This window comes from Amblyomma americanum, chromosome 3 (genome assembly GCF_052857255.1).
Source record: "Amblyomma americanum isolate KBUSLIRL-KWMA chromosome 3, ASM5285725v1, whole genome shotgun sequence".
NCBI lineage: Eukaryota > Metazoa > Arthropoda > Arachnida > Ixodida > Ixodidae > Amblyomma > Amblyomma americanum.
Genome location: NC_135499.1, coordinates 160,617,154 through 160,689,242, shown reverse-complemented (window position 1 = coordinate 160,689,242; position 72,089 = coordinate 160,617,154). Strand labels below are relative to the sequence as shown.

At 46.0% G+C, this 72,089-nt stretch overlaps 2 protein-coding genes across 2 annotated transcripts in view; both read right to left on the bottom strand.

Moving 5' to 3' along the window:
* Nucleotides 1–23,096: 23,096 nt before the first annotated feature.
* LOC144124204 (uncharacterized) lies at nt 23,097–38,540 on the bottom strand. Its single transcript, XM_077656853.1, has 6 exons — nt 38,317–38,540; nt 27,229–27,360; nt 26,720–26,775; nt 25,972–26,243; nt 24,768–24,963; nt 23,097–23,146 (listed from the first exon to the last, which is right to left on the bottom strand). The coding sequence occupies exons 1-6, from the start codon at nt 38,538–38,540 to the stop codon at nt 23,097–23,099; spliced, it is 930 nt and encodes a 309-aa protein (XP_077512979.1).
* A 30,776-nt stretch (nt 38,541–69,316) lies between these two features.
* The window catches only part of LOC144124203 (uncharacterized), a 3,527-nt gene continuing 754 nt past the window's right edge, over nt 69,317–72,089 (bottom strand). Inside the window, exons 2-3 of the mRNA XM_077656852.1 lie at nt 70,804–70,994; nt 69,317–69,512 (exon numbers count right to left, since the gene is read on the bottom strand). Of these exons, the coding sequence (XP_077512978.1) occupies nt 69,317–69,512; nt 70,804–70,994 (387 nt within the window). The remainder of the gene's footprint in view (nt 69,513–70,803; nt 70,995–72,089) is intronic.

Genomic DNA, 72,089 nt, shown 5'->3' with positions numbered 1-72,089 from the left:
CCGGGACAAGTTGTTGAAGAAAGGGGCAATCGGCTGAAAGTTTCAAACACAAAAGACAAATCGTGCATATTCGGTTACACTGTAAAGCAGGATGCATACATACTCGAGACCGTAAAAACCACAAAATCTGGAGAAAGGTTTGATGCTACTGCAGTTAAGTGTTAACGAAACCCTCCTGTTAACTCTCCTCCAGCAGCTAATACTTTTGTTCATTTCTATTTCGTTTCACATATTCATTTCAATATCATGTCATCCTGATGATACATGCAGCCATTAATTATGCACCGTTGAAAAGTATGTGCGCATGTACAGAATCGTATCTGGGACCGTTGCGGCTCGCAAGGTATTTCTCGCGCGCTTCGTAATGAAAAGAGGTCACCTACTTTGTTTGAAGCAGTTTTTCAGAATTATGTGCAGGCTGCTCACTCACCGGCTATACCGACCAGCCCGGCGCTCCTCTCCAGCTTCCTCCCCGCGAAACTCGGTGCACTCGTAAATGAACCGCAGTTTGTCGCTGACGGCGAACAGCTGGGCGGCGGCGTGCAGCCAGGCATTGTCTTCATCCTCGTGGATGGGAGACTTCAGAGGCTGCTGGAAAGCCGCGCCTGTTATCCAAGCAGCTTGCGCCTGCGTTTACGACACCATCGATCCCACGATGTAACAAAAACAAACAACCAGGGCTCCTGTGAGTTCCACGACTCACCGAGGTTCTCTGAATAGGATAGTGGGTGGTTTAGTTTCAAACGGTACCGTCACCGTGTCTCAATTAGTAAAAACAAAGCAGATGAGAAGCTGGTCACTGATCGTCGAATTCTGAAGTAGAGAGTTCACTCCGACCACTCGAAAACCAGGCTGGTAACGTCATCAAATCTAGTAATTTATGGTCAACACTATTGTCCTGTCAAACTCTATCGTAGAATTGCGGGAAAGTCGGTGACCCCTTAAACTGTCGTTCGACCAAAGGACAAGGACAGAAAAGTGGGCAAAGGGAAGAATAAGATATGGACACTAATTTAAAGTCACCGTTTAATCAGTTAATTCTTCCGTAGTCACGGGTTCATGGTTGTCAGTGTTTTTCATTTTGGGCAAAATTTTTCTTGTCCAACAACAGTTTACAACAGTGCATCGAATTCAGGTCGACTTTACAGCACGAACCCCAAACTTGCTTCACCGTCTGCTTCATTTAAACGATTTATTTCATTTATTTATCAAACTGTCTCCTAACTCTATATTTAAGGGTGGCTTATCGTAATTAGAATAGGAAACAAGCAGCAATAAAGAAATGAGCGGGAAGTACTGAAGAGTTTATCGCAGCGTCATTCGACAACCTGCTCCAAGAAAATTTGTAATTATATGGCACCAAAATGTTTTAAGTTTGACATAAGTTTACATTCTGTTTTTGTATGCAGTGGCGCAGTTGTGCGCAGCTGGCCAATAAGGACATAATCTGAAATTCCTGCTAAGGAGTTAAAGTCAAATTAGAATAGCTGTTGGGTGTCGCTACGTGGGCTTTTGATGACGGCCTTTGTGCAGTTCTGGGCAGCCGCTTTCCCTAATATTGTTGAAAACATTCGAGGTAGCTGTGTGCAACACATGGAAGGCATTATAGATGCGCATCGCATATTGCGTTCCATTTCCAATCCTACGGTTTGAGTTTTTTCTTAAAGGAAATACTATTAGCCTGTAACATCATTTCCGAAGCGTCAACGTTGCAGGCGTGCTTTAACTTAAGTAAAGCAAACGTCTGGACGACGGCTCACATTTTGTTTACATTTATGGTAGTTTCGCCCTTCTACTAATGTATTAAATTTCGAACTATTTGCGCCATCAGTATGCTTGTGTAGTTTCCTGCACAGCGTCCGTTGACAGCCGATATTGAGGGTGCAGTGGTTCCGTACCGGAAGCTGCGAGGACATCGAGCGGACCACGGGTGGCGCCGAACGCTGCACGCTGAGGAATGCACCGGCCGATGTGGTGGCTGGCCGAGCACGTGTTGTGCCGTGCAGAGTTTCGGCCGGTGCGAGCAGCACGTGAGCGATCGCCCGGTGGACACGGCGCGTGCGGTCACCGAGTGAGGACCGCGGCTGGTCTTCTCCGGTGTCCAGACGGTAAAGGTGGTGGCGCCAGCCCCTGCGGCTGATACCGAATATCGAAGAATATGCATATAGTGCGAGTTACACTGAGACAGCCAACGCTCGAATGTCGGCCCGCTGGCCACAAGCGCGGTATCACTTATATTTTGCTAAAGGGCTGGTCTGTAAGTCGTGAACTTTAAAGCAGGGCAAAAATAATGACGCCGAGGAGCAAATAGAATAGAAATGGAAATACTAGCGCTGAGCTAACGACTATTTTATTAGGTCAGGTAAGCCACACATTTATCGTGCGTGTAAATATGTGGGTTGCTAAGTGTAAAAAAAAAAATAGAAGAGCAGTTGGTAGTTCAACGCCTAGACTTGTCGTTTGTATTTACTGCTGGTCCACGTATTTCTAGCGCTACTTGAAACTTCTCGTGACGACTCGTATCTGGCCAAGACAAAGACCATATACTGGCTCCGTGACAAAAACGATTTCCACTCCGACAATCAAGCTGGCTGAGAAAAAGCGTTTTTCTCACTTTTGCAGAGCTTAGAAACCGGGCCTTAGATATTGATAGTGTGTGCCGTTGCAAGATGTTCTCCCCGGATCGGTTCAAATGCTAGCCACCCTTAAATAAAGTAGTGGTACCGCTAGTTCAACAACCGTATTTACTAGCACATTGAACGCACTTTTCCCACAAAAATGTGTCAATATTTAGAGAGTGCTTTCATTACAGGGTGAATATATTTATAAAAACATGATGCGGTAACAACAAGAAACGAAGTCGGCTATTGAAAATTATTCGTTACACGGAAGGACTCACCTTCTAAATAAAACGAAACGCGCTCTTCTCTACGATTTTCATTCCTCGAGAGTACAAAGAATACCTTTCATTTCAAACCTACACGTATCATTCGCGCAGCTGCCCATGAAGCTGTACAATGAGAGCACAACTAGATTTATCTCTAGCACACCTTGGAACACTAAGCTCGAAGCCCAACAGCAACACGTTGCTGTGATGCTTAATATGGCTGATCAAACAAAGAATCCCTTCGCGACGAGTGGTCGTTTCGATTGGCTCTCAGGTTCCTCCTCGGATTATTTTTATTGGCCGTTCGCCCTGTAGACTGAGATATAGTACCATTGACTTTCGAAAAAAGGCACCCAAAGTGTTCCGTCGTATGGCGTAGTTGTTTCGGTGTTCAAAATAGTAAACCTGTTACCATTCGCTATCGTTACCAATCGGCTGCGCAGCAAAATATTGAGCGTGCTGTATTACGCGAGTAAAATAAATTGCGCTCTTTGTACACCCAAAGAAGGGGGCGCGTTCATTACAAGAGTACTTACACCATAACGCAGTAATGCTATCCAAGTACGTGACCTCTGACAAAGCAGATTTTAAATGGTCTAAAAACCTTGTAAAAGGGCAGCGTAATTCGCTGAACTGCCTTTAATTGCGAATCCTTCGAAAGAAATGTTCAGCACGGGTCGTTGTCTACACGCTGGTCATCTATCATTATTGTCGGCTTGAATATATCCACTGCAGGACAAAGACCTTTCCCAAATTTTTACATTTTGTTCCAATACTGTGCCAGCCACGTTTGCCTTATTTCCGCATACGTTCTATTACTATCCACCCACTTGCCTTTCTAGCGCCCTCTGCTACGTTGTCCTTCTCTATGAACCTAGTCGCTACTCTTTATTGCCATGGGTTATGTTGATTTCGCATAGCACGCTCTTCCCTGGCGCATTTCTTCTTGATTTCGAGTAGGAAGTCATTAGTTCATGTTCTTTCCTTGACCCACCAGTCTCGTTTCCTATTCTTTGACGTTGCACATATTTTCCTTTCCATATCACGCTGCGTTGTCCTTAATTTCAGTTCAACATTCTTCGTTAACCTTCAGCTTTGATCCCATAAGGGAGTGGCGATTACATGCAGTTGTTATATATTTTTATTCATCAGGGTTACTGGTAAATTGCCATTCGTGGTCTGAGAGTACCTGTAAAGTGCACTGTACCCCATTCATATTATCTTAGTTGTTTCATTCTTGTGGTTCAGATATATGGTCACTATCTGTCCTAAGTATATGTCCTTACCACTTCGAACGCCTCGCTACCTGTCGCGAACTGCTCCTCTTTTTCTAGGCTGTTGAACATTTTCTTAGTTCCATGCATAATTTTTGGATACACCGCACTGCTTTGCGTGTCCAGGACATGCTTTGCAATAGTCCCATGAGTTGCTTAGCAAGGCAATTATATCAACGAATCGAGGATTAATTACTAAGGCATCATCCTTCGCGCCGTAAATTTTTTCGACTTTGCCTCTTTCATAGAATGTATCAACATTGTTACAATAGTTCTTACCGGAGGTCCCGTCCACAGTTTTTGACTTTGGGGCCTCCTTCTGTATTCCAATGTTTTTCTCTAACCTTGTACCATAAACATGTAATAAACGAACCTTGAACCTTGAACAACCCTGTATTAAAGGACCATCTTTTTGCTCGCCCATCATACATATCCTCCCGTTCTGACCACATGTTTAAAGTTCCTGTTCAATTTTTCACAACAAAAGTGTGTCTTAATTCATTTATTCCCAAAACTAGCGCAGACTAGAACGGCCTTCCTCCCTTCATCGCTGCCATTTCCGGCATTAACAATTTCAAGATCACTGTATTTTCTGCCGCTTTGTAAAATAATGTTGTATAATATGCACTGTTTATGTTATGTACCAATACCACTCCTTTCTGTAGTGCCTTCGGGCCTGGAAAGTATTTGAAATAAATCAATAAATAAACCCTCTTATCCCGAGTTGCTGCCAATCATTTTACTGACGACTTCCTGTAAACACGCGGTGAATAGTACTGCTTGAGACATCGTGTCTCTCAGCCTTATTGCAATTTTATTATTTTCTGAGTGGAGGAATATGGTGTGCGTTCAGAAATAATAGATATCTTTCAGTGCACTCTGGTTCGGTGATGCATGCATTACTGCGGTCGTTTCGGGTAAGTCAAATGCTTTCTCATTATCTACTTTTAGGGTCTATTAAAACGACGCAGCCTTGTGGGCGTGGTTTTTCAAGAAGCTTCTGAAGATCATGAAACGATTATGTTAAGTGATACTACTATGCGCGGCGGTGTTCGTCCTGCCTTCATTTATGTTTTCTCATGAAATGCCTTCCTTACAAGTTTTCTTTTTATTCCGGCTAGTGTTTCTGTGGACAAATGTACTAATTGCACCGACTGCAGCTTGTTTTATTTGAACACTTTGAAGAAACCTAGGTTTGAAATATTTTTGCAAAAGAGCAACGAGCGGTATGATATTCAAGGCTATAATTTGTGGAATTCAAGGTGAGAATGTTTAGAATAAAACCATCAAAAAGCGGCGACGCCACTCACCAGTTTTCATTCCTCATGATGATCTCGGCAACTTTCATGGCATTATCTGCAGCAGAAACAAACAAATGCTCATTCAGCCAGCGGAGAAGTGAACAGGATAAGGTCGAAGGAAGTTAGCACGCTGTGCACAGGACACATGACAACATTTTTGTGGTCGGATCTCAGTTAAGAGTAAATAACCGGGCGCAGAAACTTGACATGCTCGACAGTAATCATTTACTGCTCGGCTCGCAATTGGAAACATGTCGCCGCATAAGAAAAAAAAAAACAGCACCACAGAGGGCTTCCTCGGCACTCAGTAGAACTTGCGACATCCATCTCCATTGCTTGTTTTCAAAAAGCGATACTTCTTTACAGACAAGAAGTAGGCCTACAGTTCTATCCAGCAGTGATTTCAAATGTAGCTGCTTAGCGTACTCAGTGAAAACAGCTCTAGACACTCCAGAAAAAAGGTAAAGAGTCGCTTGCTCAACCACGGACGCAGTGCTGCAAAAGGTCATGATAGCGGCTGATGAAGTCATAAGTCTGGAGGATACAAACAGCCATGAGGGCAGTGACTAACGGCGGATGGAAATATATCTTATCCATGTGCGGCCGTTTTGTCGTTTTCATAAAGCGCTGACTGGCGGTACATCTCCATCTTGTTCAGTATCATTAATGAAATAGCCAGGTGTATACACGCTGATGTTATCCTTATGTGTTCTCTATTTCTTTTCATGGGAATCCTTCAGAATAACAACAACTATTTGCAGCGGAGAATAACAACGAGGCCCGCAAGGGCTCTAACAGGTGAGATAAACTTTGTTCTTGCAATGTGCCGTTCATGAAAAGGAACATACGCATGTTATGTCATCATCATGCGGATGTTTTTTTTTTCAGCAGTCTGAAGTGCTAGCACTGAAATGCTGAAATTATTTGCTTTCGCGCCATCACTCGTGGTTAATGTTTTAAGCTTTTTCGAGCAAACGCCTTTCAAGGACATGTTACACAGTACATGGCTCTTAAAGCGTTTTTGCGTACGGTAGTAAAATTATTCGTGTTCGTTCTAAATACGCATCGTGTTCTACATGCTACGTGCGCTGTTTTACGCGGCGTTACGAGCTGTAGGCATTATTTTCGATCTAAGCTTTTATTGTATCTCATTGCTCCATGGGCTCACCGATATTTGGGCCGCCGCCTAGTTTCATGGCGGCCTGGCAGAGATGGGCCGGTGTCCTGCTTGCTGCGTGTGCTGCAAGCTGCACGGAACGCGTCTCGGGTGGGATACTGTCAGTGTCTCGAACCCTCTGCGGCGATATTCGAACTCTTACGACGCTGTTCTTGAGTTGACTGTCCATGGGTGCTTGCACGGACTGAGAATAAGGGAAGACATGAGAACATAAGCGTATTAAATGCAGTTTAAATAGAAGGAGCATCAAAAGCAGCACTTTCGAATGAGCTCGACTCCCAAATTAGGCAAACACCGCATAGCGAAAGAAATATCGCAGAGCGATGAACATCCGCTACGATTTTTTTCATGAATGCCATTTTCTATCCTTTTTATGAATTAAATCATCTTTTTCCACAGCCTGTTGTAATGCAGAACAAATTTCATGCACGAAGGACCATGCACGAAGTGAGACTGGAGCACGGAATGTGAGCTCGAAAATTCCGAACAGAAAGGCTGGCAGTGAGATGTGAACACATCCACTTCCATAGGCGACGAAAATAGAAGGCGCCCACCAAAAGAAACAATGGGATGACGTTTCGGCTCCCCAACGGGGGCCTTGTTCACAGTGAGGCGTAACGTAGCTGCGTCGTTTATTTGTACACGGCGCATGAGCGAACTCAGACACCTGGCGTTGATGGGGGAAGTTTCCGTCATTCTGATTGAGCGTATGCGCTGTCGCCTTAATAACCACAGACTCCAGATAGAGCCATGATTTCTTGTACATTTCTTTTGCGACCACACGTGCATCTGCCCAGTTTATGTTGTGTGCGGCGGACACAAAGTGCTTGGCAAGGTCATTTTGATCTGCGCGCCGGTTGCTGACGTCACTGTGGTGATCACGTATTCTTCGCTCAAAGTCACCCGACTCGCCGATATACACAGACGGGATTGTGTACTGTCCGGGGTTACGCCCAAATGGTCACCCACAGTTATGTCTTTAGTTTAGCAGGAAACAGAATACGGGTCAGATATTTCTTACTAGAAAAATACGGCGCTAAATCAATATATAATAACTGGAGGGTAAGCGCTTAAATTTACGAGCTTCAAGGTGGCTGCTTCATTGGTTTGGTTTCGTTTGGTTTGGTTAGGTTAGAGACTCTGGCTATGACCGACGCCGTAGTGAAGAGCCCCGGAAATTTCGACCACCTAGGGTTGTTTAACGTGCACTGACATCGCACAGTAGGCACGAGCCTCTGGAATTTTGCCCCCATCGAAATTCGACCGCCACGGCTGCTTGTGGTTGACAAGTTACAGACTAGAGGTAAACAATGTAGGTAGCATTTGCTGCTGGGGCACGAAAAGGAAGGCAATGGCGGGGGTCATTTTGAGACATATCGAAAGAATCCACTTCTTGAATCTACGAGTGTTGTAGGCAGTAGCCTAGCCACTGCATGTGGCTAGGCCGAGAACGCGCCTGGCTGTGCGATCACGTGATGCACGCTGTGCGTGTCGCGCGAGCTCGTTCTGGGCCTGGGCCAGTGTTCGATTGCCCGGGAAATAAACCGGTCGTCGGTCCGGATTTTCTCAACTCAACAACGAGGGCGTCACGGAGATTCGAAGGTGCTTCAGGATTAATACTAAATTTTCAGAAGGACACATTCTAACAAGAGCGATAATGTAAAGAGGTGATAGTAAGATGTGTATGCGCACATGCATGCCACATGGAAGGCGGTTGTGTCTTAGCTAGGAGACCGCCTATTGGAGCGCCAGTCGGCACAAAGTTTCCTGCAGCCTTGTTAATGAACCAGCACGTGCCTGAAATCATGAAAAGCTCGGTTTTACTCTTTAGAATCATGCCATTACAGCTGCTGTTCAGTGAAATTTATCCTGCATCATATGGCATACTAAGTGTTTTCTCGTCGAAGACAAACAGATGCAGCCGCTGAAATGTTCTCACGGTTCGAGGGAAAGTTTACTCTCCAGCAGAGTACAATGTGTCGTGCCTTGAAGGTGATCGCTTAAGGCTGAGCCGAGTTTAAGTGCTCGATCACAGCGTACGCTATCCAAAAAACTGCGAAAAAACTGTGTTGCTCGAAGTATACTCACTCTGTCCTGAACGAAAGCTCCTTCTCCCCGTAGCACTCGCGAAACCTGGCTCCAACGCCTCGCCACAGATCACCCCTGAAAAAAATTCAAACGGCGCGATGACCAATACCTCACACCGAACAGGTCACTGTCCGCATGCACAGGAAGAGCTCGCAGTCCGAGATCGCTGCCAATAGCGTAATAAGAATGGGAATAAAAAGGCCCTCTTACTTGGCGTTGGTCGTTGTGTACGGAAGCGGGAGCTCTAGCAAGACCGGCGGCAGTGCACGAGAGGAACGCGAGAGGAACGTGGTGCCTGGTCGCGAGAAGAACGTGCTGCTCGAGCTGCCGACGGAACAGCTGGCGAAAAGAAAGAACAGCAGCTGAAAAGAAGACTGATTATCGTTTTCCTCTGGAAATAATTTGTGAAGAAATCAAACGAAGTGGTTCTGAGAGTCGTTTTATTTTGTTTTCCTGGGGCGCTTTGGTGACTTTCCGCTGCTGAGCGGAAAGACCTGAAAAAGAAATAACACGCTAATCCAGTGAGGCGCGTAACTTTGCTGCAGGCGAAAATGCAACGTTAGGAAAAATAAAACAAAAAGTAAAGCGTGTAGAAATAAGCGTTCCCTGTTCACACGGCGCTTGACAACAATACGCTCGTGCTGAAGTGGATACTAATCAACTACTAATCAAATCAAAGGCTTATTTGCACTTCATACAAAGAAATGCAGGGCACAGGGACAAAAAAGCTTGTCAGAAGACAGCCTGACAGGGCCCCTGCGCCCTTACAAATTGCTGGCGTACAGTGCAACAAAAAGCATCACTAAGGACTGAAATAACATGACATAATTACCACAATCAAAACGAAATTAGGTACACAAAAGAACTACTACAAAGATTTAGTTGTTTTGACCTTGAGGAGTGATCAGTTGCAGACACATTTATTCAAAATTCAACACATACGTCTTAAGTTCGGCCGGTTTCATGCTGTATACATTTACATTTTTTGAGATTAACTCGTTTAGAAGCCTGCTTATACGATTTTCAATGCTGTTCCACCCCTGACTCGTCCTAGAAAACGGAACCAACCATGATTCCTGGTTCCGAAGAGAATATTGCACGTCAGGAGGCCGTTTCAGATTAAGCAGTGATAGATATGCCTTATTATTGAATTTCAGGCATGTCTTATATCGCGTTATCAGTCGGTAGCTGTACAAGTTAGTGAACGGTAAAACGTTGTACGCTTGAAAAAGAAGCATTGATGGTGCGTCCCAAGAAACTCCCGCAACTTGCCGGAGAGCTTTTTTCTGTAATATGTGGATTCTATTAATATTTACCTTTGATGTTGTACTCCAAACTAAAGAGCAGTAGTCTATTTGGGATGAAAAAAGGCAATTATATACCTGAAGTTTAAGCCTTGCAGGTAAGACATGACGGCAGTTACACAGTACTCCAACTACTTTCGCCAAATTAGCAAGGACATAGTTCACATGCGAGTTCCATACCAAATGTTCATTAAATATGACACCGAGCACCTTAGTCTCTGGTACAAGTGCAATCTTGTCTGACCCAATATAGAGGTCAAATCTGCAACTTATGCGTTTTTGGGCCACAGTAAAAAGGATTGAATTAGTCTTTTTAGTGTTAATATGCAGTGAGTTTGCTTGGCTCCAATGGTGTAACGCCTCAAGGGTGGCATTGGCTGCATCATAAAGATCGTCAAGGTTGTCAGACTTTATAAATACGCTCGTGTCGTCTGCATAGATAATGAAGGAAGCATGGTCTGTGATGTTTACAATATCATTTATATATAAATTGAATAACAAAGGTCCTAAGACACTACCTTGTGGAACACCGGCTTTCAGGAATTTCGGAGTAGAATAGTCCTCATTTATTACGACGGATTGTTGCCTGTTTGTGAGATAAGATTTCAGGAGATTTACTGATACTCCCCGAAAACCATAGTGTTCTAGTTTCGCTAAAAGTGTTTCGTGATTCAAAGAGTCAAAGGCTTTTGAGAAGTGTACAAAAATACCAATAATTAGCTCCTTTGCTTCTAAAGATTTTATTATGATTTCCTTTTGTGTTAATAAAGCAAGTTCGGTCGACATTCCTTTTCGAAAACCAAACTGGCATGGGGATATTAAACTGTGTTTCTCGCAAAAGGAATTCATTCTAGTGCAAATAATTTTTTCTAGTCCTTTGGAAAAGGCAGGGAGGACCGAAATTGGCCTATAATTTGAAAAGTTGTTCTTATCACCTGATTTGTATATCACTACGACCTTTGCACGCTTCATGTCTTCAGGAAATATGCCGGAGCGCAATGTTCTACGCATGCAAAGTTCAAGGTCAAAACCGCTTGTCAATGACCTTTAACCAGGTGGAGGGGCGGAGGTGTTGCTATGACGTTAGATCAAGCGCCTCACCCGAAGCCGCGCTCGCTCCTCCACTAGTGAACTGAGGGGCGGCCTCCCTCGCCTTGAGGAACACCTCTGCCACCGCCCGCCGAATCACGTGCTTAGAGTGTATAGGAGTGGAGTGGCAAAGCATCGCTAGACGACATCATGGGTGAACGGCGTGCCGGAGTCTTGCGGCAAACGATGTGCAATCAAAGGCAGGTAGAGTCGGATCATCCGGCTGATATAGTTCGAAAGACAAGCTGCGACGTTAAAGCGAAAACGTGTGGCGTACTGATACAGAGGCGGATGACGAACGAGAGCTGAGACTTGAGGAAAGTTGTCATAAAGTGCATAGACGTAAGGAGAGAAAGCGTTTAGCTTTGGCCGCTACCTCTGCGAAGCAGAGGAAAAACCGAACCTGAGCCGTTTCTAAACTAGTTTAACCAGGCGTAGCCGAGGTTTTCGCTCGTCTTAATAGGTTGAACCGATTTCAACCACAGTCATTTTTGTTTGTTTTTCACTCACAATTGGCCACGGACAGTATTCCGGGGAGGCTGCGAAAACCGTGGGACTGTGCGAGAGCTGCCATGACATAGCGCAAGTGTGAGGGAATTTCAAGCCTGTGCAGGGGCTTCGCTGCAGTCTACTTCACTCCACCTGCGACTTCCTGATAAAAGTAGACGTTTAAAAAATGGCTGGTGGTTTTGCATTGCTAACCACGAAATATTGTGCGAAAACACCGTCGTTGTCAAAGTCAGCGCCCACTTACCGAATCAACGGCGGCTCCAGACCAGCATGAATTGCGAAGCTTCTGAAAACCCTTATTGCTTTGATTTGTCGCCGTATGGCTCCACTCAGGTGGATGCGGAGTGCCAACTACAATTAAGCGTGTGTGCATAAATGATTTCCTTATTTTATTTCATTATATATTTAATTTGGTATTTCCTTACTGAATGCTTTCCAAATGTATATTTCTTCAATTTGCAAACTTCAACCAATGTTGATTACCATATTGCTGGTGTATGGAGCGAATGTGAGCGCCCTTCACGTTACCATCGCGGTCGGAGCTAGCATTGTAGTAGTAGTAGTAAAAACATTTCGTGAGAGAAGAGTTGGGGCGTAGGGGGTGAAGAATAGATAGAGTTGGAGCTCCAATGGTCGGTCTTCCCTATTTGCATAACACGTCTGCCCCCAGACTTCTAGTGTGCATAACTGCGAAAGACGTGTACTGGTAATTTTTAAATCCCGGAGTAAAACGTACCGCAATGCATGGCATTATCAGGGCAGTGTTAACCGTATTCTGGAATGAGGGGACATTCAGTCATGCGGTTTTGACGCTCCGATGCACGAAGACAGTCTGTGTTCAGATCGACAGCTCGATGCCACTGGTGCGATCTGAGTACGGCGAGTCTTTGAGCTGGCCACGTTTTCGTGTTGATTTGTAAGAGCACCATTGGATTGGATGCTGTTCAGTGGCATTGAAGTCCGGATGATAAGCGTGGTGGTGCCTAAAGAACGTTAATGACGTGAGGTGGATGTACGAGACCATGCATAAGATAAGGAGGTGGTTGGACTGCATGCCCGCTAAGATTGTCGACGAAGTAGCTACAAGCAGCCGATAAGTTTGTTAACGTGTCAGCTACCGTTCACTTATAAACTTCCCCAGAAAAGAGATGAGTGCAGTACTAACCAAATAGCTTGTTGAAGCAATGACTGCATGCTCTAGCGGTAACCAGTTATGACGTGACCAGCAGAGACTGGTACAGATAGTTTATGTGGTAGTTCTTGCGGGTTACACTGCCGCACTAAGCTTCAGCTGAGTGCCGTGACCGCTGATGAGAGCAATGAACGAGGAGTTTGTCATTCAGTCAAAAGGAGCGTTAAAGATACTAGCCAGTAGCTCCGAAAGCGACCAGAGATAGAGCTTTGTGGTACCTTTATGGCATGTGGGGTATAAATCCCGAATTTGCACACGTGCTCTGAAATAATTTAGGACACCTGTGGCTCTGTAACGCGCACCGGTGTCGTGCGCCAAGTTTAATTTATTCTCTGCAGCCACCGCAGCTGGCACTCGATCATGCGTACCAGTGAGCTGCAGCCGAACGCCACAGTCTCTTATGCCACCGCGGCGGGTTCGCACCCATGTGACGTAATTACCGAACTAGTGCATTGCACGGAAGCTTGTATAGCGTTCATTACAAAAGCACAAACGCACTGAAAACCACAGCCTGAAACACTGCATAGCCCTGCGTCACACTGTGAAAGCGATCATATATCATTAGGCCAGGTGACGATGAGACTGAAGGGGGGGAGCACGCAGGGTCGAGCACAAGGCACCGCTCATGAACCGCCCACCGTGACGCTTATTGAAGGTAACCATGATACAGCATCTTGGGGTGAATTTCACGCAGGCTTGAAACACGCCAGACGCAAGACGAAGTCCAGCATGCTGGGGCTTTTCCAGTCGACACGTCGATCCATACGCCGCATCAGGGTTGGTACGCAGGGCCGTTAACCGCAGCTATAGCAAGCGCTCTGGCCGAGAGCATTCAGCTTGATAGGATCATTGGCGGAATGGTGACTCCACGTTTTCGCGTGAGCTTCTGTGCCTAGAGGGGCGCCTTCGACTCCAGGAACAAGTCTCGGCAGAATGGATATCAAAACTGCACACGAGTGAAACGAGTGGGCACAGTGCTCTGTATTCCTTTTATAAAAGCATCCAAGGAGCTTTTAGTATGAGTCATTCTCACTTCGGTTGAAGACAAAGCGATGCTCTTGATTTCCGATGATAGCCTCCCATCCGTCGACACCAGCGGGAGTAGGTGAGCGGATGCGAAGTAGCGCACGGGTGACGCTTGTTTACAGCGGTAAAAAAAAAAAACAGAATTGCTTCGGAATTCATGCTCTTTTTTTTTGTCGACTAGGTAAGCGGTAAATGAAGGCATGGGAGAGTAGCAGAAAACTGCAGAAACTTTAAACGTTGGACGACATCGCGACAGAGCTAGACGATGCAGCCTGCGGAGTTATCAGTCCCATTTGTCGAATTACAAGTCTAGGGGGTGATTTCCATGAAGGGTATGGGCGCCTCCACATATCTTCCTGGGATAATTCGAAATGCTTTCGCGATAATGATTATGGCTGATTTAGGTTTTGCGTATAGCCAGGTTTTCTTCATAAATTCTTTATAAATATTCGTATTGTTAATAACTTTGGATGCTTCGTACTTTGCTGATGATAATAATAACCAATCTCACCGCAGGTCTTTAGACCAGCGGTTCAGAGAGTGCGAATACGGGCCACTTCCGGCAGAGCTGCGGAGTACTCGACGGCATGGAGGTGGACGCGGTTAATGTTCAAGAAGGAAGGTGCTCGTCTTCAGCTGTCGCTGTCCGACGAGTTTCTTCATTGGCTTCACAGCGTGTGGACGAGGCCGCTTCTGGGGGCGGGGCAAGCCGCGCCTGGTCTCGTATCGAAATACAGCGGCGCCCGCACCCCGAAGTGGCCGCCTATTGAAGCCGCGCCACCGAACCCGTCGTGTGCGCAGCGCTGGTCCTGATGCAGCCGTACCTGCGTAGAACGGGCAGAGTGAACGTGCCGCCGTGAGTGCGATTTATAAGAATGCATTCGCAGAAATCAGAACACCTAATTAGGTAGCGCTATGAGAAGCTTTATGAACAGCGTCCGGTTTCCGCAACTTAAGTCTTAGTGCAGTTGTAGCGCTTCATTTATTCTTTAATTTGTCTGAATTAAGCTCATCTTTTAAAGCCTCGTCGCTGAGGTAAGCCACACAAATCTTAATGCAGGGAAGGATCTGCGTTAAATAAAACAGCCACGCAAGATTCACGGCCTTAAGACAAAAGAAAATGACTGTAAAGCTTGCACGGTTTTTACAACGAGAAATGCCGGTGCCGAACACACATTTGACCCAGCATTGCTGATTCACGTTAGCAGCAAGCGAACGCGGTCAGAAGAACTCCCTCTAATGGGACTATTTCAGAGTCGCGGAACTCAAGTGGCACAAAGAAACACAGGCCAGCCATCGTACACTCCATTCTAAAAGAAACACACACCGCACTATTGTAACTGCTACACATTGAAACAAGGCCCCCTCTTGTGCCCAGCATTATATAAAGCAATATCCCCGAAGACGTGAACCTTCAACTTATGACGCTAGACGCAAAGTGCAAGCTGTGTTCCAAAAACCGCACTCAGGCTTAACAAAATATCTACAAACGTTGCATGCTCTAACAGAGAAAGTGACTCCATTGCGATATACAGAAATGGCAACGAGTCCAGAGACATGCACTGCTGGTCCCGACAGCGAACCACCGACTTACACTGAAAAAACAAGTCATCATAGTAAGCCATAAAGAAAACCGCCCTTACGAACCGCACAGCTCTGCTCTTCATTATATTATAGACTCCGATTAAAAGTATGCTATGCAGTTTTCTAAAAACTAGATAGAGTGATACGCGAGATCGACCATTGCACATAGATTGTGCGGCCAGTGATCTCCAAAGTTAGATAATTGCTATCGTCAGGCAAATAATTAACTACACTAAATTAACGAAAGTTTTCGCCATGGCGGCTGGAGTGAATGTTTGTTTTGCTTACAAAGACGCGGTCACATTTCTAGACTTCTCCATTTCGTAAAATCCTTCGAGAGCGCACGTGTTCCGAGATATTAACCCCATATTCTCGTGATTTCGCGTAATTATCCTTGCAAGGCGGTGACAGTCGACGCGAAACCCCTCTCTCCTTGACGAAGCTGTCGAGTTGGGCGTTCCTTCCATTTGGATAGCCGAATGAGAAGAGGAAGCAGGTATCAGTTTCACCGGTTGCTATGTGCCGCTTTCAGATGAAGCGCCGCGTCAGCCGAGAGGACTACCGAGCCTTCGTCACAGACTTGCATGCATGCACGATTACGTGGGTCCAGCTAAAAGTATGGAAGCTTGTATGTCGAAAAACACGCGTGCTAGGAGAATTGTACTAAACGGAATGTTGTAGGGATACGACTACCTATAAAAAATGCTCGCTTATTGCTGTCACTAAAAAGCTGGTTGATTGCTTGATGTTAATTAGGTGCTGACGGCGACAATTATTATCTCACTTCGTGTCCCCCTGGCCGAATTTCCTCTGTGCAAAGGAAAATTTCATGTTCCTCTCAGAACCTCGTTTTAAGTTGTCCGCAAAATTTTCATCACCCTTTATTATGATTCAGCACATGCGCAGTAGGGATAGAGAAAAGATTGAGGTCATCAAGGACGACCTCCTCCGCTTGCAATAAGCACAGCTATAAAAGTCTTGATAGGCCTACTACTGTACGGCACTACGAAGGAATCACAGGAAGTGTATCCCAAGTGATGTCACCAAGCCGGTGCCGGGGAAGACAGTTCTACAAGCAACACGTAAACGAGCGATATGAATACGTCAGAAGGAACGCACCTGACTCCCTCAAACACTTGCACATCCCATCGCGCAAGAATCCCTAATATTTCGTGTAATCCAAACCAACATTCTCCTCACCCCACAAAGGCTTTATGTGGTTACCGCAACGATTGAAACTGACCCGATAGTGATCAAATCGCAGACATTGAGCATTTGCTTTTCACATCAAACACTGGCCAAGTCATGTCCTTCTTTTCCTATCCCGCGGCCACATCCTGGAACGCTTGGGTAAATTCGGTGTAGCTGGGCAAATTGCGGGCTCTAGATCAACAGGTGACCCACCCACCGCCGTGATGGATCACCTGCACCCACCCACCTTTTGCATTGCTAATAATCTGGAAAAGATGAAATGCAAAAGCTGCGGCATGCCATTAAAGGAAGGGGAAATAGTTTCAATTACTTGCGTTGCGGTGCTGTGTGCACTCAAGGCAATGCAAAGAAAAATCCCCTGCATGCCAGGTTGCATGGATGCATACGAACATCAAAACGAGAAACTCTTGAGTTAGACTCAATGAAGGTGTAGTTAATTGTTAACTTTCAAGTTGCGATGGCATGATTAGAAAAGGTAAAGAGAACACCTTGCAGTAGTTTATCAGTTAATATGTTCGCGTTTTTGTATTCACTCCATCTCCACAGCGTAGGCCAGAGCGACTGGGGACTTAAACCGGACACCCCTCCTTTTCCCCAGCAACCTTCTTTTATACATACTTTCAATCTGCCCTCTTATTAAATGTTTATTCCTTCTTTCTTTCCATTCACTTTTTAAGTGTTCAGCTTGAGTTTCATTTGATGTTGATGTTGATTATTTATACATCGAGCAAAGGCACGCATAGAGCCATAGCTTCGCAGCCAGAGCAGTCGCGGCTCGCAAGGCATTTATCGCGCTCTTCATAAAAAGGTAGCTTGTTTTGTCCCAAGTACTCGTATGCGCGAATAACGCACGGGCTGCTAACTTACCGACAGCCCCAGCGGGGATCAGTGCCCTCACAGGTGGAGCGTAGTTCGGGGCTGACGGCGGACAGCTGGGCGTCGGCGTCGGTGCCAGTGCTGTCTCTATCCTCCCCGGCGGGACATTCGGGGGTCTGCTCAACGGCCGCACCTGTGGCCCCAGCTAGCTGTGCCTGCGTTAAACGAAGGCGCTCCCATGTCAGAGTAACAGGACAAGGGCTCTTGAATGTTGCACTAGCACTGAAGTATCTCTGATGATAAAGATATTTTAAGCAGATAGCTAAAAAGGGTAGCTATAATCCTATTTCAGTTGGTAAAATGAATACACATTGCAAGCGGCGGTCATTAATAGTCGAATTCTGAAGTCGAGAGTTTGACCGCATGCATCTAAGCATCCTGATTTCTAAAGTAGGGCGGAATGCAGGGTTTTCTTCTTTTGGCCTTTACACTTTCGACCAGCATTGACTTGTGTGGCCACAACACCACAGCGCACGTGATTTAAACTATTTCTCCTTTCTTGAATGACATTCCTCTGCTTTTGCATTTAGTCTTTTGGGGATAATTTAGGGTCAGCGCTATTTTTTCAGCCCCAGCGTCGTATTCCAGGATAGTAGGTCACTCTTTTACGCTGTATTACGCTAAAAAGGAGACAATGCCACAAAAGTGAGCCAAAGAAAGGAACCAGACATTAGCACTAACGTAAACTGCCGTTTTGTAGCGATAGCTGCATTACGCTAGCATTTCGAGCCTTCAGCGTGGCCACGGGGCGGCGCCGCGGCTGGTCCCGTGGTTGGTCACGTAGTGCAAACAGCTGCCAGCGGCGCGGCGCACCAGCGAAAACGAGTGGGGAAAGGGGGAGAGGGTGGGAGAGAGTGAATCCACGTCTAGGGACGAAGATAAAGAAGGAACGCCCAGCGAAAAGGAGCTGCAAAAAAACAGACTGCAATTCGACTCAGCGAGTTCGACTCGGCCTGCTGTAGCTATCGCGTAACTCCACGTCTAACCAGAGCTAAACCACAGCCATTTTCTCAGTTCACTCTTCCACTTTTGTAGCTTCTTGTTTGTTACTAATGTGCTGGAGGTGTGTTGGCTGTTTGGGCAACTTCTTCTTATCTATTCACAGCTTTATATTGCCAGCCCAATTCGACTGTACAGCACGGACCATATGTCTGCTCCGTGGTCTCCCCGGATTAAAACTTTGCTTTCCTTGTATTAAGGCCCATTTACACTAGCAAGTCGCTGAGGCGGTGCGACCGTTTTGTTCTAAAAGTGACTGTCCCAAATGGTCGCAACGCTCGATAAGCTACAGTCGCAGGCCAGTTGCATGCTGCTCGATTTTTTAGCTTTGAGAGTCGCAAACTGTTAACCAGTCAACATCGCCGCGGAAGTTAACGAAAGCTTTTCAAAATGCGGATTATCGTTGCCGATAACAGTCAAGATCGACAACTCTCGCTCCGAACCATAGCAATTCGGGAAAGCGATTCGCAGGTCACAAACAGAAGACTGAATATCGGTACAGCCGAGTCGCTACCCGGTCGCAGGCTGTAGTCCGGGGCAGGGCTTGCGCCACTCGCAAGAGTGAAAGGGCCCTTTATCAGTCCCTGTCCTACCTCCTTTCAAGGGTGTGTTATCGTCAGAAATTCGAAAAGAGAAAAGCCAGAATAAAGAGGGCAGCGCTAAGTGCTGATGAGTTGATCGCTGTCTCATTTTATAACCTGCTCTACGATAAGTAATTGGATAACACGGAGTTACGTCAAGTATGGGCCTAAGTTGACTTCCTCGTGTCCGAGTGCAGTAGTAGTTGGCAAATGGCCAATAGGGACAGTCCAAAATTGCCGTAGAGAAAAATACAATATCAAGGTTAATGAGCTGCTGGCCATTGCCTCCTGGACTTTCTTATTGAGAGCCTTTGTGCAGCTCTCGTTAGAATGTTGAAAATATTCAAGTTAGCTGTGTGCAACACATGGAGGCGTTCTAGGTGCGCATTCGCACAATGCATTGTCTTTCCAGTTTTGTTAGCAGACGCGGTTGACAGCATGTTGAAAGTGCTTTGACGAGGATTGGAGGCAGTAGGCCGCCTTTCGTAGATGTAGCCCAGGTTGAATGCAGGGCATTGCTAGCCGCAACCCTCTAGCGCGGCATCACCTCAGGGGAATAGGGTTTGTTTTCATGATATGTATGTCGTTGCTCCTGATATATGTATCTTTCCAGTCTTGTTGTTTCCATTGATTTCTGAAGGACAATTAGCATGTACCGCCGTGCTATACAGCTATCCTCTAAGGTATACAGCCAGATCGTGTATATGGGACCAGTGCTTTACAACGTATATTTTAACAGTATCGAAATCAACTACACAGCATCATCGTCGTAGGTCTAATTTTAGCTACGCTAAGCAAACAAAGTGTCTGAATGACGGCGCACGCCGGGCTTATACACCCGGTTGTTTCGCCCTCACTCTTGAAAATATAGAGTTTATAATTACATACGGCGTCACTATGCTTGTGTCGTTACTGGCACTGCGTCCATCTGACATTTCACATAGCATTTTCAGTGGTCCCGTACCTGAATCCGTGAAGGGTTCGAATGGTGAGCGGGGGGAGCCGAACGCTGCTCGCTGAGGAATGCACCGGCCGAGGTGGTGTCTTCCCGAGCACGTGTTGTGCCGTGCAGAGTTTCGGCCGGTGCGAGCAGCACGTGAGCCATCGCCTGGTGGACACTGCGCGTGCGGTGTGCGAGTGAGGACCATGACTGGGCTTCTCGGGTGTCCAGGCGGCAAAAATGGGGGCGCCAGTCCCTGCGGCTGATGCCAAATAAGAGCATATGTATATAGAGTGAGTACCGCTGGGAGCCTGCAAGAGAAATCGCTCGATAGACGGCCAGCTAACCACAAGCATGGAAATATCCTGGTGGGGGCTGGTAAATTTATCGCGAACTCTAAAGCAGGGAGAAAAAATATGAGGTTGAGAAGAACCTAGAAAATAAGTACTAGCGCTGATCTAGCGACTACTTCTTTTGGTCCGCCGAACCATACATTTCTTGTGCGTGTAAACATGTAGGTTCCTTAGTGTAACAAATAACACAGCCGGTACTTAAACCCGTAGAGTGTTTCCTCCTCACCATCATGTTTTTCTCGCTGCTTTAAGTTTATTGTGATGCCGACGTCTCGGAACAAGGGGGAGCACAACCTTGCTCCACGATTAATGGTATTCCTAGTATCAACCACCCGAGAAAAAAAACGTTTTTTTATGCTTTGAACACCTTCGAAACCAAGCCACCAATATTGATTGACTGTGTCGTTGCAAGGTCTACCTTGACCCATTCTAATGCTCAACGCCTTAAAAAAAAAGAGTTATTCCCATCTTAGCTATGTATATGCTCGCATAATGCGCGCATTTTTTTTCCCCAAAAATCTGCCGAAATTTGGGGGGCGTGTTCAATACGCGAAGCAATTTTTCTGTAAAAACTGTGAAGCATTAAGACCGAGAAAAGAAGGAGGCTGGAGGAATGAATTGTTTATACGGCACGAATCATCGTATAAAGAAAAGAAAACACAATATTCGGCACGATTTCTCTGCTAGAGTATAGAAAACACCTTTTGTCTCAATCCCGCACGTATAACTCATACAGCCGAAAATAATGCAGTAGGAAGAGAGATAGTCTAGATTTACATTTCGTTTCCTTTCTTTACTTATGTTACAGGCCGCAACAATCGGTTTGACATAAAGGTTGGCGAGATTTAAAAAAAAAACATTTACATTAAGACGAAAATTCTATAAATTTTCAACGAACTGTGATGACTACGTGATTACAGCCCTGTCTATCACAACTCGCAGCAATCAGACCTAAGTCTAACCGCAGCGAGTTGCTACGATTCTTAACATGGCAGATCAAACATAGAAACCGTTTGTGATGAGCGGTAGAATCCAATGGTATCAGGTGCCTCGCGTGACATGTTTATCGGCTGTTTGCCCAATAAGGGTCAGTTATAGTACTATTCGGCAGACGGCAGTTATAGCATTGCATAGCGTTCGCTGTCATCCTCAGCACAGTGCGTGGTGCCAAACTAGTGGGTTGATCTTATTAAGCGAGGTAAAAGAAATTGGGTTCTATAACAGGTAAAGTGCGGAAAGGGGAGGGTGGGGGGGGGGGGGGGGTGATGCGCTCATTATGCGTGTTCATTCATGCGCTCATTATGCGAATGTATTCATTATAAGAGTAAATACGGTATTACGTAGCAGTTTGCTCCAACATACAATACATGACCCCGGACAAAGCAGCGTGAGAATGGTCTAAAAACCCTCTTCAAGCGTAGCGCAGCTCACGGGCGTGTCTTGAAATGCCAAGCCATTAAAAGGGCTCAGAATGGGTTGTGGTCTACACGCTGGTCCGTATCTCTCGAATGAACTCTGTCTTGTGCCAGCCGTGGTAGCTTTATCCCAGCTAACTTTCTAATCTCATCCGCCCACATGTCCCTCTGCCGCCCTCTGTTACGCTTGCCTTCTCTTATTAATTGTCTTGCCTTCCCATTACATGCCCTGAATAAGCCCATTTATTTTTCCTGGTTTCGAGTTAGACGTCATTAGCAAAAGTGTGTTCCCTGGCAGACTCACAAAAATAATTTTCTTTTAGATCGACTCGTCCTCCTCTATCGAAGTTTAACCCCTTTCGGTAGCCTCCACTTTTCTGTCCATACCTGAGTACCGGCAACATACATCTACTACATACTTTTTTCTTGAAGGATACTGGTAGTCTTCGCAATGCAGCCCACCACTTTTGCTATTCTCACAGTAATTCCACTCTCGCAGTCCCGATCTGCGGTCCTTGCCCGAAGTAGATGTACTCTTTGACCACTTGCAACGAGTCACAGCCGATAGTAAACAGTCGTTGGTATCGTTGGTTGGTGTCGTTGTCTAAGTCATCGTAGATGCTTTGAAATCCGTTTCCAGTTTCTCAACAAGGCAATTTCATCAACGAATTTCTAAGGCATTCTTCATTGACTCATTCCAATTTCCTTCCAATTCATTTCTGTGAATACCTCCGTTAAATACGTGGTGAATAACATTAGAGACATTGTGTATTTCAGCCCGATATACTTCCCTATTGGGATTTTATTATTTTTAACATAGAGGGCTGTGGTGGCTGTGCAGCCAATGTAGATATATTTTTCAGTACATCTACGCATGCCTTTTGTACACCCTGCTACTGCAATGCCTGCCTGAGTCCTGTGGTTCAGGCTAAATCGTATGTTCTCTGGCAATTATAGCATTGCGTAGTATGGCCTTTGAACAGAAAAGGTCACGAATCACGAAAAGCTCGTCAGGTCAGACTACTCGTGCGAAGCTGAGTTTGTTCTGACTTCATTTACGTTTGTTCATGTAACAGCTTTCTTGCTAGTTTGTTTTATTCGCCCAGGTGTTTCTGCGGAGATTGCTAATAATGTCACTCATCCAGTTTCATTTAACTGAAATTTGTGAAACGCACGCCTAAAATATTTTAGCAAAGTCGCCACATGCAGGATGACACTGAAGGCTACAATATGTGGCATTGAAGGGGAGAATATTGTGTATAAAAAAATCCCGAAGCGGCACCGCCACTCACCAGCTCTGTTCCTTCAGGATGACATCTCCAACTTTCGAGGCCTTATCTGCAGGCAGAAACAAAAAAAAAATTGAGTGCATTCCACCAGTGGGAAAGTGTACAGGATAATGTCGAAGGAAATTGGCATACTAAGCAGATGACACACCTGAACTGAATTACGATGGTCTCTCTATTCAGTGTAATTTTTGTAACAATAGCGCTGCAGTTGTAACTAGCATTGCATAGCATATTAAAATAATTTTAATTTTTGAAAATAACAGCACGAAGACTTAATATACTGTGTACCAGGAAACTATAGACCAGTTGCAACCAGCGCTGTTGCAAAAATAAATACTGTTGACCTTAAAGTTCGAGTAAAAGAACAGTGTACAATTGTAAGAAAGCCCAAAATAACATACGGAAGCCCAATTTCTAGGAAACTCTTCATTATTAAATAAAAAAGAAGGCAGCGTAGTTGGTAACATCTTGCACGCTTTTTGAGATAGATTATCTTTCTTTGTGCAGAGATGTGTATGTTACGGTTCTAAAAAATATCGAATATCTTGAAAGTGTTCAAAGATCTTAGCACTTTATGTATTGTAAAGACGCAAATCAAATAAGAAATGTGGAAGGCCACAATCTTTGTTAGCACAGCGCAGCTCACTAGTCAAGCGTTCGTGAGCACCAAACTAAACTTCGTCAGCGTCGTCTCCCGTCTGCTTTTTCTCCTTCGTCGGTACTGGCCGCTGGGGCATCAAACCCCTTTTGTCTGTCTTACAGTATATATAAAAAGGTTCCCGTAACTTCTGGAAAGGGACAGGCACATGCACGACACTCTTGTTAACGCGATAGCGTTAGGATGCACGTTCGGTGCCAACCCGCGGTGTGTATGAAGTAAATTCCTATATGTCAGTGGTGTGACGCCACAACTACATGAGCTAGAGCGGGTAACTCAAACACCCCACAACTATCACAAAGCATAGCAGTGATGACGTCACTACACAAATATTCAGTGGTCTACAGGGTAGCGCCGTCATTTCACCACTATAATGTAGTGCCTCCGAAAAGCAATAACTGCACTGCATAAATGGCTAAGCCGCGACACGCAACCCTTGCCCTTTGGGTTAAGAACCAGGCGCGCTACCTTTCGACCACGGAGAAGTTTTGATTGAGGGCGATAATGGAGGCCTTCTGTGAGCGTCTCGCACCACGGAGTATGCTACAGACCGGCCAACATCAATTATTAAGATGACCAATTAACGTGAGCAGTTATTGTCGCCAATTAACAAAGCCTATGCGTACGAGCAACCGAAATCCTCTTGCTGCATTGTACTGGCCCCCTCATGTGGCGGCCGCTGCAAATACAAGCGCCATTGCAGTACGCCGGAGCGCCAAGAGACGTCACGCGATGTCCCCACGGTCTCAGCACAGTGTGAATGTTTTTTTTATGGCTCCAAACAGCTAGAAATGTTTGCACTGACTGCTATCTGTTCTTTTAAGTGCTTTTCCAACGAAAACTGTTCCATACTACATTGCTTATCGCAGAACTCGTAAGGTGACGACAATTTTTGCTGGTCCTAAATAGGTGCCTTGTTCATCACGTGAGCGGTGCAGTGTCTAGAGGGCATTACGTTTTCTCGGCATTGTTTGCGACCCCAGCTTGTGTTGTTACTAACTCAGTGGCCCACCAATATTTGATGCACTGCTTATATCCATGGTGGCTGGGCACGGATGGGCCGGTGTCCAGCTTGCTGCATTGGTCGCAAGGTGCGCGGACCGCTTCCCGGCAGTGAACCTGTCGTCGTTGGTATCTCGAAGCCTCTGCGGAGATGTTGCACCTCGGCAACTGCGCTTGAACTGCCTGTCCATCGGTGCTTGCTCTAGCTGAGGATTATAAAAGGCATACTCGAATATCGGCATGCACAATGCATTTTAAGTGCGGGCTGCCCTGAAAGCTGTGCTTTCGCACGAGTACCACTCAGAATATAGGCAAATGACACCGAATTCCGTAAGGAATGTCGCCCACCAGTAAAGTCACCCTATTAATTCCATGTTATTTTTTCTGTTGTTTCAATGAACAGAATTTTCTTTTTTTTGCGGAGCCTGTGTAATAAAAAACAAGGCGAAACATGCACCACGTGAACAGCGAAAGTGACGATGAAGCGCGGCATTTGAGCGGGCACTTTACAGGTAGAAAAAAAGCTGGTGATGAGATGTGGACACTTTCACACTCCTTGCTACTTTATTGTGCTGCTGCGGTCGGTGAACTTTATTTCAGCTGAACTGCAATGAGGCAGCATTCATTGTGTGCTTTGAGACACACATTGTCCGCACTAGTAACGTGATTCACTGAGCGTTACGGCGACGCGGCACAGGAAAAATTATACGACGCCTAGACAATGCCCAGCCTGGGTTGTGACAACACAAGGGAGCCCGTCGAGGCATTTGCCGTCACATACGGTTTGGGGACGTCAGTTTCGTTTTCATGATGTTACATGACGTGACATGCTTGTTATGACCAGGCATGATACGTGTTGCTTGGTCGTATACATCGCACACATTGACTATGTCTGATCACGCTACCTGACAATTGACGTCGACCTATGTTTGACATTTGACGCCACCAAATGAGCCGATCAGCTTCTCATGCTGTCGAAGGACACAAGTTATACAAGCCTGCACTGGCATACTCTCCCAATATCCCTACGTTTCCGATAGTCAGAGTGAACTGTATTCCTATGATTTTCCAAGTACTTCATGTCAGCTTTGATACAGTACATCTGAAATACCCTTGGCGAAGAGGAAGCCTTTGAAGAGCTGCACATAAATGCCGCAGAAATTTTTACTCGATTTGCATGCATTAACCGAAATGCGGTGGGTGTTGTCACGTACCTGCACAGTGGCTTTAGCAGTGCTGGACTGTGAGCAGGTATAGAGCAGCGAGGCGTGACGGCAGTTGCGTGGAGCCAGGGTGATGTTTAACGTGGTTAGCGCGTTTTTCAGCACGCTGGTGTCCCCGTAGTTTGGTCGCTGACTATTGTCGCAGTCCTCGTTCGTAGCGACAGACATGATGACGGGGCGTTGCATCAGATCTCGCATGGTTCGCTGTCGTGCTGACTGCGGCGACGTCCAAATGGAGGCGCACGGCTGTGCCTCCAGTTTAGCTGGAATCAGAATAGATGTCATATATTTATTTCCAGAAGAAGCGGGTGCTGAAAAAAATAACTGTAGAGAAAGTTCTTTACTTTCCGACCTCAGGACTGGCTACATGTAGCGGAATCGTTAAAGACTACAGATAAACGATGCAGAAATCATATGCTTGTGTCGAATGGAAAACAAAACGGGGACATTTCGAAAGATTCTGAAAATCCACCTTTAGAATCTGCCAGGGCGACATGGAAGTGCGAACGTACTTCTGGGATTAAATCTAAAGTGAGATAAGTCAGATAAATATCAAAAACTGGGGGAACACAAAGAAGGCGGAAATTATGATCACAGCGAGAACAAGAACGGGCGATGTTAAGGTTCACGCTTACCGCCAAGCCACGTAGGAGGCGTTGGTGACTGCGGTTGAAGACAGCTGATCGTTGCGCCAGTCGCAGCAACGTTTGTGGCAGTCTTTGAATGAACCAGCACTGACCTGGAAGCATCGAAATCACTTGTTTACTGCTGAGCATCGTGCCGTTACTGTTGCGACTGTGTATAAACAAATAACCAGTCGTCATTAAGTACGACAAAAATAATAAGAAGCGTTTTCTCGGAGACCACAAGAATTGCCGCGGCTGAAAGGCTTCCCATATTCGAAACAAGCTTTAAATTCTCACGTAATACACTGTGATGCCTAACTTAGCTGAGCTGAAGTGCTCCAGCCGAGAGTAATTTCGAATTCAACAATGTGTCAGAGCACACCAGTGATGCCCGCGTTCTACTTACCACATCCTGCACCGTGACTACGGCGGGACAATCAAACATCGCAAACAGGAAGTCTGGCACCAACACCTCGAAACAGATAACCCTAGAATGGAATCTAACCGCGCGATGGCTAACGCCTCACTCCGAATAGAATGCTGTCTGGCTTCTCCGAAGGAACTAGCAATTGGCGAACGCTGGGAAGGGGCAATAAGGGTGCGAATAAAAAGGCTTTCTTACCTGGCGTGGATCGCAGTCAGCAGCTGCGGGAGATCAGAACAGACCGGCTGCATGCGCGAGAAGAACTGCGCGAGGAACGTGGTGCCAGCTGGTCTCGAGAAGAACGTGCTGCTCGAGCTGCCGACGGAACAACTTAGGAAAGGAAAGAAGGAACAACGGCTGAAAAGAAGAAAAATAATTGTTTTGGTTGTCCTCTGGAGATAATTTTCATATATATCAAACGTAGTGATTCTGAGAGATGTTTCTTTTTTGTTTTTGTCGGGCGCTTAGGCCACTCTTCATTGTTGCGCGGAGAGATCGGGAAAGGGATCAGATACGTTGCTGCAGCAGAAACTGATACATTATATAAAAAAGAGGAAAAACTATTTATTCACCTTAAATGCACGGGCTCGATCCCGGCCGTGGTGGCCGCGTTTCGATGGAGGCGAACTTCTAGAAGCCCGTGTATTGAGCGATGTCAGTGCACGTCTAAGAACCACAGGTGGTCGAAATTATCCGGAGCCCTCCACTACAGCTTCCCCCATAGCCTGAGTCGCTTTGGAAAGTTAAAATCTATAAAAACCTTACCAAATCGAAACAACTTATTCGAATTCTTTTCAGAAATAGTATTTTTTCTTGTGATTGGTGGCGTCTATCACATGCTGTTTTGAAAGAAAGACCTGCACTCCATTTCTGAGTAGGAATTACACCTACACAAAAAGGGATGAAAAGCATGCGCCTATTTCGCCATGGTTATGAAGATCAATATAATGATCGCCGGCATCCTTGTAGTCCTTCTCAGTGCAATATCAGCACCCTACGCGCAGGTCGAATGGCGCCTGGCTATGATAGGCTCATAGCGAAGTGGATAGAGGTGTGAAAATCAATTGTAGCAGCAGTGAATAACTCGTATTGACTGACCACCCCCCAGTGGCCGCGGAGAACAATCTGAGGAGAACGGGAAAACCGTGGAAATGTGCGGGAGCTAGTCTGACGTCGGAAAAATATGCGAGAATTGCAAGCCTGCCCAGGTTTCTCCGAGTTAATGCTGACTCCACGTGTATCCGTTTTTGTGATAACATAACCGCTTTCAAACTGCCAGTGTTGCGAATGGGAACATAGTAGCCGTTCAGAGGATGTTAATGGAATTTGAGCTCATGGTTGTCTGTTCTGCTCAGATATGCTCCCGCTACAGAAAGCTCACCTGCCGGCTGGCGTGTTTAGCTCTGCATCGCCCAGAGATGTACAGCAAAGTCGCATACCATTCGGATTATTTAGCCACGGTTACCGTTATGTTGTCGCTCTCATGTTGTCATGTTGTTTTCATACATATGCGCCGCCCTGGTGCACAATTATACGGTCTCAATTTTCGAGACAGCCGCAGAAATTCAGTGCTTACAATTGTCGGGATCTCAAGCCGCCCTCGTAAGCTTTGTTCAAGGACTTACACTGACTGTTGCTTTGCAAGACGAAATGTTCTTTTTACAGCGTGAAGATACGTGCCGCTATAAAAGTACTAGCGCAATTTTCACCTAGATTTGCAAATAGATATGTAAAGGAAATGGGCGTATCTAGGGTTGGTGGTCACAACAGGTTACTTCCGACGTAATATTAGTTGTCCGTGCATAAGGCTCGCAGCAGCACAATCTTTCAAAAGCACGTGGTTTCTTCCTTCCCCTCTCTGCCAGCTTGAGGAAAATGTTTGGTTTTGTTTATGGAAGTTTAACGTCCCACAGCGACTCAGGCTATGAGGGAGGGGCTAGTTGTTTATATGACGGCTCAGAGGCGTATATGGCGGCATATGGAGACAAACCGGCCCACAATTCCTGAAACAAAACTTTTGAGCTAGAATATAAGTTGCGAATTTGGGCACTTGATTACTGGTAATCCACCGCCAGTTACAACTGGGTACGTAACAGTCTTTGATGAGGCCAGCACAACAGTGCAAAACTGTAATGAACACGTTGTAAAATGGAGCTTTTTACCTCAATTTGCATACCGATGTGAGTGGAAGAAAGCCAGAAGCGATAATGACATACTTTCGAAAAAAAAAAGAGCATTCCAGGAATGCTTTACGAGATACGGTGTACGAGAAGGAAGCGAACTGGGACTTTATTCGGCTCCTATATCCCACCACTAATCTGAGTTACCAGTCCGTAGAATAGAACGGCTTCAAACGGCTACACACTGCTGCTCATAGCTTTGCTGCTGGACAGAAAGCCCCACTTGGGTGAAAAAATGAAGACAACAAAGCGTAAGGATACGGCTGCCGGTATATTAGCTTGGTAATTGTATTGAAAATTTTAGTATTTATTAACTGCTCCTACATTTTTTAACTCTTTATTCTTTGATTTATTACACTAAGCACATTCATTACCTTGAAACTAGTTCATCCTCTTCTCTTGGCCCTCTTTACTGAACCCTGGCATCCCCCTTAGTGGTACGTGCCATGTCACTTACGAAACAACACCAACCAGTGTTACCTGTACAAACGGCGCCTGACGACGATAGCAGCAGTGAATGTTTTTACTCCTCAAATGGCCTTTGACAATATTGTGGGGAGGCTTCGGAAACCGTGGGATGGTGCGAGAGCGGCCTTGACATAGCAAGAGTGCGTGAGAATTGTAAGCGTCTGCGGGGGGTTCGCTGCGACCTAGTTCACTCCACCTGCAGCGGCTTGCTGACTAAAAAAGACGCTTAAAAAAAGCCAGTCTGGCTAATGGCATTCTGGCAGCCGTTCACAGCATCATTAATAGAAGTACCGCACACGGTTGTTTGTTCGCACAATCGACACTAAGGTAATATGCTCGCGCCGCAAAAAACTTACCTTTTGGGTGTTGTGTTTAGCTATACGCATCGCGCAGTGGTGTCCAAGAAAGACACACGCTGGTGTGATTTCTTGGTCATGACTGCTGTCATGTTATTAGCATATTTTATCTATACTGCTGCGCTCTGTGGCAGAGTTGTAGTGTATCGCTCTTTTCGAGAACTCGAGAGTCAGTAAGCCGTAAATTGTATTCCGTCGTCTAAATGGTGTTCTTACAACCCTGATAGTCTCAAGCCACCTTCACAGCGTTGCTTAAGAACTTACAAACACTGTTGTTTTCTAAAGCGCGTGAAAAGACGTGACAGACCGGAATACACGAGAGGAATTTTAACTTGGCGTTCAACATTGATAACAGGAGAACTTCAGTTGTGCAATAAACGCGCATACTTAGTGACGGTTAGCACAGTTGGTTACCGCTGACATAAGGGAGTACAAATTAGTAAGGCTATCGAGTGAATTGAGAAACAAGGCGTACAAAAGCTGCAGTAGGATCTTCTCTATAGTGTGTAAGTATTGTATGGGTCCCTCACTGAACAGTAGGTATAGAAAAGATGGGAAAACTTCAGAGGTTAGCCGCTCGTTTCATATATGCCTGTGCAACAGCCGCGACTATCCGTCTGCTATACCGCAGGAAGCAAAGGCCGAGTGCTTGAAAGAACGCAGAAAAAATGCTCGAATTAAATTTATCAGCCGCTTATATTTTTTCGGAACAAGGAATAGCTACCCAGAAATGCATAAACACTGATCTAAATAGTTATGCCATAAGCGTAACTCTATACTTAACAAATGTTTACTCGTAGGAATGTCTATAAGAATTCATTTTTTTTTTCTAATACCATCGCAGATTAGAACGTACTACCGCATGACGCCCTTATCCTTGCTCTGATGAGTGATTTGAACCGTCAGTTGATCTCGTCGATGATGTGCTATTTGTTAACGTTGTGCGTTCTTTCTTTTCCTCTGTGACTTTTTTATGCACGACTGCATCTCCTTTGGCTTAGTATAAGTATGCGTTGTCCATTGTATCTGACCATTGAAAAGCCAAGCACAATCACATTTAGAGTTGTAGCTTGCGTCCAAAGGGGGTGCACAGCGCGCAGTACAACTGGCACAACGCGGAAATTTACCAGGAAGTATTGCGTATTGACAACGAGAATGTAAAGTTGATCTTGAGTGTAGCTCTGAGGTCAACTATGGTTTAGCTCGGCATAGTGTCCACAGTATAACGCGAAGCAGACTCGTGCCATCTCTGGATTATCCGCACCTCTGTAGGAAAATTCTCATTGCCTTATATGCCAGGGCAAACAAAAAAATTGCGTAGAATACGAGGTCTTCTATGACTGCTTTTGAAACTCTTCGGCTATATTGTTTTTGATGAATCCTGAATAACTGTTTTCTGCCAAATATTTCTACGTGGATGGAGGGTGAAGAGGGGTTTGGTAATGAGGTGATCTATCCCTGCTAGCTAGCTTTCTCACAAGCTTTTGTTTGCTCGCCTGCTATGGTTTTTTCTTTCCCAGCATTCAGAGCAGCTTGTTTAATTTTCGTTCAAATTTGGTGGTAACAAGTTTTCCTTTCGACTAGTTAACACTCCTCCTCTATAACATACCAGCGGAAAAGATCACACACCAGCTAAAGGGCACGCCCTTTGGCGGTTGCACCAAAGGAGAACAGTACGGGAAGAGCAAACGGAAGCCCTAATCGAGCGAGGATAATTCGCAAATCCTTATTCCTCTGCCGTGCAAACAGCCGGCAGGAGAGGACGAAATGATCTAGGACTCAACGTCTCTGCATGACGCACGTAGATTCGACGGTGTGAACCCAGGATGTCATAAATAGATATTGGGACGAGGAACCTTGCAGCGCAATAGCGTCATGGCTCACATGGCTTGAAGCACATAGAAGGACGTTCCAAGTCCAACAAACCCTCGCACTCCGCATTGCGCATCGTCGTCTTTTATAAATTTAGATATGTGGCGCGAACAGATGAGATTAGCTCAACCTCGATTAGCGCTTAGCTTGAGCCTAATATCGTCGCCAGACGTGCCGAAGACCCAGCAAAGCAAACCCACGATCCAATCAGGCTAAACACACGCTTTTGCACGTCTACGCTGTTTTGCTACGCTAAAACTCTACCACTTTTTTCCAGTTGCAAAGCTTCATAACACTCGTATACCTTTCCTTAGTCGTCGTATTGATGTACTCATGTGCATGCGGACGAGTAATTTCCAACTACAAGCGTATGTGTGAAACCGTGCTTTTCAAATGCATACTTCTTCGATGTGAAAATTGCAACCAGCATTGATTCCAATCTCGCTGGTCTATGGATCTGACATGAGCGCCCCTGACGCTATAATTTTGGTCGGTACTAGGAGAAACCGTTTGCTCCCAGACTTCCAGTGTTCATGACTGTCAAAGTGAGCTTTGCTTTGTAGTGTTTAAATGCCGGAGTAAAATTTGTCAGGATAAAAGGTATGATCAAGGAAGCGTTAATCTTATTCTAGAATGAGGTGTCATTCAGACGCGTTATCACGTTACATGGGCCGGTGACAAAACGCAGGCAGCGCCAAGAAACAACACCAACACCGGAGAAGTGGGAGGCTGCGCTGTCCTGCTCGAAGCCTCAAGGACAGCTCAACCTGATCGACATGACTCGCAAGACTGCAAAGGCCATTGGGGCCCTGGACTGAGGGACCCATCTACGCCGCGAGTATCTTCCTTGACAATAATGTTTTTCATTCGTTCAGACCTGGATTTGGCACTCTGATATGCTCAGATACATGAAACTCCAGTTTGCAGATCACCAGCTGGAGGCCACCGGTGCGATCTGCGTTTGGTCACAGCGCGTTTTGCGGGGCAAGTGTTCGTGTTGGTTTGTGAAAGCTAGATAGGAATGGATACTGTTCAATGGCTTTGAAATGGGGATGATGTGCTCTGCGATGTCTAAACGAGGGACCGTTGGGGAAGTGAGGGGAGTCTGCCAGACAATGAATTCCTAATAAGAGGAAGGCGGTGGCTTTACGGCAAGAACGCTATGACTGTCGGCGAGGCAGCTACAAGAAAAGCCCATAAAGTTTTAGAACTGTACACGACCGTTCACTTGCAAATTTTCCTATGCAGCTAAGATTGCAATTCCCGAAAGCTTGTTCTGCATGCTCTAGAAGTAACTAGATAAGCATACTGTGACCACTAGAGGCTTGTATTGATAGTCCATGTAGCCGTTTTTGCTGGTTATGCTGGCGCAGTCTGCCGCGGCTGAGTGCAGTGGGCGCTGACTAGAGCCCTAAAAGTGCTCCGTAAAGATGCTGTATTTAAAAGTATAGTAGAGGGCTCCCGATTAATTTAGATCAGCAGCGGCTCTTTAACGTGCACCGATAGCGTGCACTAAAATTTTATTTCTCCTCCGCCGAAATGCAGCCGCGTGGCTGGCATTCGATCAGGCATACTAGCGCCCCGAAGCCGAACGCCACAGTGCCAAAGCCACCGCGGCGGGCATTTGATGTAATTACCAAATTGGTGCATTACGTGGAAACTCCTCCAGAGATCTGTACAAAAAGCACACTCGCATGGAAAATCACAGCCAGAAATACTTCACAGCCCAGAGTAGCACTTTGAAAGCGTTCACAAGATTCGGCCAGGTGTCCACGAGACTGAAGGGCATGACCGTGTAGGGTCACGCACAAGCACTGTTCATGAACTTCACACTGATTCTTATCGGAGGCTGCCATGATAACACGATGTTGGGGGGTATTTCACACAAGCTTGCAACATGCCAGCCTCAAGGCAGTCAGCATGCTGTGGCTTGTGCAGGCTGCAGGCAGACCCATACGCCACGACATAGTTGATACGCGGGGCCGATAGCCGTAGCTGTAGCAAGCATTCTGGCCGGGAGCGCTGAACTTGTAAGGAGCATAGGCGGAGTGTTGGCTCACTTCACCTTTCCATGTGAGCTTCTGCACCCAAAGGGGTGTTTTCGACTTGAGTAACAGGAAAGTCTGACCAGAATGAATTGCAAAAGTGCAGACGAGTGAAACTAGTGAGCACAGTGTCCCGGATTCCTTTTCGAATGCACTGAAGGCGCCTTTAGTACGGGTCTTTCTCACTTTGGTTGCAGCCAAATCAATGCTATTGATTTTCAATTATAGCTTCTCGTCCGTAGAGTCCAGCGGGAATAGCAGAAGAAACTAGAAGTTGCGCACGGGTGTCCCTTGTTCGCAGCAGAACGGAAACAGGATTGCTTCGCGATTCATGCTCTGTTTTTCGTGGATTCGTCGGTGGAAAGGGCAGGCATGGAAGAGTGGCTGAAATCTACAGCAACTTCAGACATTCGACGGCATTGTGGCGGAAGCGATGCAGCTGGCGGAGTCATCAGTCTCATTACCAGCAACGTAAGTCAAGGCTCCGCGATTTCTTTCCGGATATGGGCGCCACCATGCAGATCTTGCTGGGACCATTCGCAATTCTTTCGCGATATTGAGTACGCCTGATTCAGCTCTTGAGTATAGCCATGTTTTTGTATGACTTATTATTAAGTATTCATATTGTTATTCACTTTGGATGCTTCGTAGTTTGCTAATTATAATGAGAACCAATGTCAACGCAGGCCTTTCGACCTGCCGTTGAGAGACTGCGAATGCCGTCCACTTCCGTCAGAGCTGCAGAACACTCGTTGGCAAGGGGGTGAACGCAGGAAAAATTCGATGAGGAAGGCGCTCGTCTTGAACTGTCGCTGTCGGACTAGCGCCTTCCATAGCCGGGCAGGAGGTGGGCGAGGCCGCTATTGGGGGTGGGGCAGGCCGTGCGGGGTCTCGTATCGAAACACAGCAGCCCGCACCCCGAAGCGGCCGCTTATTGAAGCTGCGCCACCGAACCCGAGGAATGCGCAGCGCTGGTCCGGATGCAGCCGTACCTGCGTAGTACGGGCAGATTGAGTGTATCGCCAACAGTACGCTTAAGTTTATAGGAATGCACTCCCAAAAAGAATAAAACCTACTTATCTTTCGTTATCAGAAACCCTATGTACAAGGTCTTTGTACCGCCACCTGAAGTTCTAGCGCAGTTTAAGCGCTTTATTTCGTGGTTGGTCTGAAATAAGCTGATATTTTAGAGCGCTGTCGCTGAAGTCAGCCACACAAATCTGAAGGCAGGAAACTATCTACATTAATCTAGCGATCCAAGCAAGATTCATGGCCCCAACACAAAAGGAAAATGACTTCGAAGTTTTCACGCGTTGTAAGACTAGAAATGCCAGTGCCGAACACGCATCTGAGACAGCATTGGTGATTCATGTTAGCAGCAAGCAAAAATTGTCTGGAAAATTCCCTGACACACCCTCATATATTGCTAACAAACTTCCTCTCAGTCTCGAAGCTCATACCGGATAGCTACATTTTAAAACAAAACCCGCATCGCACCAATCGAACTGCTACAGAATGAAACCAGGATCAGAGTTCTGCCCAACATCCCGTAAGCCAACGTTCCCGAGGACGTGAAGCCTCAAATATACAACGGTAGACGCCAAGCGGAAGCCATGCACCACAAACCGCACTCCAGGCTCATCAAAATATACACATACGTTGAACGCTCCAACGGAATGAATGACGCCTTTGCGATATACATTCATGGCACTGACAGTCCCGAGACCTACACTGGCGGCCCTTTTAGGGATCCACCGACTTGCAACACATTGAAAACGCAACCCGTCTTTGCAAGCTATACAGCAAACCACCCTCACAATCGCCACAGGTCTGCTCGGCTCTGCGTTACTATTATAAAGGCCGATCGAAATAAAGATTTACAGGTTTTATTAAAACTAGGCTCTGGGTTATTCACGAAATCCTCCTTTGCGTATAAATTACGCGGACAGGGGGACAGAAAATGACATGATAATTGCCGTCGCCAGGCACTTGACATTAAAAGCTGCGGCTACTATTATAGCTTAAATTGAAAAAAAATACAGTCGCGTTTCTAGGCTTCTTCATTCGGTAAAATCATTTAAGAGCACGCGTGTTTCGAGATATTCGCCTTAAATTTCTAGTGATTTCATGTAATTACCCTGCAATACGATGGAGCCGACGCGATACTCCTCGATAGTGTGACTAAGCTTTTGAGTCGGGCGTTTCTGCAATTTAGATAGGCGAAAGTGAAGGAGACAGCTATCAGCTTCACCAGTATCTCTACGCCACTTGCAGACGAAACGCCGCGTCAGGTAGGAAGGAGTTTCGCGCCCTTCGTCAGCGACTTGCATACATGCGCAAATATGTGGATGGAGCTAGAGTTCTACAAGGAACAGGCAAGCGAACAAGATGAATACATGCGCAGGAACGAATTTTGACCCCTGCACCGCATCCTCCCCTCACCACACAACACTCGTGATATTTCGTACAATCCAAACCTACGTACCTCACCCCGCATAGACTTCATTTATGCGGATACCGCAGCACTAAAACTGACCCGGTTGTCCTCATCAGATCGCAGACATTGAGCGTATGCTTTGCACGTGAAACACTGGCGAAGTCGCACCTTACTTTTTCCTGTCCTCCCAGCCACAACCTGGAACGCTTGGATACATTCGGCGTAGCTAGGTAGATTGCGGGCTCAAGCTTAACACGTGACACACCTCCTCCTGTGGTGGGTCACCAGCACCCACCTACTTTCTGCTTTGCTAATATTCTGGACAAGAAGAATTGCAAAAGCTGCGCCATGTGAATAAATCTACGGGAAATAGTTTCATTCCCCTGCGTTGCGGCGTTGTGCGCTGTCAGGGCAATACAAAGAAGACAAATCCTGCATGTCGGGTTGCGAACATCAAAACGAGAAACATTTGAGTGAGACTCAATGAAGGTGCAGTTAATTGTTCAATTTGAAGTTACGATGGCATAATTGAAAATGCTACAAGAGGTCCCTTTGTAGCTCTTGTCCATTAGCTAATATGATTGTGTTTTTCTATTTCAATCCATTTTCACGGCGCTGGCCAAAGCGACTGCGGTCTTAGATCGAAGACTCCTCCTGCTTTGCTCCAACAGCCTTCTACCCTCTTAATAATGTTTATTCCTGTTTTTTAAAAATTCACTTTTTATGTGCTCAGCTTGAGTTTAAATTGATGCTGATAGTACAGTCGCGAGTAAAAAAGATTAGCACACATGATGGAACACCGGAGCGCCGGAATGACAACGCGTGGCGCTGCGGGTGACGAAAAGGCTGATAACGAGAATGCCGGGCCGTTCATATTCTACAGTTTTGGGGGGTTCAGCGCACTGTCACGGCCCAGCAAAATGTATTTTTCTGTCTCCCCCGCTCTCTTTATTTAAACGCAGCCTTGCTCACGCAGACAACTGGTGAGGAATACGATAGTTATTTTTTTTGCTTGTTTTGCAGTTATTTTTGCAAGTAGCATCAGCCGCGCTGTGCTTGGCACCTGCTTGAACAGCTCTGCATCCAGGAGCTGCCATGGCCTCCCAAGGGAACAGATTTTAATATAATTGAAAATATATGAGGGTTAATGAAAAAGCGACTAGCTAAAAGGCAGCTGCACAAGCCATCGCGAGATATCTTTTCGATGGCGGTTCAAGAGGAATGGAGCAGGCACCAGGCTCTACCTGACCTTGCAAGCAGCCTGTTTGACTTTCCCTGAGCGCCTTCAAAGCATTGCGAGGGTCGATGGGGCCTATGCACGCCATTAGTGCAACATGTTTGCTCTCGCATCACGATAGCGAGCTGGCTATCCTCCTTACTTCTTTTCCTGAAGTGCTCCTGGTAATATTGTTACTACACTTTCCCAACAAATTAACTTGTGGGAATTAGTTGCATGGGGAAAATAAAAATCCTTTTGACAAACCATCACGGACATAAAAAAACAGTAATAAAAAAGAAGCCATCTTTGCTCATGATAACTGAGCCAAAATAAATGCCGCATGCACAGCCACGTAGGGTCCGCACTTCGACGCACGGGCGATGGCACGCTTGATAAAGCTTACTTCCTGCCGTCGCCCCCCTATGCTGCAAATATGGAAACGGTCCGATAGGCAGGTCTGCAAACCGCAGAGCCGCGTGGTGAGATATACAAATTCTGATCGCCAGTGATTTGTGCTAACAGTTTTTACTCGCGACTGTACGTGTTCGCATTAATTATACATCGAGCAAGGACTCGCACACAAAAATAGAATGGCATCCAGAGCAGTCGCGGCTCGCTTGGCATTTCTCGCGCTCGTTATAAAAAGTTAGCCAGGCTGCTTAGTCTGAAGTAATTTTATGCGTGAATTCCGTACGGGCTGCTCACTCACCGGCCGCGCCGATCAGCCCTGCGCTGTTCTCCCACTTCCTCCCAGCGGGGATCGGTGCCCTCACAGGTGGAGCGTAGGTTGGGGCTGACGGCGGACAGCTGGGCGTCGGCGTCGGGGTCGGTGCTGTCTCCATCCTCCTTCCCAACGGGACATTCGGGGGTCTGCTCAACGGCCGCACTTGTGACCCCAGCTAGCTGTGCCTGCGTTAACGAAGGCGCTCCCATGTCAGAGTAACAGGACGAGGGCTCCTGAATATTACACTAGCACTGAAGGCTCTCTGATGATAAAGATATTTTATGCAGATAGCTACAAAAGGTAGCTATAATCGTATTTCAGTTGGTAAAATGAATACACATTGCAAGCTGCGGTCATTAATAGTCGAATTCTGAAGTCGAGAGTTTGACCACATGTATTTAAGCATCCAGATGTAGAGCGACATGATGTGTAGAGCGACATGCAGGATTTTCTTCATTTGGCCTTTACACTTTCAACCGGCATTTGACCTGTGTGGCCACAAGAACACAACGCGCGTGATTTAAACTATTTCTAATTCCTTGAATGACATGCCGCTGCTTCTGCATTCCGTTTTTTGGGGGGGTTATTTAGGGTCATCACTAATATTTTCTTAGCTCCAGCGTATAATTCCATGGTTGTAGGTGACTTGTACGCTGTAAAACGCGAAAAAGGAGGCAACAGCAAAACCTGAGCCAAAAAAAGGCACCAGACATTTGCGCTGACTTAAGATGCCGTTTTTTTTTTTTAAGCGAAAGGCTTCACTACGCTACGTAAAGCAGTCGTCGCGTAGGCCAGAGCCCAACGACGTTAGCTGTGTATGAATATATGTGGTACAGCTATTGTGTCGAACCCTTGACCTCTCACTTTGTTTATGAACTTTAATTGACCTCTGATATTGGGTGACCTTTGGGTTGAACTTTCACTCTAAGAACATCCGATGGGGTGATGTGAAGCTACGTGATGGCATCCGATGGGGGTGTCGTAAGACCATGGGATACCACGCGATAGCCACGTGGTGGTGTGGGTATATATAAAACGGCTGTCGCGAGCGCGTAGCGAAGCTGCCATGGACGAGCCTCAGGCGCTTATCAAGAGTCCTTGCTTTTCGATGAATTTCAGGATTAGCCAAGTTAAGCCACTGCCAATTTTTTGGTTCACTATTTCACTTTGGTGGCTTCTTGATTGTTTGTTACTATTCTGCTGGAGGTGTGTTGGTTTTTTGGGCTCCATTTTATCTATCCACAGCTTAAAACTTGCTATCCCACTTCGACTCTACAGCACGAACCATACACTTTCGAGTTGCACAGGCTGTGCGACCGTTTTGACCTAAAAGTGACTGTCGCAAATGGTAGCAACGCTCGAAAAGCTACAGTCGCCGGCCAGTCGCATGCTCGTTGATTTTTGTAGCTTTGCGACTGCGCTAACTGTTAAATAGTCAGCGGCGCCGCGGATGTTAACGAAAGGTTTTCACATGCGGATTCTCGTTTCGGGTAACAGTCAGGATCGTCAACTCTCGCTCCGAACCTTAGCAGTTTGGGAGAACGATTAGCAGGGCACACGCGTAAATTTGAATACCAGTACAGTCGGGCCGCTGCGTGGTCGCAAGCGACAGTCAGGTGCACGCCCCGTGCTACTGTCCTATCATGCCTTAGTTTTTAGGTGTGTTATCGTTGGAAATTAGAAAAGGGAACAGCCAGCATAAAGAGTTGATCGCTGTCCCCTTTGATATCCTGCTCAATGAAAAGTAATTGCATAACACAGAGTTGCCTCCAGTCTGGGCTAAGTCGACTTCCTAGTGTTGCTACACTGCAGCAGTGGTCAGCAACTGGCCGTTAGGAACCATTCAAAATTGGTGATGAGAAAAATGCAAGATCACGTTAAAAGAGCGGCTGGCCATTGCCCCCTGGACTATTATTCATGGCCTTTGTTCAGCTCTCGGCATTTCGTAAAGAATGTTGAAAATATTCGAGTTAGCTGTGTGGAATATATGGAGGGAGTCCAAGGTGCGCATTCGCACAATCCATTCCTTCCATTCTTATTGTTTCAATTCATTGCTGAAGTGAATACAATTAGCCTGTACGCCGTGCAATAGATCTGTCATCTAAGATATATACAGCCAGGTGATGTATGAACCGTTGCTTTACAACGTATATTTTAACAATATCGAAACCATCTTGGGAATCGTCATCGCTGCAGACGTGCTTATTGTTAAGCTAAGCAAATGAAACGGCTGACCGACGGCGCAAGTCGTATATGCATATACCCGGCTGCATCGCCCTATCCCCCGAGGTATAGGAGATTTTGAATCTGCGCGGCCACTATGCTTATGTCGTTACTGGCACTGCGTCCATCTGGCAACCGACGTTGCGGGCCCAGTGCTCACGTACCTGAAGCTGCGAAGACGTGGAGCGGACCACGGATGGTACCGATCGCTGCACGCACAGCGATGCACCGGCCGATGTGGTCACTGCGCGAGCACGTGTTGTGCCGTGCAGAGTTTCGGCCGGTGCGAGCAGCACGTGAGCGATCGCCTGGTGGACACGGCGCGTGCGCTGTGCGAGCGAGGACCGCGGCTGGTCTTCTCCGGTGTCCAGGCGGCAAAAATGGTGGCACCAGTCCCTGCGGCTGATGCCAAAGATCGAAGAATATGTATATAGAGGAAGTCGCTCTGGGAGACTGGAACAACCAACACTTTTTTTTTTTTTGAAGGGAGGTTTATTGTCCCAGGGCATAAAAACTATGAAGTGAGAGATGAGTAAGATGCTTAAATAAATGAAAGAAGGTGGGCTGATTTGATGAAATCAAGAAGTGAACGATGATATAGACCATGTATGTGTTCAGGCAATATAGCAATTCGGATTGTCCGGTGAGAGTCCCACTGCCGCCAAGTGCCGAAGTCTCGTCGGCTTCAGCGCCAGGCAGTCCCACAACAGGTGGTGGATATCTGCCTCACAGCCAACACTTCATAGACGGGCAGCTAACCACAAGCGTGAGGGCAATATCGTGGTGGGGGCTGCTAAGTTTAACGCTAACTCTAAGGCACGGATAAACATATGAGGTTGAGCAGAACTAAGAAACCAAGTAGAAGCGCTGAACTACCGACTGCGTCTTTAGTTCAACCATAATACGTTTCTCGTGTGTGCAAATATGTAGGTTCCTTAGTGTAAAAAAAGAAAGAAAATAGGCGGTAGTTCAACGCATAAACTTGCCGTTTGTGTTTACTTCTCGTTATCGTGTTTTTCTCACTGCTTTACGCTTATCGTGATGCTGCCATCTCGGACCATGAGAGAGCACCACCTTCCTCCATGACTAATTCGCTTATCTCTCTCAGTATCAATCACTCGAGAAGAAGCATTTTTTACGCTTTGAGCACCTCCGAAACCAAGTTGCAACACGGTCTCACCACCCTTAACATGCTCACCACCCTTAAAAGGAGAAATAGGCTGCGTTTTTATGGAGGCAAAACGCTAAGGCGCCCGTGCGCTGTGCGATGTCAGTGCACGTTAAAGACCCCCAGGTGGTCGAAATTATTCCAGAGCCCTCCACTACGGCACCGCTTTCTTCCTTTCTTGTTCACTCCCTCCTTTATCGTTTCCCTTAAGGCGCGGTTCAGGCGTCCGCCGATATATGAGACAGACACTGCGCCATTTCTTTTCACTAAAACAAATTATTATTATTATTATTATTATTATTATTATTATTATTATTATTATTATTATTATTATTATTATTATTATTATTATTATTACTTTATTCCCATCTTAATTATATTACATAGTAGTGTGCTCCAACATACAATACGTGCCCCGGACAAAGCAGCTTTAAAATGCTCAAAAAACCCTGTTTAAGCCTAGAGTAACACGCTGACGTGTCATAAAATGTTAAGCCATTAAAAGGGCTGAAAATAGTGGTCTACACGCTGGTCTGTTTCTTACCGATGATTCCTGTCCTGTGCCATATGTGGTCGCCTTATCCCCACAAGCATTCTATTCGCATCCATCCACCTGCCTTTCTGCCGCCCTCTGTTACACGTGCCTTCTCTTGGAATCCAGTCCTCTACCCTTTGTAACCGTCGATTGTCTTGCCTTCCTATTACATACCCTGGCTAAGCCCATTTATTCTTCCTGGTTTCGACTAGGATGTCATCAACCAAGGTTTGTTCCCTGACCGACTGTGCTTTCTTCTTTCGTGTTAGCAGTTAATTACACGTATCATATTGCTATAGCTCGACTCGTTGTCCTAAAATTTTTAACCCCTTCCGTTAGCCTCCACATTTCCGCCCATACCTGAGTACAGGTACCATACAGCTACTACGCACTTTTCTCTTGAAGGATACGGAAAGTCATCGTAGATGATCTGAAATTCGTCCCTTGAGATTCTTAGCAAGGCAATTTAATTAAGGAATTTCTAAGGTATCCTTCATTAACTTATTCAGGAGCTCCAATTAAATTCCCTGACCAGGAAGAAGTTATCTTTAACTGCAAAGTTTCTGAGAAAGCTGCATACCTTTTTTTTTGTAGCCGTGTGGCGAGGTATTGGTGGATGCCAATGAGTAATTACTCCTTATTAAAAGTCTACTCCACCTTGGGGATTCCCCTAAACATATGACCAATTCCCTGAATACCTCCGCTAAACACGTGGCGAATAGCATTACAGAGACCGTGTGTTCCTGCCTGATGTCCTTCCCTTTAGGTATTTTATTTCAAAAATGGAAGACTGGGGTGGCTGTGCAGCCACTAGATATTTTCCACTACATCTGCGCATGCCTTTTGTACAACCTGGTACGGCAATGGCTGCCTGACTCCTGTGGTTTCGGCTAAATCAAATGCTCGCTCGTAATTGGTTAAAGATATCTATAGGTGATATTAAAATGACACAGCCTTGGAGGTATGGTTTTTCAACAAGCTTTGAAAGAGTAATGATCCTTAAAGTAATGACGCTTAAAGTAGGTCAGACTACTCGTGCGCAGCTGAGTTTGCCCTTGCTTTATTTTTTTTATGGAATACCTTCCTTCCTAGTTGTTGTTTTTTTTCTGGCAGGCATTTGTGCAGATAAAGCTAATAATAACCGCTTGCGTTTCATTAACTGAAAATTCGCGAAACACCCACCTGAAATATTTTAGCAAAGTTGACACGTGGAGAATGATACTGAAGCTTACAATATGTGTATTTGAAGGGGAGACAATTTAGAATACAAACATCACAAAGCGGAACCGCAACTCACCAGCTGTGATCCTTCAGGCTGACCTCTGAAACCTTCATGGCCTTATCTGTAGGCATAAGCAAACAATTGTTCATTCAGTCAGTGCAAAATTGAGTACGATAATGTCGAAGGAAGTTACCATGCTAAGCAAAGGACACACTAGGAGTAAAATATGATGGTCGCTATGCTTAGTGTGATTTTTGGAGCAATAGCGCTGGTGTTTTACCTAACACACATAGAACATTATAAGTATTATAACTTCCGAAAACCACAAATCAATAACTTTATATGCTCTTAACGAGAAAAATTTAAACCTGTTGCAACCAGGGCAGTCGCAAAATTATTGTTTTTCTCAAAAAGCTCGAATAAGGGAAGAGAAGAATTTCCATTATTAAAAAAGTACGGAATGTGGATTTAGCTTAGATGAGGAGCATTTGTAGAAAACGCTTCATTGTTCTATAAAAAAAAGAAGGGAGTGCATTTGGTTGCATCTTGCACGATTATTGAAGTAGGTCGTCTTTGTTCAGTGATGCGTGTGCAAAGATTATAAAAAATGATTGTCTTGAGGGCTCAGGGAATCAGAAAAGTTTCCATGGCTGTACAATTACGCCGCTAACACACCTAAGCTGACTCCAAGTGTTCAAACACCTATGTGGCACTTTATGTATATCTATAAAGGTTCCATAACATCTGTAATGTGACAGGCGCATGTACGACACTTAATAACGCGATAACGTTAGGACACACGTTAGGCGCCAGCCCCCATGGGGTCAATGGGGTCATTGGTCAATGGTGGAACGCCACAACTATATATGACCTAGAGCGGGTAGTTCAAACACCCTAAAGAGAACAAAAAACATAACAATGACACTATACAACTCCTCGTAGGTCTGCATGATAGTGACGTCATTTCACCGCTATTACATAGTGCCCTCGAAGAAGGAACAACAACTGGGCTGAAAAGAAAAATGGCTAAGCCGGGACTGGAAACCCCTGCCCTGTCGGTTAAAAACCAGGCGCGCTACCCTTCGACCACGAATGAGTTTTGATTGAGGGCGATAATGGAGGCCTTCTGTGAGCGTCTCGCACCGCAGAGTATGCTACAGACCGGGCAACATCATCTAGTTAATTAAGATGACCAATTAAGGTCACCAGTTCTTCTCGACAATTAGTAAAGCCTATGGGTACGAGCAACCGAAATCCTCTTACCTTGTCGTAGTGGCCCCCTGATGTGGCGACCGCCGGAAATACAAGTGCGATGGAGTATGCCGGATTGCCATGAGATAGCACGCGAGGTCCCCGCTATCCAATTTAGTTCCCGCGGGCGTTACCAGTGCGTTATGAAAAATGTTTTCCTTGGCGTCAGTAAATCTTGCTAAAGCCTCCCCACGCACATTTCGACAGGTAGCAGACAGCTAGAGGACAAACAAGTGAGAATAAAAAAAGCGAAGGCTGACGTGCTAGAAAGGCGTTTTATGATGGCTGCTTATGACGTCATACGCCAGCAGTCCGCACATACCCAAAGGATCAACGATTAACGGTTGGCGGGATTCGATGCGCTCGCGCTTCCTAGCGTTCGTTTCTTCATTTCGCTCTATATTAAGACGCTGATGGATGGCACACCACCATCTTGTGCAATATCTGCGATGAAATGACCGAATCTATAGATAAAGAAGACTGTGTTTCTGGAAGCTACAGGTGAGGGATATGCTACGTGTTCTCTATTTTTCCTTTTATGAATTCGCTCGAGATATTGTGAATTATTGGCTACAGTAAATACACACGCGGTGAGTGTGTTCTACGGCAGCACCTGCATAGGGATGGCTCCGAACCGCTAAATACTAGCACTCACTGTTTTGTTGTTTCTTTATTTAATCTTTTCAAGCGAACACTGTTACATAAATACATTGCTTATTACAGGAATCGTAAGGTGAGGGTGATTTCTGCTGGTGCTAAATAGGTGCCCTGTTCATCACGCGAATGGCGCTGTTTCTCGAGGGCATTACGTCTTCTCTGCGTTGTTTGCAGCCTCAGCTTGTGTTGTTGCTCACTCAGTGGCTCACCAATATTTGCAGCACTGCTTAGATCCATGGCGGCTGGGCACGGATTGGCCGGTGTCCAGCTTGCTGCATTGGTCGCAAGGTGCGCGGACCGCATCCCGGGAGCGATACTGTCGTTGGTCTCTCGAAGCCTTTGCGGAGATGTTTCACCTCGGCAAGTGCGCTTGAAGTTCCTCTCCGTTTGTGCTTGCTCGTACTGAGGATTAGAAAAGGCATACATGAACATCGGCTTACTGAATGCATTTTAAATGCAGGGTGCCCTAAAAGCGGCGCTTTCTAATGAGTGCCACTAACAAAGCAGGGAAACCACACCAAATGCCCTCAGGAATGTCACCCGGCAGTAAACGTGTGGTATTAATTTAAAGTTATTTTTTCTATCACTTCCATGAACAGAATGAGTTTTTTTTTTTTTTGCGGAGCCTGTGTACTAAAAAACAGGGTGAAACAAGCACCACGTGAGCAGCACATATGACAACGAAGCTTCACATTTGAGTGGCCACTATACAGACAAAAAAAAAAAAGCCGGTGGTGAGATGTGGACATTTTTGCGCCCTTCATATTTGTTGTGTTGCTGTGGACGGTGAACTACTGAACAGCACTGAGGCAGCATTCATTGTGCGATTTGAGAGACACATTGTATACACAATTAACGTAATTCACAGAACGTAATGGTGACGGGGCACAGCCAAAATTTTACACGTCCAAGGACACCATAAAGGAAAAAAAATAGCCGACTTCTAGACATGAACAGCCTCGATTCTGATAGCACAAGGAGCCCTTCGAGGCGTTTATCGTAACGTATGGTTTCGGGACGTCAGTTTCGTTTTCGTGACGTTTCATGAAATTTCATTCTTGTCATGACCACGCATGATATGTTTTGCTGGGTCATATACATTGTACACATCGATCTTGTGTGATCACATGACCTGACAACTGACGCCGACTTATGTTTCACGCCTGACGCCATCAATTGAGCCGATGATCTCCTGATGCGGTCGAATAACACAAGCTGTACAGACCTGCACTGGACTACTGTCCCAATATACCTACATTTCCTCTCACAACAAAAGTAACCCTGAATCTCTGCTAGCGAGAGTGAATTGCTTTCCTATGGTTATCCAAGGACTTCATGCCAGCTTTCATCCAGTACATATGAAATACCATTGGCGAAGGCGAAGCGTTGGGTTTAATGGCGCATAAGCAAATGAGGCTATCATGCGCCTTGGAAGCCTTGGACGAGCCGCAGAGGAATGGCGGTGTCTGTTGTCGCATACCTGCATTGCAGCTTCAGCAGCGCTGGACTGCGAGCAGGGATAGAGGAGCGAGGCGTGTTGGCAGTTGCGTGCAGCCAGGGTGGTGGTCAACGTGGGCAGTGCGTTTTTCAGCCCGCAGGTGTCCCCGTAGTTCGGTCGCTGACTTTTGTCGCAGTCCTCGTTGGTAGCGTCAGGCATGATGAACGGCCGTAGCATCAGCTCTCGCATGGCTCGCTGTCGTGCAGACAGCGGCGACGCCCGAAAGGATAGCGCACGGCTGTACCTTCAGTTTAGCTGGAAACACAAAACACGACATATTGTAGCGAAAGCTACACTTGCCATGAACTGCGATTTCGCTGTGGCGGCGCTCCGAGGAGGCACAGAGACAGACCTTCAGCCATTGCCTAGCAACCGCCGCAGCTGGGCGGACGCTGCGCGCTCGCCGCGAAGCCGCCCTTACGGGCTTAACCGCTAACCAACGTGTTCGGTGGCGGCATCTATGGGAGCCACTGAAACTTCCGTACACTCAGTGAATAAAAAAATTGTCGAGGTTGGGAATTGAACCAGGGTCGTTGGCTATTGAGCCGGAGACGCTGCCACTCCGCAACGACGGCTCAAGGTCTAATCATGAATAAAGGCACGAATAATCATGAATAAAGTGAATGCACAGGTTTCATATATTAACGCTTCCGATCCAGATGTCGCCGTGCTTCCGCTACGTATATCCTGGCCTAACAGAGCTTGGCCATAAGCAATTTTAGTTCTTTCCAGAAGAACTGGGTGCTGAAAAAATATCTAAAGACTGTACAGAATGTTCTTTATTTTCTGATCTTAGGGCTGGCTACATGTGGCTGAATCGTTACAGACTAAAGGTAAACGATGTAGAAACCATGTGCTTGTGTCGCGTGGAAAACAAGACGGGGATATTTCGAAAGATTGAGAAAATCCAGCTTTAGAATCTGGCAGGGCGTCATGGAAATGCGAACGTGCTTCTGGGCTTCAATCTAAGGCGAAATAAATCAGATAAAGACCAAAGACTGGGGAGCACATAGAGCAGAGAGAATAAAAACGGGCGCTGTTAATATTTACACTTACTGGCAAGCCACGAGGGAGGCGGTGGTGACTATGGTAGATGACAGCTGATCAAAGCTCCAGTCGCTGCAACGTTTCCGACAGCCTTTGAATGAACCAGCACTGACCTGCAAGCATCGAAATCAGTTGTTTACTGCTCAGCATCGTGTCGTTACTGTTGCGACCGAGCGAAAATAATAATCACCTTTCATAAAGTAGAACAAAAATCACCAGAAGCGTTTTCTCGGCAACTAAAGAACATCCGCTGCTGAAAGGCTTTATATGTTCGGTACAAACTTTGCATTCTTACGTAATACGCTGTGATGCAGTTTGAAGGTGATCTTTTAAGTCTTAACTTAGCACAGCTCAAGTGCTCCACCAGAGCGTATTTCGAATCCGACATGGTGTCAAAACACACCAGTGTTACCCGCGTTCTACTTACCAAATCCTGCACCGTGACTACCGCGGGAAAATCAGCCTCCGCAACCAGGAAGCCTAGCTCCAACATTTCGCTACAGACCACCCTCGAATGAATTCGAACCGCGCGATGTCCAACGCCTCACACCGAACAGAAGCTGTCTGGCTGCTCCATAGAAACTTTCAATTAGCGAAAGCCGCGATGGGCGAAATAAGGGTGCAAATAAAAAGGATCTTTTACTTGGCGCAGATCGTCGTGCCCAGCTGCGGGAGCTCAGAACAGACCGGCTGCAGTGCACGAGAAGAGCGTGCGAGGAACGTGGTGTCTGGTCTCGAGAAGAACGTGCTGCTCGTGCTGCCAACAGAACAACTGGCGAAAAGAAAGAAGGCACAGCGGCTGAATAAAAAAAAATAATTTTCTACCTTCTCACGGGGACTTGAGCCTATGCCTAGAGTAGCTCCTCCAATTTTTTTGACTAACTCAGCTTTGTTTCTAGATAAACATTGGCTGATTTACAAACTGCCTCAATTTGTGTTCAGTGAGCACCTTTTGTCTAGAATAGCAGTCTCGCTTAGGTCTCTGCAATGCATCAGCAGTTTGCCGGCGGCACCAGCTGTTTGCTTCGACCATACGCTGCCGCTATATGCAAGGCACTTATCTGCCAATGTGCTAAGCGGTCTCCTGGAGGAATATCTGATTCAGTATTCGAGCCATGCGGCAATTTTCGCAGATGCCTCTTAACAAGGCGAAAAGGCAGCCGTATGTGTTTATTCCCACACACTAGACTGGAGTTATTCTGTTCAGGTCCCTGATTATACACCAATTTTCGCTTCTGAATTTCTTGCTATTAGTAAAAATTTCCAAGCAATATTTCTCAAGCTATCATTCTCTCGGACTGCCTCTCAGTCTTGGCTGCACTAGAAAGTTCGGCAACTAGTCTCTTGTACTGATCCCTAATGTGCTTTGTGCCACGTCATGTCCTCGAGGTGCGCTTTCAGTGGATCCCAGGGCTCTGTGGCATTACTTCAAATTCGATGGCGGATTTCTTAGAGAAATCAGCCATAAATGGCCCTGTTGCCCATGTCGTTCCGAACCTCACCCTTCTGACCACTTCCCGTAATGAATGTTCCCAAATTCACCATTACCTGAGCCATTAAAACTTCCTGTTGGGCGAGTTGGTTGTTCATCTCGCGCAAAAGAACATTTCTATACCTGAGCCATGAGCCCATCTTTGGTACAGCGCATTTCAAACAATTGAAATTCCCATGAAAAATACGTTCCTGCGCATCAAGACAATGTGAGGTTCCCATGACGCTGTTGCGCTGTAGGATTTCTCGCCTTAATCTATATTTATGCCGTTCTGGGTTCACGCCGTCGAATCTAAGTGCGTCATGCGGGGATGTTGAAATGATAGATCATTTCATCCTCTACTGCCGGCGGTTTGCACGGCAGAGAATTCAGTTTTTGGAAAATCCTCTCGCTCAATTAGGGCTGCCGTTTACTCTTCCCGTCCTCCTCTCCTTCGGTGACCGTCAAAGGGCATGCCATTAGGGAGGTGTGTCAGCTTCTTCACAAGTATATCATTGAAACCGGGAGATCTTTGTGTTAATTGCTCGATGCCTTTACTTCCCTCTCAAAATTATTTTCTTTGTGATTAATTCTTAAAATTTAGATATTCGACTCGCACCGCATTGTTTCCTCGATTTTTATTCCGATTCCCTCAAGCTCTTTCAAAATTCGTGATTTTCTTTTTCTCTCAGAGCCCTCTCTATTTGTAAGCCGCTTGAGAGAAACATGGATGAGATTTTTCCTGTTTGGATCTGCATCAAACTCAGGCCAATCCCTCACTGTGGGTATGTGCCATCTTATTTGAGGCAACAACAACAGCAACAAAAATAAATTTCTTTTTTCTATGCAGATAATTTGCACAGAAATCAAACTCAGTGGTTCTGAGAGGTGTTAAGTCTTGGTTTTTGCCGGGCGCTTAGGTCACTCTTCACTGTAGGGTGGAAAGATCTGGAAATCTAGTGCTTTGCTGCAGCAGAATCTGATACATTACATAGGAAACGAAACAAAACAATTTATCCATCCTAAAGACACGAGTTCGATCCCGACCGCGGAGCCCGACCGCGGCGGTCGCGTTTCATTGGAGTCGAAATGCTATAGAGGCCTGCGTACTTTGCGATGGCAATGAACGTTTAGAACCAGAGGTTATCGAAATTATCCGGAGCCCTCTACTACTGCTTCCCCCATAGCCTCAGTCGCTTTGGAACGTTAAACGCTATAAATCCGTACCAAACAAAAACAACTTATTCAAATCCTCTGAGAAATAGTATTTTTTCTTGTTCATGGTGGCGTCTGTCGCATGCTGTGTTGAAATAAAGGTCTGCACCATATTTCTGAATAGGAATTATACCTATATTTCGTTGGAGGCGAAATTCTAGAGTCCCGTGTACTGTGCGATGTCAGTGCGCGTTAAAGAACCCCAGGTGGTCGAAATTTCCGGAGCCCTTCACTACGGCGTCCCTCATAGCCTGAGTCGCTTTGGGACGTTAAACACCTATAAACCATAAACCATAACCTACGCAAATAATCAATAGCATGCGTCTACTTCGCTATGGTCATCGAGATCAACACTGTGGTCGCCTCCATGCTGGTAGTCTTTCTCAGAGCAATTTCAGCACCCTACGCGCACCCTAGGCACACCCTACGCGCACAATGTTTAAAGACTGGACGTCAGTCGGTCGAATGGCGCCTGGCTACGATAGACTCATACCGAAGTGGATAACGGTGTGAATATCTATTTGAGCAGCAATGAACAACGTTTAGTTTGACTAACCACTCCCCGAATGGTCGCGGTCAACAATCTGAGAAAAATGGAAAAACCGCGGGAATGTGCGCGAGCTATTTGAGATCTTAAGAATATGCCAGTATTGCAAGCCTCCCCAGGGGCTTCTCCGAGTTACTGACTCCACGCGTAAGGTTTCGAGCTTAAATAGCCGCTTTTAAAAACGCCAGTGCGACGAATTGGAACATAGTAGCCGTTCACGGCATATTAATGGAAGGTGAGCTCAAGGTTTTGTTCGTGCCGTCGAATCTATACCAACATGCTCCCGCCGCGGAAAGCTTACCTGCTGATGTGTTTAGCTCTGCGTCGCGCAGAGATGGCCAGCAAAGTCGCATACTGTTCGGACTGTTGAGTCACGGTTGATGTCATCTTGTTCGCATACTTTTCATACACATGCGTGCCGTAGTGTGTAATTATATTATACGGTCTCGCTTTTCGAGTACTCGAGTGTCACTAAGCCGTGAATCAAACTCCGTCTCAGAAATTCAGTGCTTACATTAGTCGGGATCTCAAGCCGCCCTCGTAAGTTTTGTTCAAGGACGTACAATGACCGTTGATTTGTAAGGTGAAATGTTCTTTTTACAGCGTGAAGATACGTGCCAGTATAGAATGGACTAGCGTAATTTTCGTATTGTAAATAGACATGTTAAAGATATGGGCGTTTTTAGCGGCGGTGTGCTCAATACGTTACCTCCGACGTAGTATTAGTTGTTCTTCCATATGGTTCGCCGCAGTCGTAGTTGTTAGCCTTTCAAAACATGGCACATACCCACACTAAGAGTTCGGCCAAGAATCGAGGGGCAGAGGTATCACGGTTTAACAGCACGCGGTTTCTTCCTCGCCCGCAGTTCCAGCTTGCGGAAAATGTTTTTGTTTATACGGTGGCTCAGAGAAGTTCACCTTTTGTAACATTTCCTTTCTACCACCTGTCAAACGTTTGAAGCACAGAGAGCACAAAAAAAACGCACGTGAACTGTCATGGGGCTAGCATTTTTTGTAAAATGTTTTCAGAGAGGTAAAGCTAGTCAAAGGCGAGAGGGGATTGTAAGCGTGTTAAATCAGTGCTTCTAGGGGTCGAGAATCCAATGATGAGACGAATACCACGCTGTTCTTTTGACTCGGTGGCAGCGGATTTCATACTGGAAAACACATGCATCAAAGAGAACGGCTTTCAAATGCACACTGCTGTGTGTGTGTGTGTGTGTGTGTGTGTGTGTGTGTGTGTGTGTGTGTGTGTGTGTGTGTGTGTGTGTGTGTGTGTGTGTGTGTGTGTGTGTGTGTGTGTGTGTGTGTGTGTGTGTGTGTGTGTGTGTGTGTGTGTGTGTGTGTGTGTGTGTGTGTGTGTGTGTGTGTGTGTGTGTGTGTGTGTGTGTGTGTGTGTGTGTGTGTGTGTGTGTGTGTGTGTGTGTGTGTGTGTGTGTGTGTGTGTGTGTGTGTGTGTGTGTGTGTGTGTGTGTGTGTGTGTGTGTGTGTGTGTGTGTGTGTGTGTGTGTGTGTGTGTGTGTGTGTGTGTGTGTGTGTGTGTGTGTGTGTGTGTGTGTGTGTGTGTGTGTGTGTGTGTGTGACGCAGCTCCTCAAGACCATTGCAGATCAAATGATTGCAACAAATATTGCTAGTGTTAGCGCTTCCTGTCTCAGGAGGTCACATGACCTGCTCTCATGCCTCCATCTGCGCTCAAAGCTGATCGAAGCTTCGGTGACAAGCCCCCTTTGGAACTACGACTTAGTCACACGACTGCGCCAAGCTAGCTTTTCTACCTAACGAAACATTTCAAACGTTTCATGCCTACATCCATATTATCTGCATGCTTGCGGAGTATCTGCACGAGAGGCAGAAGGTTCTCTTCCTTCAGCAGTGGCAACGTCCGCCCGATATGTAATTAAAGGGCTACAATATCTTAAGCGGCCTGTGCAACTTTGGGAAAAGCATTGCATCGGCAAATTTTTCAATTTACAGAGTATTTGTAGGCCTCGGAAAAATTAGGTGTGCGTCAGCCACAAGCTACGGGTCCGAAAACTGAGCATAACTTAAATTACGGGACTGCTGTTAATGCATTGAACCAATGCATATTAGGAAGTTTTGTTCAAGGAACTCGACACTTTGGCAAAAATTTAGTATTCCCAGAAAAGAAATGTCAGAATTAGCTTTGTTCAACTGGACATGGTGCGAAGTTATGCAGACTCAATATTCTTTCATCTGTTCTGAAGCGATAGAATTAAGGCGCTTGTGGCTGTTCAGTGCCCCCTCTCATTTTAGGAGTAGCTAATCTCTAATCGGTGGCTCATTGATTGCGCCTTTTGAACCAAAAGAATCGATACCAGCGGTCTGTTCCTAATAAATTTCAAAGGGCCTTGTCTTGCAACAAATGGGGCAGACACACGTAAACCATATCCCACTCAGATTGAAACAAAACTTTCAGCTAGACACTAAAAGGTTGATTTTGGGCATGCGATTACTGCTCTAATGTGGTATCGTTTAGTCACGGCTCGATCAAAACTGTGTACAAAGCAGTCTTCGATGAGTCGCAGCAGAAGAGCAAAGCTGTAGTGGACGCATCTGCAAAAGCGGGGCTGCTTATTCCGATTTTGCACAGTGACGTGAAAGGAGGAAAGCCGAAAACGATAATAAAGGCCCTTCAAACAAAACAATGCTGAGAAGAATGCTTTATGGGATGTGGTGCGCAAGCAGGATGCGAACTGGCTGCTCCTACGTTCAACCACGAATCTGAGCTGGCATTCCGAAGCATTTAACGGTCACTGTGGCGAGAGTTTTGCGCTAAGCATAACGTTTATTCTCCTCTAACAAGCACCATAACGGGCTGAGCAGGTTAGCAGGAGAAGAGACCATGAAGGGGAAGTCCTGAAGAATATGCTTTACGTCCCACCACTTTGGTAGAAGTTACGGACAAGCTTTCAGGTCATGCTTCACGCTGCCCGCTACACAGAAAACTAACCCTCGCATGTTCGCCGTCACATCAGCAGGACTATAACCGCTCAGCTGCCACCTTACGATCGTTTGTGCAACTTCCTGACAGTAGCCTCATCGATACACAAGGCTTGGCACTCGTTTCCCAAGCGGTTGTGGATACCTTCCTTCATGCAAACTGGGTGCAACGGCTGGATACCAACACTAAACTGCGTATCACAGCGCGTGTGCTATAGGGTATCTGTCAATCACCCGTCTTAGCATGTATCCCAAGGTGTCAGCACATGAACTTACGTAGGGGGTACTCACAGCGTAAGAAGTCAAAGGAAATAATTAGCACGTAAAAACAAAAGCCTATCATTGCAACACCACGCTCGGTGCATCAATACTTGATGCTTAATTAGAATATCTTTACAAGTGTGCCGCTTCACAGCAATAGTCTACACTTTCACGCACGCAGAGGCACGGAGGGGCACGAAGGGTAGGGTTGAGCATTGCGCGTTGCAGGAGAAATGTCTGGCACGATTTGCAGCATGCGTCCATAGAGGGCGCGCAGCGCGTACCGAGACGACACAACACGAAAGGTCACCGGGAAGCATCGCGTATTGGTAGCCAAAATGTAAAATTATTCTTGCGTGCAGAACATTGTAACTAAGCTTTCACCTCGGCATAGGGCTCACTGCAATGCGCGAAGTGAATGCGTGTCGTCGCTGGATCTTTTGCTCCTCTGTAAGATTTCTCCTTATATTGGGAGACGTAAATCGGGGAGACGTAAATCTCTTTCACAGGATACGAGGTTCTGTGGGCTTAGTGAGGCTGATGATGATGACGATGATGATGATTTTTGCGACTGTTTGCTGCCAATTATTTCACGGTAGGGGGAATTGATAATCAGGTGCTGTAGCATTGCTATCGCACCCTATAGCCGGTCTCAGGTTCGTACATCGGGTTAGGTCTGGTAGGAGTTCGGCGTTAAGGGCATCGGCGCAACAAGTTCACTCAAAGCGGACACGTGGCTGCGAGTGACCGCAACAGCTGCTCTGAGTCGGGCAGGCCGTCCGTGACCTCGTATCGAAACACGGCGGCCCGCACCTCCAAGCCGTCGCCCTAAAGCAGCTTCGCCGAGCCTGAGGAGTCCACTTCCACCTCGAGGTAGGCCATCCGCCACTCGTCCAAACCGATGCAGGTCAGCCATGTCGTGAAATCTGTGCTTGCCCGCCAGAGGCGCTGCCTCCAATTTGGGGTGACAGTCGGCCTGGGCGCCTTCGTGTCTGCGTATGAAGTGAAAAGAGGGAAACTGTTGCCCACTTTTTCTAGCCATCATTAATACCTTCTCTCGAAGCTCGCATCACAGTTAAATTTTGCGGGAATATTTATGCAAGAGGGGAGGCCATGAACGACCATTCATTTCAGCCTTCTAGAACCAATCGTTTGTTGTGCTCCTGCGAGATTGGTTTGAATAGCACGCGGCTTTTGACCACGCGTTCGGCGATTTTAGTCGGGTATACTTTAGCACTTGTGTCTTTCAGTGCTGGTACAGTTCTTTTTTACTGGTCTTCATTTAATCCCCTGTGGTAGTTTCTGCTATGGTCACGCTCCAATAAGTCTGAGAGTCGATATGCAGGGCTTTCGCTGGAAATCAAAGTACGTTTCAATAATGGGTTTTTTGAGATAAAACGATGACCCCTTCGCGATCCTAGCGAAAACAATCGCGGAAAACAGAACTTCTGAGAGAAGCTTCCTACTAGGAGAATGAAGTAAAATCTATTAATTAATCTTACATTTATGCAACTTGGCGCTTTCTTGCCATTAGAAAATTTTAGCTGTTATCACGGTGTCCAGCGTAAATTATTAGGTGCGAAAAAATCGTAATGTGTCCTTGGCTGCGGGGGCTGCATATTAGCGCTCAAGGAGTGACTTAGCTCGTTGTGGACGCCTCACACTCCTTACACACTTTCCCTCTGGCTCGAGCTGTAGCAGGCCATGGGCCGTCCCAGCAGGCGGGAGACGTGGGCGTGTCTGCGATTGCTTTGCGTCAAGCGTGCCCCTTCAATGAGCTTGAAGAGCCGAAATTTCGAGCGTCGTAGCGCCGAGGGCAATTACATTTCAGCGCATCTAACAATTGGTATTAAATGCACGGACGCCCTGGCTGCGCCACCACAGTTTCCCCGCACACATTTTGTTTAAGCCGATGAGATGCTGGAATTGGTACCACATTAAAGGCTTATTCCTCTCTCTACCTGCGTTCTTCATGCCTACTCATCATAAGAGAATCATTTCCACCGAGTCCAGTTAAGAGTCTAATTAAGAAGACCGGGCATTACAATATTCGCTGATAGGTTGTGTCGGCGCTCTGTGAATATCACACACTTACCTGACGTCAAATGAGCGGCGGGTGGTGTTATTCCAGCTATCGTCAATGCGTCTAGCGGAACAAATGTGAATGCTGTCTTAGTGAGCAAGGCGCGAAAACTGCCTTTATATCATTGCGCCTTCACTTTCGTCGTTGGCAGTAGGAAAACACCCGCTGCACTGCTCGAAGTTAAAGAATCGAATGCGAAAACTTGCACTTAACTGACGTGTAGGTCTGCTCCGAGCTGGTCGCTGAGTTCCTCCGAGCAGGTCTCTACGGCGTCACCGATGGAACAGTGCTCATCGCTGACGGCGTAACGCCAGATGTCGACATACGGGTTGGCGCCGTCGTCCTTGTTGCCTTTGGGAAGGTGGAATGCAGGCCCGGTGGCAGTGCAGGTTTTCCGGACGGCCTGCAGGTGTATCAATGAGGGGGTTGCTCACATGGCGTCAAGCTGTCAGCAGCTTTCATAAGTACTGGACACGCCACGTGGTCTCTTTCATCACCAATTGCCACTTGTGACGTAAAGCTATGAAGCAGCTGGTTTTCATCGAGTGATGCTAAACGTATGGTTCAGCAATGAACTCACACTGAAACTGATGCAAAACGCGCATAGTGGCTCAACAAAATGGAGCTACAGAGTAATAGATTACCAACCTGCTATAAGCCGTGAATATTTTCCATAAAGTGCGCATAACGCGTGGCGATCATAGCAATACTGCGAGTGATTTCCAAGTCCCTGTTATCGGAAGAGTAACGTGGGAGGGGGCTACTACTAAGCGGTAAAGATGACGGTAGTCAGATGAAGTTTAGTCTTTTGGTTATGTTTTGATGACATGGCTGTTCCCACATTTCTGTGAATATTAGACGGAATAAAACGCATACTGGCAGGAGAAAACAAGGAAAGCGTAAGTATGCTAGCAACAGACATTTCAATATTCAGTATTGAGATCTGAATGCTAGATGCCTTCGCATTTTTATCCAGTAACCCAATTAATTAATTAATTAATAATTAATCGATCCATCAATCAATCACTCTTCACTGAACATTCTTCCGCATACAACAAGAGAAATCCTAGAACAAGAACAAAAAGCTGCTATGGGCATCTTGACGAGCTTCTTGCCCCTTATTTGGCAGTGCAGTTTTATACACATGCTAAATACAGTGTTAGATATTTTAACATGTGTAATGCACTTAACAGAGAATATCAAGAGTAAATACATGCATGCATAAATATACCATATGTAGGCTCATGTGCTTAAAGCCATAGACAGCAGAACAAAAGGGAGAATACAAAAACTGATGTGTGGAGCTGGCCATATAGATAAAAGTACTTTGGGACAGGAACATGCGCACAATTTATGAGCCAGTGAAAATTTGTTTTTTTTTTCATGCCCTTTCTGCGGAAAGAGAACGGACTAACTAAAACGTAACTAACAAACAAAGCAACTAACCACCTAACTAACCAACTAATGAACTGATCAACAAACTAACAACTTACCAACTAGAGTAATTGTCTTGCTCACTAGAAATCGCTACTCGCTAGCACTGTCCGCGTGAATTAAGACTTGTTAAAAATGGCAACTGAATGCGTGCGAAACCAGATTTAAGTTTGATCTAGAGTTCTAAAAGCTACATTCGCAAGCCAATTGCACGTGGCTCAATTTTCTAGCTTTGCGACTGCGAGTTGCAAACTGTTAACCAGTCAGCAGCACCGCTGAAGTTAACGAAAGCTTGTTCCACATACTAATTCTCGTTGTCGCTAACAGTCAAGACCTACAGCTCTCGTTCTGAACGAGACCAATTCGGGAAAACAACGCGTGGCTCACCCTCGGAAGATTGAATATTGGTATAGTCGAGCCGCTACCTGGTCGCAAGCGGCAGTCGGGTGCATGTCCCGTGGGACTCGGAAGAGTGAATGAGCCCTTTATCAGCCACTTTCTCACCTCGTTTCAAGGGGCCGTTAGCGTGAGTAATTAGAAAAGGAAATAGCTTGCATAACGAGGGCAACGCTAAGTGCTAATGAGTTTATGGTTGTTCCATTTTATATCTTTGTCTACGAAAAGTAATTGGATAACACAGTGTTGCGTCAAGTTTGGCCTAAGTTCACTTCCTCGTTTTGTTTACTGTAGCGGTAGTCCGACTACCCAACGGGGACAATGCAAAATTTCTGCAGAGGAAGGAGCAATATCAGTTAAAAGTGTTGCTGGCTTTTGCCCCCTGGGCTGCCTTAGTCACGGCCTTTGTGCAGCTCTCAGTAGGTGTTTTCCATAAAGAATATTGAAAATATTCGACTTAGCGGCGTGCAACTTATAGAAGGCGTTCTTTTCACATTCACACAACGCCTTGCGTTTCCACTCATATTGTTTGAATTTATTGCTGAAGGCAATTCAATTAGCCTGTACCACCGTACGAAACATATGTTCTCCATAACATATAGAAGGATGGTGTATATGAACCGCTAGTTTACAACGTATATTTTAACAATAACAAAACCAACTACAAAGCGTCATCGTCGCAGGGGTGCTTTCAGTTAAACCAAGTAAACCAAACGCCTGAAAGACCGTCCATGTCCTGCCTATATACCTGCTTTTTTTCACCCAAATGCCTGGGAATATAGTATTTCGAATTAGAGCTCTCACTATGCTTGTGTCGTTACTGGCACTGCGTCCATCTGGCATCCGACGTTGCGGGCCCAGTGCTCACGTACCTGAAGCTGCGAAGACGTGGAGCGGACCACGGATGGTACCGACTGCGGCACGCTGAAGAATGCACCGGCCGATGTGGTGGCTGCCCGAGCACGTGTTGTGCCGTGCAGAGTTTCGGCCGGTGCGAGCAGCACGTGAGCGATCGCCTGGTGGACACGGTGTCTGCGGTGTGCGAGTGAGGACCGCGGCTGGTCTTCTCCGGTGTCCAGGCGGTAAAGGTGGTGGCGCCAGTCCCTGCGGCTGATGCCAAAGATCGAAGAATATGCATAAAACGCGAGGTGCACTGAGACACTGAGACAGTCAACGCTCGATTGATGGCCAGCTAGCCACCAGCGTGCAAATATCTTGGTGGGGGCTGTATGTTTATGGCGAACTCTAAAGCAAGGCGAAAAACATGAGGCCAACGAGAACATAGAAATGAAAGTACTAGCGCTGACCTATACCGACTACGTCTTTAGGTAAACCAAGCCATACATTTCTCGTGCGGGTAAATATGTAGATTACATATTGTAAAAAAGAAAAAAAAGAGCTGGTAGTTCAACGCGTAAAATCTTAGTTTGCGTTTCCTCGTCGTCATCGCATTATTCTCGCTGCTTGAGGCTTCGCATAGCGTCACCTTCAATGGCCAATACTGAACACCACCTGGCTCCTGTGATAAATGGCATTTTAGCTCCAAGTATATCAATCACTCGAGAACAAGAAGCTACGCTGTAAGCACCTTCAAAACCGGGCATTCAACATTGATTACGTGTGTCGTTGCAGCACGTTCTTCTTCTATCACTTCTAACGCTCACCGTCTTCAAGAGGAGGACTGGCATCCGGAGCTTAATCTTTTTTCTCGCTTGAAGCAAGGATATTTTCTTTCCAAAAATCTGCCAGTAAGTTGGTGTTCCGTTTATTACGCATGGTAATACTGTCATAAAAACTGTGAAGCGGCAGGACCGAGAAAAGAATTAGGTTGGTGGAATTAATTCTTTATGGAGTGCAATTCACCTTCTAAATCGAATAAAAAGTATTCTTCAGCACAATTTTTCATACTCGAGAACCAATGCAACCCCTTTTATCTGCACTTCATTCTTATTCTCACAGTAATTTCACTCTCGCGGTGCAGATCTGCGGTCGCTACCTGTCCAAAGTAGATGTACTCTTTAACCACTTCCAACGTCTCACTATCGATCGTAACTGCTGTTCATTTCCAATGCTATTGAGCAATATTTTGATGATTGATGAAACTAATTCTTCAAATATTTTAGCAAAATCAACACGTGAGGGGGGGTGGGGGTGACACTGAAGTCTACAACATGTGGCATTGTAGGAGAGAACATTTAGAATTAAAAAAAACATCACGAAGCGGCACCGCCACTCACCAGCTTTGATCCTTCACGCTGATCTGTGCGACTTTCATGAAATCTGCAGGCAGAAGCAAATAAAATAGATGAAGTGCACTCAGCCAGCGGGAACGTGTATAGGATAATATCGAAGGAAGTTAGTAGGCAGATGACACACCTGGACTAAATTACAGCGGTCTCTACATTTAATTTAATTTTTTTAACAATAGCTATGCAGTTTCAACTAACATTACATAGGATACTATAAAGTATGTAAGTTGCGAAAATAACAGCACAGACACTCGATATCTTTTGAACCAAGGAACTGTAAGCCAGTTGAAACCAAAGTAGACGCAAAAATAAATATTGTTGAGCTTAAAGTCGGAAAATAGTAACAATAAAGAATTGCAATAACGCACAAAACAACATAGAAAATGTACATTTAGTTTAGATGCGTCCATTTTGGAGAAAACATTTAGTATACAATAAAAACATGAAGGCAACGAGTTCGTCACATATTGCCAGCTTATTGAAGTAGGTGATCTTCCTTTGTGCAGAGATGCGTATGCAAAAGTTCTAAAAAATATCGGTTATCGTTAGAGCCCCGCGATTCGGCAAGGGTTCCATGGCTCTGTGATGACGCCGATAACGCACGTGAGGTGAATCCCAGAACCTTATCTATAAAGCTTCCCGTAACCTGTGCAAAGTGACAAGCGCATGTACGACCCTCCTTTAAGCGTGATAGCATTAGGATGCACATTCGGCGCCAACTCTCGTGGAGAACTAGATTGCTATTGGTCGGTGGTGATGAGACGCCACAAGCACATCACCTAGCGCTGGTACTCGTGAGGTGACGATTTTTGTTAGCTTTAAGAACTTGCCCTGCTCATCACTCGAACGGTGCTGTTTCTCGAGCCTTTACGGGTTCACGCATTACTTGCAAACTCATCCTTAGCCGTTGATTACTGAGTGAGTGGCTCACCAATATTTCCTGCACTGCTTAGATCCATGGCGGCTGGGCACGGATGCGCCGGTGTCCTGCTTGCTGCATTAGCCGCAAGCTGCGCGGAACGCGTCTCGGAAACCATGCTGTCGTTGGTGTCTCGAAGCCTTTGCAGTGATGTTTCGCCTCCTCGGCAACTGTTCTTGAACTGCCTGTCCATGGGTGCTTGCTCCAGCTGAGGATTACAAAAGACATTTTTGAATATCGGCGTAGTGAATGCTTTTTTTACACGCTTCCCTGAAGGTGGCGCTATCGAATGAGCACCACTCAAAACGTAGACCAGTAGCAACGAGTGCCGTAAAGAATGTCACCCGCCAATAAACTTGTCCTACTAAATTTCTGTTATCTTTGTGGGTCGTTTCGATGAAAACAATGTTTTTCTTACGGAGCCTGTTGTAATACAGAACGAAACGAAACATGACTCACGTGAATCGCGAAAGTGAAGAATTTGAGCGAGAATTTTCAACATAAAAAAAAAGCTGATGGTGAGATATGGAAACTTTCACGTCCTTGATATTTGTTGAGTTGCTGCGGACGGTGAACTTTTTTCAGCAGTCTGGCTCTTTTTCTCAACTCCAGGTCATTTGAAGTAGTCTATTTATCGGTACACCGTATGAGGCTACGCAGTTTCGGACGGAAGGAAACAATTTGAATGATGTTAAAAAACTGGAGCACCATCTGAAACTCACATTGTGGGCTTAGCCTATAAAAGGGATGTTGTTAGCAATGTTAAGAAAGAAAAAAGTTTTAAATACATCTATGAAATATATAATGAACAATAAGCTGTGTGTTTTGCAGTGATCTTTAAAAGCACTTTTGATGCTAAAACAGCTCACTAAAAGTGGCGTTATTTTGCTCCAGAGTTATAACTGACTGCATCCAAAATAACCGCTAACAAAAGTGCCCTATGTTTTTAAACCACATGGACAAATATAACAGAAGAAAGCGAGTATAATGAACAGCAATATACCTAAAGAAAAGTGAGGGGGACCTCCTCTGGTAATAATCACTATTAGGTAAACTAGAAATCACCTTTATCACGCTCTGCTAAATTAAAAGACTCCCAGACCTTGTTTTTCGTACGGGCACTGAAGGGCTCTATCGATGTGCCACTCCGTTAGTACGCATGTATTACATTAGCTGAAATTTATATAGATTACGGCCTATGCAAACGACTGAAGGAAATATATTTTTTAAAGACGTGTTTATGGCTTCGTGACGCCGAGTACAGAGATTCTCGGAGAGAATTTTTTCGCAAGGCCCTTATTCGCAACGTTTCAGTAATATGCTATGCCAGTAGGAAACCCCGAGTACACACATTTTCGCACTTACAGTATCTTACCGATACTACGACACAATGTTGCGTCTTATCCATGCCCAAGCACATGTGGCTACTTCCTCAGGTATGATTACTCACAAAAACGCTGGCAAAATACGCGAGGTGAGATTTCGTGAATAAAAAAAAAACACAAGCGTCCCGCCTTCTCACTGCATTACACTGAACTGCACAGAGGCAACATTCACTGACCTCAGAAATCACGCAGTTTACTGAAACTGAGGGCGATGCGGCACAGCCTTAACTCTACGTCTTTAAGGACACCGTAAGTGAAAAAAATAGCGGATCCCTAGATGCCCCGTCTGGGTTGTGATAGCACAAAGAGCCTGCCGAGGCCTCTGTCTATTACGGTTTGTTGACGTCAGTTTCGTTTCGATGACGTCACATGAAATGACATGCTTGTCTTGACCATGCATGATGTTTGATGTTTAGTGATATACATGCTTTGTCTTTCCCATCTGAAATATTCTTGGCGAAGAGCAAGCCTAGGAAGAGCCACAGAAAAACCCTTCAGAAATTTTTACTCTATTTGCCTGTAATAACCTAAAGGCGGTCTGTGTTCATCACATACCTGCATTGTGGCGTCAGCAGCGCAGGTCAGTGAGCAGGGATAAAACAGCGAGGCGTGCACGTCTTGGAGGTGGCGGCGGCTGCGTGGAGCCACGGTGGTGGCCGACGTGGGCAGCGCGTTCTCGAGCTGGCTGGTGTCACCGTAGTTTGGTTGCCGACTTTTGACGCAGTCCTCTAGCACTGCTCGCGTGCTGACCGCGGTGGCTCTTAAATGGTCACGCACGGTTATGTCTTCAGTTTGGCTGTAAACAAAAAACAAGTGATATTTTTTCCCAGAAGAACCTGGTGCAAAAAAAAAATTCTAATAACAGGAGAGCGCTTTCCTTTCTGACATTAGGGGTGGCTGCATCCGGCTTGCTGCGTTCTGGAGACTGGAGGTAAAAGACATGATATGTTCGTGCAGCTTATAAACCAAAAAAATTACGGGGACATTTTGAAATAGATTCAGAAAATCTACCTCTTAAATCTGCCAGTCAGTCATCGAGATGCGAAAGTGCCTTTGGGCTTGATACAATCTAAGAATAAATAAATGAAGTAAAGATGAAGGATTGGGGGAGCACAAAGTCAAAGAAGGCGGAAATTAATTTGAGGACATGTTGAGATTTACACCAGCTGGTAAGTCACGTGCGAAGCGATGGCGACTCCGCTAGAAGCCAGGTTGCAGCGCAGATCGATGCAACGTTTGCGACAGCCTTTGAATGGACCTGCGCTGACTTGGAAGGTTGAAAATTACTGCTAAGCATCATGCTGTTACTGCTGCGACTGAGTGCAAACAATAATCTGTCTCCTTTAAGTATAAAAAAAATTATCAGAAGCGTTTTCTCGACGACTACAAGAATTACCGCTGCTGAAAGGCTTCGCGTGTTCGAAACGAACTTTACATTCCCCTGTAATCCACTGTGATGTAGTTTGAAGGTGATCGTTTAGGGCCTAACTTAAGCGACCTGAAGTGCTCCACCATACCGGATCTTTGAATACAACAAAGAATAGAACACACCAGTGTTGCCTGCCTTCTACTTACGGTATCCTAAACCATGCCTGCCGCGTGAACGTGAACCATCGCCACCAGAAAGCCTGGCTCCAACACCTCGCTACAGATCACTCGCGAATGAATTCGAAGCGCAAGATGAACAACGCCTCACACCGAACAGAGCTGTCTGGCTGCTCCAGCGGAACTAGCAATTGGCGAACGCTGCGAAGGGCGCTATAAGGGTGGGAACAAAAAGGCTTTCTTACTAGGCGTAGGTCATCGTGGATGCCTGCGGGAGCTGAAGGAAGACTGGCTGCGGTGCACGAGAAGAACTGCGCGAGGAACGTGGTGCATGTCTCGAGAAGAACGTGCTGCTCGAGCTGCCGACGGTGTAAAGAAAAAAAAGAACAGCGAAAAAGAAAAAAAATTTGGTTTTGGCGTCCTCTGCAGATAATTTACAGACCTATGAGGTGCTTCTTTTTTGTTTCTGCCGGGCGCTTAGGTCTTTCTTCACTGTAGGGAGGAAAGATAAGGAAAAGATATCCCTTAACTTTGCTGTAAAAGAAACTGATACATTACATAGAATAGAAAAGAAAACAATTTATTCACCTTAAATACGCGGCTTCAAACCAGGCCGCGGTGATCGTGTTTCGATGGAGGCGAAATGCCAGAGGCCCGTGTACTGTGCGATGTCAGTGCATGTTTATGAACCACAGGTGGTCGAAACTACCCGGGGCCCTCCAATACGGCCTTCCTCACAACCTGAGTCGCTTTGGGACATTAAAGACAATAGAAGCGTACCAAAGCGAAACAATTTATTCAAATTCTTTTGAGAAATATAAATTTTCGTGTTCTCGGTGACGTCTGTCGCATGTTGAGTTGATCAAAAATGTGCTCCACATTTCTGTGTGCGAACTACATCTACATGGTGATTGAGATAAGCATTGGGATAAACGCCATCATCATAGTCTTTCTCAATGTAATCTCAGCCCCCTACGCGCACCCTATGTGAACTACGCTTAAGGATTGGAGCGTCAGCGTTTGGAATGGCGCCTGGTTATGATAGGATCATACCGAAGAGGATAGCCGTGTGAATGTCAATTTGGGCAGCAGTTAATAACTTTTTTTTTGACTGATCACTCCCCGAATGGCCGCTGTCAACAATCTGAGGGGAATGGGAAAAACATGGAACTCTGCGGGAGGTACTATTATATGCGAGGTACTATAATATGCGAGAATTGCGAGCCTCCTCAGGGGCTTCTCAGAGTTATAGCTGATCCCACGTGTAAGCGTTTCGGGACAAAATAGCCACTTTAAGAGCACCAGTGTGGCGAATGGGAAAATAGTAGCTCTTCACGGTATTGTAATGGAAGTTGGTTCAAGGTTGGTTGTACGCGCCCTCGAAGCTATACCAACATGCTCCCGCTGCACAAAGCTTACCTGCCACGTGGCGCGTTTAGCTCTGTGTCGTGCAGAGATATCCAGCAAAGCCACATACTGTTAGGATTGTTCAGCCACGGTTGCTGTCAGTTTTATTCACATACTTTTCACATATCCGCCTAACCCTGGTGCGTAATGATGGACTCGCTTTTCGAGAGGCTCGAGAGTCATTAAGACGTGAATAATGCTCCGTCGCAAAACTTCAATGCTTACAATCCTCGGGATTTCAAGCCGCCTTCATACCTTTTTTAAGAGACTCAACAATGACCGCAGCTTTGTAAGGCGTAATTTTTTTAACAGCATGAACATAAGTTCCAGTATAGCGTAGATTAACGGATTGGATTGGAAAACATTTAATTAGTCAGAAAAGGCAGAATGCAGACGATCAGTGCTAGGTGGCTATCAGTCCACGGCTGACAGCGACCTGGGTAGCCCATTCAATGACCAGGGTTTGAACTCTTTAAGTCTGAGCTGACCAACACGGCCTCCCACTGCTCGAGAGTAGGAACCTGTATAAGATATTTCGGGGGCGGCTCCTCTTTACAATTCCACAATAGGTGATCATAAGTGGCTAAATCACCACAGATGTAAACAAAATGGGCGTTTTTAGTGAGGGTGGGTACAATAGGTTTACCTCCCCAGAAATATTAGTTGTTCCTGCATAAGATTCGAAGATGTACAATCTTTCAAAAGCACATGGTTTCTAAGTGGCCCGCGAAGCCAGCATCTGGAAAAAGGTTTCATTTGTTCATATGATGGCTCAGAGACGCCTAAATTTTTAATATTTTCTTTCGGACAGCTGCCAAGAAACGCGTGAAATAATTAACACAAAAAATAAATACATATGGAGTGTCATGTTGCTAGCACTTTTCTAACGGATGTGGGACCAGTAAAACATGTATCAAAGAGAATGCCTTTCAAATGTTCACTGTTTCAAGTCGATCTGTATTAAAGTATATATTTGTGTTTGTGTGCGTGCGTGTGTGTGTGTGTGTGAGAGAGAGAGAGAGAGAGAGAGAGAGAGAGAGAGACAGAAACCTTTGTTGGTTTTTAAAGTGTTGAAGGAGTAAGGTAGCCGGACTCCTTAGTTCAGGGCTCCCATGGCTTGCGCTGTTGTCTAGACTCGTCGGGTGGGTCGAGGCTGGTATTCCAGACCATTGCTGGTCAAATGATTGCAACGAATATTGGAGGTGCTACCCTCCTTGTCTCGGGAGCTCACACGCATTACCAGCCCTCGTGCCTACATCTGCGCTCAAAAGCTGTTCGAAGCTTGAGTCACAAATGCCACCTTTCGAACCCACATTTAGTTACACGACTGTGTCAAGCTATCTTTTCCGCCTTACAAAACGTTCCAAGCGTGCCATGCCTACATCCATATTGTTCACTGCATGCTTACAGAACATCTGCATAAGCAACAAAAGTTTCTCCTCCTTCAGCATTGTGAACGCCGTCACCCCGGCATAGTAATAAAAGGGTCAATAAATCTTCAGCGGTCTGTGCAACTTTGAGAAAGGCACCAAATCGACAAACTAGTTAATTACCAGGCTGTTTGGATGCAATGGAAAAGGTATCTATGCATCAGCCACAAGCTCAGGCTCCGAAAACAGAGCTAAACTTCAATTACGAGAATGCTGCTGTTAATGCATTGAACAAAGGCATATTAACACATCTTGTTTAAGCAGCTCAAAACTTTGGCTATATTTCCAATGTTTCAGGAAACAGATTTGTCAACTTAAAATTAGCTCTTTTTTCAACTGCACACGGTGAGAGGCTGTGTTTTATAGACATAATATGCGGATTCTTCGGTCACTTCTGACGTGATAGAAATAAGGCATTTGTGGCCGTTTAGCGCCCCGTTTCATGCTAGCTAAGACTCATCTCGAATATCCCTCGTCAAAGTGCAACGGTTGCTCGGCGTGACTCATTGATTGCGCCTTTTGAACAAAAATTATCAAGACCAGCCTGGAATTGAAAGGGCCTTGTCTTGCATCAAATGGGAGCAAGACACATAACCCGTCCCATTACGACTGAAACAGTATTTTTAGCTTGACAATAAATGGCTCATTTTGCGCGTCCGATTACTGTTCTTATGTGGTACCGTTTTTTCACGCCTAGTTCATAACTGCGTACAAAGCAGTCTTTGATGAGGCGCAGCACAAGAGAAAATGTGTAATGGACAGCGACGTGAAACGAGGTAACCCGGAGGTGAAAATAAAGGCCTTTCAAACAAAACTATGCTGAAAAGAGTGCTTTATGCAATTTGTTATGCAAGAAGGATGAGAAATGTGACTCCTTGTACATTCCACTACGAATCCGAGCATGGAGTCCGAAGCGGCAAAAATGTGGCACTGTGGCGAGAGGGTTGCACTAAGTTTTATGCGTTTTTTTCTCGAACAAGCGCCATAACGAGTCGAGCAGGTCAGCAGGAATAAAGAATCTTGGAGGGGCCCGGCACACACAGAAAACTAACCCTCGCATGTCCATCGTCACATTACTAGGACCGCTTAGCTGCCACCTTTCGATGCTTTGCGCCACTTCCTGACAGCAGCCTCATCGATACACGAGACCTGGCAAGCTGTTTATACCTTCCTTCATGCAATCGGGCTGCAACACCTGGACAGCAAATTTTCTAGAGGGTATCTGTCAACTGCCCGTCGTAACCTGCGTCCTAATGTTTCAGCATATGGATTTGCGTCGGGCGTATCCACAGCGTAATCCGTACAAGGCAACAATAAGCACTTAAAAGCCAAAACCTACCACTCTAATACACCACGCTCTGCGCATAAGAACATGATGCGTCATTAGAACGTTTTCACAACAGTATGCCGCTTCACAGTAATAGTCCACACACGCCCGCAGAGGCACGAAGGAGCACGTAGCATTGGGCCTTCCAAGAGGAAAGTCGGCAGGATTTGTTGCATATGTCCATTAAAGGCGCGCAGCGCGTACCGAACGACACATCACGAAAGTTCACCGGGAAGCATTGCGTATTGGTGGCCAGAATGTAAAATTGTTCTTGGGTGTAGCCCATTGCAACTAAGTTTCTACCTCGGCATAGTCTTCATAGCATAGCGCGAAGTGCACGCGTGTCGTCGCTGGATCTTTTGCTCCCCTAAGGTTTCTCCTTGCTTACATTAGGAGACGTACATCGGTGCAACTAAACAAATCTTTTTCCCAGAATACGAGGTTCTGTGGGCGTAGTCAGGCTGATGATGATGACGATGATGATGATTGTTTTTTTACTGTTTGCTGCCAATTATTACGCGGTAGGGAAATTCATATTCAGGTGCTTAAGCTTTGCTAAAGCACCCGATAGCCGGCCTCATGTTCGTACATCGGGTTAGGTCTGGTAGGAGTTCGGCGTTAGGGGCATCGACGCAAGAAGTTCACTCAAAGCGGACACCTGGCTTCGAGTGATCGCATCAGCTGCTCTGAGTCGGGCAGGCCGTCCGTGACCTCGTATCGAAACACGGCGGCCCGCACCTCCAAGCCGTCGCCCTAAAGCAGCTTCGCCGAGCCTGAGGAGTCCTCTTCCACCTCGAGGTAGGCCATCCGCCACTCGTCCAAACCGATGCTGGCCGGAAGGAGGTGTTCCTTTGCATTGGCCATGAAGGTGTGCAGAGCGTCGGCCATGTCGTAAAGCATATGCTTTCCCGCCAAGTAGGAGCAGTTGTCGGCCTGGGCGTCTTCGTGTCTGCGTATGAGGTGAAAAGAGCGATAACTGTTAGTCTGCGTCTACCCGCCATCTATTGATGCCTTCTCTCGAAGCTCGCATGATATACAGGTTTCGCGGGTATATTTATGCAAGATGGGATGCTATGCATGACCATTTATTTCAGCCTTCTAGAGCCAATCGTTTGTTGTGCTCCTGCGAGATGGGTTCGAAAAGCACGAGGCTTTTTAATAAGCCTTCGGCGATTTTAGTCGCGTATACATTTGCACTTCTGTCTTTCAGTGCAGGTACAGTTATATTTTACTGGTTTTCATTTATTCTCTTGCGGTAGTTTCCCCTATGGTCACGCCCCAAGATATTCGACACACGGTATGCAGGCTGTTCGCGGAAAAAACTTTCATCAATACTCTTTTCTAGACAAAACAATGATTCCTTCGCCATCGTAGCGAGGACACTCGCAGAAACCCAATCTTTTGAGAGAAGCTTCCAACTAAAACAATTCAGTAACATCTGCTATAAACCTTACATTTCTGCACCTTGGCGCTTTGTTGCAATTAGAAAATTTTAGATTGTCATCACGGAATCCTGCATAAATCATTAGGTCTGGAAAAATCTAAGCGTCCTTGGCTGCGGAGGCTGCATAGTCACGCACAGGGAGTCACGTAGCCTGGCGCGGACGCCTCACACTGCTTACGCACTCTCCCCTGGCTCGAGCTGTAGTAGGCTACGCGCCGCACCAGCAAGCGGGAGAGGTGGGCGTGGCGGCGATCGCTTTGGGGCCTGCGTGCCCCTTCGATGAGTGTGAAGAGCCAAAATTCCGATCGTCGGAGCGCCAAGGGCAATTACATTTCAGCCAATCTAACAATTGGTATTGGATGCACGGACACCATGGCTGCGCCACCCCAGTTTCCCCGCATACATTTTGTTTAAGCCGATGACATGCTTGAATTGGAATTGGACTTGTTGCTCTCTCTACCTGCGTTCTCCATGCCTACGCATCATAAGAGAATAATTTCCATCGAGTCCAATTAAGAGTCTAATTAAGAAGACCGGGTGTTACAATTTTCGCTGATAGGTTCTGTCGGTGCTCTGTGAATTTCACACACTTAGCCGGGCGTCAAATGCGCGGATGGTGTTATTCCAGCTATCGTCAATGCGTCTAACGGAACAAATGTGAATGTGAATGCTGTCTTAGTGAGCGAGGCGCGAAACTGCCTTTATAACATAGCGCCTTCACTTTCGTCGTTAGCTGTAGGAGACACCTGTTGCATTGCTCGAAGTTTAAGAATCGAAAGCGAGAATTTGCACTTACCTGGCGTGTGGGTCTGCTATGAGCTGGTCGCTGAGTTCCTCTGAGCAGGTCTCTACGGCGTCGCCGATGGAACAGTGCTCATCGCTGACGGCGTAACGCCAGATGTCGACATACGGGTTGGCGCTGTCATCCTTGTGATCTTTGGGAAGGTGGAAGGCAGGCCCGGCGGCAGTGCAGGTTTTTCGAACGGCCTGCAGGTGTATCAATGAGGGGGTTGCTCACATGGCGTCAAGCTGTCAGCAGCTGTCATTAAGTACTGGACACGCCACGCGGTCCCTTTCTTCACCAAGTGCCACATGTGACATTGAGGGCTCGATCAGGTATGTAAACGAGAGCTGTGAAGGAGCTGTTGTTCTGCGAGTGATGCTAAAGCTATGGTTTAGCAATGAACTGAGGCTGAAACTGACGCTAAACACACATTTCTGCTTGACGCAATTGGTTTACAGAGTAATATGTTTATAACCAGCCATAAATCGTGAATACTTCCCATAAGGTGCACAGAACACGTGGCGACTACAGCGATACTGCGAATGATTTCCAAGCCGCTGTGATAGGAACAGCAACGGTGGAGGGGGCCTACTACTACACCGTAAAGATGACGGTAGTCAGGCGAAGTTGAGAGTCTGATTATGTTTTGATGACATGGCTATTCCCACATTTCTGCGAGCATTCGAGCGGATAAAACGCTTACTGACACGAAGGGAGAAGAAAAGCATTAGTTTGCTAGCAAGAGACATAGAGGACTGATATTTCATTGCTTGAAGCCTTCGGAATTTGAACCAGTAACTCCTCAGTACATGTGAGGGGCTACCCAAATAGATAAACGTTAATTATGACAGGAGAGTGAATACGTAAAGTTTAAGCAGTCAGTGAAACATTCTGTATCATTGATCCTTCTATTTGTTTACTTGTTAACACAATAATAATGAATGCAATGCATGATTTTTTGTACAGGTAAAAAAAACAGAAAGCGGCAAAATAAAGAAAAAGCATATGACAAACGACACAAAGTAGAATGAACACATTTTGCTTTCAAACCAATGCTACAATTATTTTTCTGTAATAAAACACTGTATCCTTAAGTTTATGCTGGATTTAAGAATGAAAGAGTAAAAGCAGGCCCTGGAGTGATGACTCTGGAAGATAACTTTTTATTTGGTACAAGCAATAAGTAAGCGGCGCAATCTTTTTTCTAATATGTGCAGGTCGCATGTAGTTCAGTATGGGTTGACTTTCCATGAATCTCAGTTGGGGGGTTCGTATGCTTGTTCTCGTTGTTGTAGGTG

Coding starts and splice junctions, on each gene's coding strand:
- LOC144124204 (XM_077656853.1), bottom strand. CDS start 38,540: ATGGGAGCGCCTTCGTTAACGCAGGCACAGCTAGCTGGGGTCACAAGT. Junction 27,361..38,316: donor AGGGCTGATCGGCGCGGCCG/GTGAGTGAGCAG, acceptor TCCTTTCCTAAG/TTGTTCCGTCGGCAGCTCGA. Junction 23,147..24,767: donor AAGCAGTGCATCAAATATTG/GTGGGCCACTGA, acceptor TTCTGCCTGCAG/ATAAGGCCTCGAAAGTTGGA.